Source organism: Bombyx mandarina, chromosome 25, assembly GCF_030267445.1.
Source record: "Bombyx mandarina strain Sakado chromosome 25, ASM3026744v2".
NCBI classification, from domain to species: domain Eukaryota; kingdom Metazoa; phylum Arthropoda; class Insecta; order Lepidoptera; family Bombycidae; genus Bombyx; species Bombyx mandarina.
Window position 1 is genome coordinate 5,503,558 of NC_143231.1, and position 70,145 is coordinate 5,573,702.

General features: G+C 35.9%; 8 protein-coding genes and 2 long non-coding RNA genes across 18 annotated transcripts in view; 7 read left to right on the forward strand and 3 right to left on the reverse strand.

Annotated features, from left to right (window-relative positions):
* Nucleotides 1–1,110: 1,110 nt before the first annotated feature.
* Nucleotides 1,111–2,425, forward strand: RpS29 (ribosomal protein S29). 2 transcript variants are annotated; one of them, XM_089738602.1, is made up of 3 exons: nt 1,111–1,271; nt 1,366–1,465; nt 2,381–2,425. In XM_089738602.1, exons 1-3 carry the CDS (start codon nt 1,210–1,212, stop codon nt 2,387–2,389), a joined length of 171 nt encoding a protein of 56 aa, XP_089594728.1. In that variant the 5' UTR covers nt 1,111–1,209; the 3' UTR covers nt 2,390–2,425. The 2 variants fall into 2 exon arrangements, with proteins under 2 accessions (XP_089594728.1, XP_089594727.1); XM_089738601.1 differs by having other exon boundaries at nt 1,366–2,425.
* Nucleotides 2,426–2,965: 540 nt separating this feature from the next.
* On the reverse strand, nt 2,966–18,390 carry LOC114245833 (uncharacterized). Of its 2 annotated transcripts, none has more exons than XM_089738597.1 (7): nt 18,180–18,390; nt 10,077–10,245; nt 7,396–7,688; nt 6,904–7,179; nt 5,387–5,575; nt 4,266–4,444; nt 2,966–3,132 (listed from the first exon to the last, which is right to left on the reverse strand). In XM_089738597.1, the coding sequence occupies exons 1-7, from the start codon at nt 18,388–18,390 to the stop codon at nt 3,073–3,075; spliced, it is 1,377 nt and encodes a 458-aa protein (XP_089594723.1). In that variant the 3' UTR covers nt 2,966–3,072. The 2 variants fall into 2 exon arrangements, with proteins under 2 accessions (XP_089594723.1, XP_089594724.1); XM_089738598.1 differs by having other exon boundaries at nt 6,904–7,086; nt 18,180–18,385.
* LOC114245832 (NADH dehydrogenase [ubiquinone] 1 alpha subcomplex subunit 8) lies at nt 12,468–13,642 on the forward strand. The gene has a single exon (XM_089738567.1). The coding sequence runs from the start codon at nt 12,708–12,710 to the stop codon at nt 13,245–13,247; it is 540 nt and encodes a 179-aa protein (XP_089594693.1). The 5' UTR covers nt 12,468–12,707; the 3' UTR covers nt 13,248–13,642.
* Nucleotides 18,391–26,908: 8,518 nt separating the features above from the next.
* On the forward strand, nt 26,909–27,675 carry LOC149499840 (uncharacterized). Its single transcript, XR_016325409.1, has 2 exons — nt 26,909–27,196; nt 27,526–27,675. It is a non-coding gene; the product is annotated as an uncharacterized LOC149499840 (long non-coding RNA).
* LOC149499841 (uncharacterized) lies at nt 27,667–28,399 on the reverse strand. The gene is made up of 2 exons (XR_016325410.1): nt 28,364–28,399; nt 27,667–28,182 (listed from the first exon to the last, which is right to left on the reverse strand). It is a non-coding gene; the product is annotated as an uncharacterized LOC149499841 (long non-coding RNA).
* Nucleotides 28,400–28,618: 219 nt separating this feature from the next.
* Polr1C (RNA polymerase I and III subunit C) lies at nt 28,619–32,156 on the forward strand. Of its 3 annotated transcripts, none has more exons than XM_028178128.2 (6): nt 28,619–29,525; nt 29,605–29,905; nt 30,287–30,406; nt 30,886–31,068; nt 31,165–31,392; nt 32,030–32,156. In XM_028178128.2, exons 1-6 carry the CDS (start codon nt 29,472–29,474, stop codon nt 32,140–32,142), a joined length of 999 nt encoding a protein of 332 aa, XP_028033929.1. In that variant the 5' UTR covers nt 28,619–29,471; the 3' UTR covers nt 32,143–32,156. The 3 variants fall into 3 exon arrangements, with proteins under 3 accessions (XP_028033929.1, XP_089594725.1, XP_089594726.1); XM_089738599.1 differs by having other exon boundaries at nt 30,290–30,406; XM_089738600.1 differs by having other exon boundaries at nt 28,644–29,254.
* Nucleotides 32,157–33,271: 1,115 nt separating this feature from the next.
* LOC114245803 (uncharacterized) lies at nt 33,272–34,234 on the forward strand. The gene is made up of 2 exons (XM_028178091.2): nt 33,272–33,515; nt 33,597–34,234. The coding sequence occupies exons 1-2, from the start codon at nt 33,372–33,374 to the stop codon at nt 33,747–33,749; spliced, it is 297 nt and encodes a 98-aa protein (XP_028033892.1). The 5' UTR covers nt 33,272–33,371; the 3' UTR covers nt 33,750–34,234.
* Nucleotides 34,235–36,359: 2,125 nt separating this feature from the next.
* IFT54 (intraflagellar transport 54) lies at nt 36,360–43,326 on the reverse strand. 3 transcript variants are annotated; one of them, XM_028178112.2, is made up of 6 exons: nt 43,186–43,326; nt 40,504–40,621; nt 38,861–39,927; nt 38,626–38,784; nt 38,135–38,346; nt 36,360–36,559 (listed from the first exon to the last, which is right to left on the reverse strand). In XM_028178112.2, exons 1-6 carry the CDS (start codon nt 43,219–43,221, stop codon nt 36,403–36,405), a joined length of 1,749 nt encoding a protein of 582 aa, XP_028033913.2. In that variant the 5' UTR covers nt 43,222–43,326; the 3' UTR covers nt 36,360–36,402. The 3 variants fall into 3 exon arrangements, with proteins under 3 accessions (XP_028033913.2, XP_089594721.1, XP_028033910.2); XM_089738595.1 differs by lacking the exon at nt 43,186–43,326 and adding an exon at nt 42,810–42,923; XM_028178109.2 differs by lacking the exon at nt 43,186–43,326 and adding an exon at nt 42,219–42,760.
* Nucleotides 43,327–43,395: 69 nt separating this feature from the next.
* LOC114245824 (uncharacterized) lies at nt 43,396–58,918 on the forward strand. The gene is made up of 10 exons (XM_028178120.2): nt 43,396–44,007; nt 44,087–44,374; nt 45,167–45,323; nt 45,709–45,818; nt 46,413–46,603; nt 50,749–50,885; nt 51,542–51,750; nt 52,077–52,247; nt 54,980–55,108; nt 56,320–58,918. Exons 1-10 carry the CDS (start codon nt 43,804–43,806, stop codon nt 56,521–56,523), a joined length of 1,800 nt encoding a protein of 599 aa, XP_028033921.2. The 5' UTR covers nt 43,396–43,803; the 3' UTR covers nt 56,524–58,918.
* Nucleotides 58,919–66,275: 7,357 nt separating this feature from the next.
* LOC114245823 (zinc finger Y-chromosomal protein 1-like) overlaps nt 66,276–70,145 on the forward strand; it is a 10,082-nt gene continuing 6,212 nt past the window's right edge. Inside the window, exons 1-4 of one of the 3 annotated variants that reach the window (XM_089738596.1) lie at nt 66,276–66,927; nt 66,995–67,282; nt 68,366–68,522; nt 68,921–69,030. In XM_089738596.1, the coding sequence (XP_089594722.1) occupies nt 67,136–67,282; nt 68,366–68,522; nt 68,921–69,030 (414 nt within the window). In that variant the 5' untranslated portion in view covers nt 66,276–66,927; nt 66,995–67,135. The remainder of the gene's footprint in view (nt 66,928–66,994; nt 67,283–68,365; nt 68,523–68,920; nt 69,031–70,145) is intronic. The other 2 variants (XM_028178117.2, XM_028178119.2) reach the window with 2 other exon arrangements.

A 70,145-nucleotide genomic window follows, 5' to 3' on the forward strand; every position in this document is an offset into this window, starting at 1 on the left:
TTGTTATTCTACTTGCGGTTGAGGTAGGTATGTACTGTACGGTATGTAAAAGATACATTTATTTCTTTCCGATAAAGCCTTTTATCCTGAGGGTTAAGTACGAAATTGCCAATTTGTACTGAAAATTTTAAATTAGTTTTTTTTTCATTTAATGTATTTATTTAATCAAAATATCTACCATTATTATCTTTATATTGCTGCCATCTAATAGGAAGGTCATTTATGCCTTTGCGATAGAACTCTGGTGATCTAGATTCTACAATTGGCGGCGGCTTGCTTGCTTTTCTAACTGTGGCACTTTCAGAGTCTTCGTCTGTTAGATCAATTTGAAGACCACTAAATTTATTTGAGATTATCCCGGGTTCTGGGGTTAGCCGGGGGCTACCCGGCCCCCTTGACAAATCACACTCATTACTTTGACTTTTCATATTTTTTTAAATGGGTTGGGAGAAATACTAATGATACTTTCCAAGGGTACCATCGCCACTCTTATTGAGGGAATTTAGTCCTCATGGTTTGTGGTTACTATTATTCAGGTTAATTAACCGGCGCCTGTTGCTTGGCGTTGTTGCTCATTTTGCACCACCTGGAGGGCGCGTGTAGGGCGGGTCTAGGAAAAGATGGTAATCATACGGACGCGAGCAACATCTACCCCTTAAGAAGAGTATGGAAGGATGAAACATGTTGGTTCCCCAGACCCCAGGTGATTGGGAGAAGGGCAGGAGAATGATGATGATGGTGGTAACTTATTGACTATTTAACATCTGTGAATGTGGATAAATGAGAAAAAATGAAACAATGCCGCTGAACGTAACCTCTCGGGCGCTTCCGAAAAGGTAATTGATAAATCTCAATAAATAACCATCATTTTATTGAGAGCTTATTTCATCCCAACTCTTCTTGATTTATTTCATTTAATGTCAATTGATTAAATCTCAAATAAATCAAGTTTATCTCATTTCATTCATATTTGTTGCTTCATATTGTTTATCAAATAAAATTTTTTAATAAAATTACTATGAAAGATTTGGCTGTGTGGTGTGATACCTTCGCTTTTTTTGTTAGATAAACGGAACTACTACATTTTATTTTGACACTTACTGCCAGTGTCACTGCTCTTTCAATTTGTCGTTCTTTCGTTCAAGTTCGCCATCTTGAAGGTGTATCTAATTTGTTGCTCGTTAGCGAGAAACAATTTAATTTCTTAAAATGGGCCACGCAAATATTTGGTATTCTCACCCTCGCAGATACGGACAAGGATCTCGGTCATGGTATGTACACATTTATCAATTTGTATCGAAATGAAACTTTCAATGCAATGTTTGGTTATTACACGTGCTGAATGGTTGAATTATAATTTTGCAGCCGATCCTGCTCCAACAGGCATGGCTTAATCCGCAAGTACGGTTTGAACATATGCAGACAGTGCTTCAGAGAGTATGCTCATGACATAGGATTCAAGAAGGTAATAATGCATTTTTTATTCCTGTTTATTTAATCCTGTTTTTCTTAATAAGACTGGTTTTTGTCCTCATTTTTTCTGTACTACTGTGACGATTCTATTATGTTCCCTTTTTGGTTGATATATTGGTATCATAGGCCATCGTTTAGTTAAATACCGTGATACCCCTCGAGGTACTTCTACGACTTCCTTATCATCCTTCCATAGTGCTCAGTTAATTCTCTACTTCCTCTACGGTGTTTAGTTCATTATTGTATGTTTACTACTGGTAGGCCATTTTTTTGAGTACAGCTTTGTATAACCTTATCTTTTTATTGCTCTAGATGCCCAGAGGAGCTTAAGGCTCAGTGCGCAGATATCAATCACAAAATAAATGCTACTACACAATAGGTCTTACTTGAATTAAAATTCATTCTTTCAAATAATACTAAAGGAAATAGTGCTACCCACATTACCCAGTGTTGTACTATAAAGCTTAATATCCAGTACTAAAAATAAGTGAGAGAATTAGACATTGAGAACAGGACAGTGACATTTCAACTCTTTGTTATAAAATATATCTATACTGAGACCTAAGAACTTATATCTCAAGGCGGGCGGCGCATTTACATTATAAATGTCTATGGGCTCCAGTAACCACTTAACACCAGTCGAGCTGTGAGCTCGTCCACCCATCTGAGGAATAAGGGGAAAAAAATTCATATGAATATTTTTTTTTTTTTTGTGAATTTGTAAATATTATTTTGAAAAAGAAAGATTTGTACAGGTACTCTTTCAAATGAGTTGTATAATAGGGCTGGACCTTATCACTTTTCCATTAACTTTTTATTAAGTTTGAGATTTAGAATTACGACATACTTAATCTGTAAAATCACAGATGTACTTTGGGAAATATTAATATGTTTTTGTTTGTTTCAGCTGGACTAAATGGAGTAGGAATAATAAATTTTACTTTTAAGTAAACACTTTGTTTTAATTGGTCATTTTTTACAACACTTACAGTGTTTCAATTTCACTGCATTAGAATATGACAGAGCAAAATGAAAAAATATTTTTCAATTGATAAATGGTCATCATAAAGTTGTGAATGATTAGAACATTATGATATGAAGCTTAACTAACATACAAATCACCAATAACTGAGCAAACTAGCTTATAAATCCTTTTTTTTATTGCATAGTTGTGTAGACGAGCTCACGGCCTATGTGGTGTTAAGTGGTTACTGGAGCTCATAGATGTCTAAAACATAAATGCCACCACCCACTTTGAGAAATGAGTTCTAAGGTCTCAGTATAGTTAAAACGGCTGCCCCACCCTTGAGACCAAAACACATTACTGCTTCATGGCAGAAATAGACAGGGTGGTGGTACCTTTGCAGACTCACAAGAGGTCCTATCACCAGTAAGATCTCTCTCTAACACCAGTAAGTCCCTATGAGATTCTCCATGGTGAGAAGTGGTGTGATAAATAATACTGTTAGGTGGTTCAATAAAACAGCCAATATAGAAATTTAGAATATATTACAAGTATTAAAAAATCTGTACAAAAGTAAAAAAAAAACTTCAAAACTATACAATTACAGAAATATAACTATGGTATCTAACAAGTATTTACACAGTATTCGCATTCGCTTGAGATTGTCGGAAGTTTACTATTGTTGAACCAACTCTCTGTAACAAATAAAAGTGAGTTATTGCCAGATTCCCTACTCCACCTTGCATGAATATGTAAAGTAACACCAAATGTTCAGGATAATGTTAATAGGGCTGTTAAAAAAATAAAATCGTGACATATAAAGGAGTTCTTTAAAAATGATAGGTGAGCGAGATTAGTGCCCATAATATGGTTAAGTTATTACTGGAGCCCAGACAGCCACTGCCGGCTCACAGCACATCCGTTAGGGCTTACAATACGACCTGCCCACAGGAAATACCGCTGGCGCACTACACTGATAGGATACTATGAGAACGCCGCTGCCTATTCTCCAGTGAATACCAAGAGATGAGATGAGTGATTCTATTTTGGACCCATCACATGTCACGTGTCTACTGTATAATTTACACATATTTGGAATCGAAAAACACCGATTGTTTAGTCGTCGAGTAAGAAACTCGATACTTTGACAGATTGCGATTATTCGATTATACATATTATTTATAGTAGGTACAACTAGAACTGCCCGTAGTAGTGGAGGCCGTACACTCCGCTTGTGGTAGAAATTTCAACAGCACCAGATGTGGCAGGATAATTGTGCCAACCAATCCTGACTCACAATCAATCCATCCTGCCATCAGTGTGGACTTATTTGGGTATAAGTGCCAAGTGGCGTGAATAAATGAAGTCTTCGCATAAGTAGACCTGCTAAGTCTACTAGTTGACGTTAACATTTTATTTATAAGTTCTATTTTTTGTCAAGAAACTTTTTTTCTAATAAGACTTATTGCCCGAAAAAAATAAAGGAGGAAACAACTAGTGGTAAGCGATTACCTTCGCCCAAGAAAATATCTTAACTAAACTTAATGGATATTTTCGGACAGCATTCAAGAATTGAGCATATTGTTAGCCCGCCTTTTGGTTTGAAGATACGTGAGAGTTCCTCTACCGATCGACAGTATTAAAGAACAAATCAACTAACTACTGACGTAGGTTTGGAATGTCAATGCGGATTTTACAAGGCTCTTTAACGAAATACTTCTTTTTTCGTTTCAATTAACTTCACGAAGAAAGGAAAATGTAAATATAAATTGAATTGAAAAGTAAATTGTAAATTTATCTGATTAACGTACACTGAAGCTTAACTAACCTGCGTAACTCCGGCCAGCAATGCAAGAAGACTTCTTTGTGGTGGCCTGCAATGTTTTTTGCCACCCTCTGCGCAACACAAGTTCGGGAAGCAATCCACGCTGGAGCTACAGCGTTGAGGGAACACGTCGTATTGAGGTGGCGGTGTACATTGTAAATACTGCTCCAACATTCGTACCGCTATAAAATTAAGAATTATTCTTAAATAATAGGGAGCTTAAATACATTTCAAGCGTATTGTCTGACTAAGGTTACGGGCTTTATCAGCTTTTTGTTTGTCATGATGCATTTCAGCAGTCCGATTGCAACATGAATTTTTCCTACCTAACTGCAGTATCCTTGAGGGGCTATTCCAGCTTCACTTTGGTTAGTGAGCGAGTCGGCGAGGCTCAACCTGAGAGAATTGTTAATATCTAGCAATAGCATGACTTTAGTGAATTAACCATTACTTAATGGTAGTTTTCCAATTACAGAGCATAATGCGACTCAGTGACGCACAATGCAGAATTATACTGAAGCTTAGTTTAGCATTATGCAGCATAATGCGCTCTTGTGCTGTAATTGGAAAACGGCCTCTATCTCCGAGTCGGAATCGCGGCCCACTGAGAAATTCGATAAGAAACTGTAATGGGTTGTGTCCGTTAGTTAAATAAAATGACGTGTCTAGGGCGACGACGGCTGTTCGTTACCCCTTCGTCTGGTTCGGTGGTAACTTGAGGCGTTATGTTGGACTCTACTTCATGTAATATATTTCTAACTGCGTGTAGTTCAAAGGAGTGCAAATTAATACTTTAAATCAAGGATGAGCGGCGCCCGCCAAGCGTTTCTAAAATTGAATTAATTTTATCGACTTTCTCTTATCAATTCGTTTTTCTGTTCTTTTCTTGTTTGTTTTTAATAAATAAATAATGGTTCGTAAATTATTAATAAGAGTTAATCTATGTGCGGCCCGCCAAAAAAAATAAACTTTAAATTGGCCCATTGATTAAAAAGGTTGCTCACCCTTACTTTAAATGCTATTCGTAATACAAACGTTACGTCTCCGTTGCTCCGGTAATTACTTAGCACCAGATGAGGTCAGAATTCGCAGGCATTGCCTAAAACTGAATTTTTAGTACTAACGGCCATCTATCTGGTTAGCGATGGGCACCAGGTCAAGGCGAGCTCGTGCCGTCCGACAGTAGGAGCGGGTGCCGTCGGGACAGCATATACGAGGCCAGCAATCTGAATCAGTCTTGCACGATTGCACTTCGAACAAGAGTTCGCCCAGTGGTGCCGCAGGACACTCTCGAGGTACCACTCCAAGTAATGCTGAGGAGAAATCGGAGGATAAACAAGAAAGTTATGATGATGATTCAGTATACATATGGATTTATATTGTCCTGTGCAGGGCCTTCCTTATTTAGAGGTCCGGAGGCCACGGGGCAACAGGAGTGGAAGCCGCCTCCCTGGCCCCAAATTATTTTCCAAATAAAATGAATAATTTTTTTCAGTCGAGTTTTCCAATAAATAATTTATTGTAAAACCAAGTGGATTCTCTTAGTATTTAACAAACATAAATATATTCGGAGCTTCGATCATCAATAGTACTACTACTATTGTTGATCGAAGATTCGGAGACAAGAATTATATGAAATTAAATTTCGGAGGAAGAAAAACATGTTTACTAGTGTTTACTTGTCGGAATTTGAAAGATTTTTTTCCAATGTCTCTATTGTGCGGGCCTTCCGTTTGTCGAGGCCCCGGGGCTTTCACCCCGGTTGCCCTCCCCTAATTCCGGCCCTGGTCCTGTGCTTAGTTAGTGTGACTTTTTTAACTTCTCGATCGCGTAAAAACAGTCGGCAACAGTTGCCGATAGCGGCAATCGTTCCAACTCCATACTAATTTGAGTTAACTTGTACGCGAACGAGTTAAAAAACTCGTCGTCGAAGTCGTCGTGGCCTAAAGGATAAGACGTCCGGTGCATTCGTGTTGAGCGATGCACCGGTGTTCGAATCTCAGGCGGGTACCAATTTTTCTAATGAAATACGTACTCAACAAATGTTCACGATTGATTTCCACGGTGAAGGAATAACATCGTGTAATAAAAATGAAACCTGCAAAATTATAATTTGCGTAATTACTGGTGGTAGGACCTCTTGTGAGTCCGCGCGGGTGGGTACCACCACCCTGCCTATTTCTGCCGTGAAGCAGTAATGCGTTTCGGTTTGAAGGGTGGGGCAGCCGCTCTAACTATACTGAGACCTTAGAGCTTATATCTCAAGGTGGGTGGCGCATTTACGTTGTAGATGTCTCTGGGCTCCAGTAACCACTTAACATCAGGTGGGCTGTAAGCTCGTCCACCCAACTAAGCAATAAAAAAAAAACCGTTTGTTCCGGCCAATCTCTGGAACGCCTGGACCGATTCTGACGAAACTTTCACTGATAGGTAGCTGATAATATAAGGAGTAACTCAGGCTACTTTTTTTAGACTAGCTTCGCCCCGCGGCGTCATCCGCAGTTATTGTCGTACCGCGAGCAACATGGCGGGCTTCGCCTATCAATAGTGAAATTTAATGATTCCGAAGCGAAGCGAGGGCGGGTCGCTAGTTATTGATATTTCTAAAGTTATTAGATCGCAGGATCGCAGCGTTACTTACGCTGGTGAGTCTGCGGCGCCGACGTCGGCCGTGGGGCGGGCACACCTTTTACGCAACGTTTATCGCAACAAACTTGGTCTGGCCCGCTGCTGGCTCGGCATTGGGCATTGTTGTCGCACGGAATCGGGAACAGAATGACAGGCGCTGTTCCCCTCTTCGGACACACCAGCTTTTGTGTTTTTCCTGCGCTCGAGTAATCCACGTTATACTCGTAAACCGAACCAATGTTGCGTGTATGAGAATAATTTACGTCAAAATCACTTTTTACGCTGTTGCCTACAATTTAAATAATAAATTCTGACGCTAAAGATGTAGATACTTCTACAGTCAAATCACAAACTGAGAAGAAGCTAATTTTCTTATTACCAATTAAGCGAACCTTTAGCTATTACATTTTACAATTATTGATTTTTTAACAGACTTTAGAATTAAGTACCGAGCACATAGTGTTGTGCCGAAAATTCATAGATGGATACAAAAGAGCAATCTTACCAGTTTTAGCTGGGGCCTTTGCTAGCGCCGTGGTAGCTTCAGGTATCTGTATAGGTAACAGCTGTAGGAAAGGTAGCGACGCTTCCGTTGTGGTGGTGGTGGTCGGCGGCGGAGGCGGAGGCGGTGGTGTCGTCGTTGTCGTTGTTGTCGAGCTGGTGGTACTCGGAGTCGTTGTAGTCGTTGTCGTGGTAGTTGTGGTAGAAGTGCTTGTACTAGTTGTTGTGCTTGTGCTCGTGCTTGTGCTTGTACTACTAGGCTCGACTACACTACTCAGGATCTGAACGGGGGTTGTGCTAAAACCAATATTCGAACTATGATAAAAAGGCGGGGGTGCAACTAGATCTACATATCGACGCTTGAAAGGCAAACGTGACTAAGCGACAATGCGTGATCTTTACAGTAGACTAATTTAAAGTTGAAATACATGAAAACAAAATTTATTTTAACGAATCTAGCTGTAGTAGAACCTAGCTAGTAGCTGTAGGATTGAAATGATTTTAATAGACCTAGAAATACCTTTTTTTTTTGCGCATCGAATATGGTTATTGCCTATCATTTATGTACAAGCAGTTATTGTTGCTTAGTCATGTTTGCCTTTCAAGCGTCGATATAAAAACATTTGATCTACAAACTTAGTGAAGCTCCAACATAGTTTCACTACTCTATATTATGTAAACTACGTACCAACCTACCTAATTGAAATTCTAGGACAGGAACGGCAATTATCAATTCGGAAGTTAGCAACTAACTAATTATTTTGATTTTATGTACATAGTTGTAAAACTTCGAAAGCAACTTTCAGATTGCCTACAAGGATTAGAATAACGGTTTCCGAGAAAAGTAATTTTATCTTACGACTAGCGACCCGCCCTCGCTTCGCTTCGGAAACATTAAAACACACATGAAACAAAAAAAATAAATAAAAAAAAATTAAAAAAAGTAGCCTATGTTCATCAGGGACAATGTCGGCTTCTAATGGAAAAAGAATTTTTCAAATCGGTCCAGTAGTTTCGGAGCCTATTCGAAACAAACAAACAAACAAATCTTTCCTCTTTATAATATTAGTATAGAAAAATTGTTTTTGCGATCATCTAAGACTCCCTTCCGAATGTTTGTTAAACAATACAAAGTTAGATAATTAAATAAATATATATATTAATTAATCGTATCCTGGACTGAGATTTGTTAGGCAACCCATATATGCCTATGCCTATATGCCATATGCCTATGCCTATACCCATATATTTATTGACATATTAAATTGAATATAAAATACGTTTCATCAAATAAAAATCTCGGTGAAGGTCGTTTTATATCGGGATCCTATACTATTAAAAGCATTCCTTGAGTAATAAAGGTGCATCACTGTTTAATCATGGTCGTGTACTAAATATAAATGTACCTGAGCATTTCTACTCTACAATCACGGGTGCGCTACATCTGCAATCATATTTGCATCGCTTTCATGTCTACTGTTGTAACAGCTTCAATGAAAGAAGCGTCTAGAAGCGTTAATGAAAGATAAATAATATTAAACAGTCGAGCAAATCACAGATTCGAGCCCTTTAATACTGAAGTCTGGTCAAGGTTTTAACTAAGTCCGTGACCGATAGCATTATCATGGTTTTTAATGTAATTATTACATGTTTTTGATTTACCCAAGGACAGTGTTTCTCAAACATTACAGGCCAGATTAAAATTGTAGGTAGGTACTTGTAAAGATACTATTCTAATGCATTCTATGTATGAATTTTAGAAAGACCTTGTAATAAATTTAACATTTATATCATAGATTCGAAGAAGAACCGTTAGACAGTTAATGATTGACTACAAATTTTATAAGGGGATCATTATTGTGTAGAAGATTTTCATTTATGCAAAACATAGTCCAATAGAAACGCGCCGTCTAGCGAATAAAACCAATAAATAAGTTTACAGGCAAAACCGCCGATATCTAGTGACGTATTTTTTATTCCTAACAAGCTCTAAAACCAATTTAAGCTCCTCTTTTGATGTTAAGCTCTAGTTAAGCAGTAGAATTCAGATATAATACGTTTGCCTTAAGTGAATCATAATGAAAATAATTTAAATGTGGGTCTAATAGTATGAATATTTTCTATTGGCCTACCAACATTCTAAAACATACCTTAGCTTAGGTACCTATTTACAACATGTAGTCTACAAATTATTCTAATCTAAGCACAAATAAAAGTTCGCGCTTGCAAAAAAAATGGATATTGTTTTTAATGCGGACTAACATTTAACAAAGTACATTATTTAAATTATATGGGCAACGAAAAATTGCCTATTAAAATCGGCTTTCACATTATAAATACATTGACATTTACGAAATATTTGTGTAATGGATACGATAGCTATACTTTCATTTGCTGTTTCTTCAGATAATAAAGAAATAAAGTAGTAACAGCACCAGTCCATATTATGATTATATAAACTAAAAATGCTTTTGTCCCCAGTTTAAGTAATTGATTTGTTCCCACAAATACGCGTTTAGCTGCCGTCCTTGTCCTAAAATGCCGTTTCAACTTAAGTTGTTTATCATTCACTTGTTTAAAATAATTACATTATTAGTTTCCAGGAAATATTGAAATATGTAGATAATCGAAAAGGTTAATTTAAATTAACACAAAAGCGAAAGTTTTTTTTTTTAATTGACTGACCTTTGTAATGGTGCTGTGGCTTTTATACCCTTGGTACAAAAACCGTTGCAGCAAACATGTTGCTTGCTCATCACGCGACATTCTGAGTGCTTTCTACAGGGTAGCGGGAATAGATCCAGCCATCCACTGCTGGTACGCACTGCAGGGCACACCACAGATTGTCCCTGTGCTGTAAAGTTTGTCATCCGTTATAGCACACACAGTAAACAACAAGAACAAGTAGTAGGTAATAAAAATGAAATTCGAAAAATTGTGCATTTGCTTAGTTGCTTGTGGAGGAATGTATTTTTATCCCACGTGCATTTTTAACATAGTCCTGTATTTCTAATGCAAAGTACATAGTTGTGCCTTCCAATTCTTCTATATTAATATATATAATATGAATCTCGGAAACGACTCCAACGATTTTCATAAAAATTAGTATACAAGGGATTTCGGGGGCGATAAATCTATCTAGCTACGATTTGTTTTCAGAAAATGTTGTTTTATTCGTGTTTTCAATAATCAACTCATCCTGACATCTATTGGCGAATAATAATACTATTTTTCTTAATTGAGGGCAACTAACCGCTTTAAAGACACAAGATGACGTTATAAAAAAAACCCGAGCAAAGCTCGGTCATCATCTAGTGGTTAATAAATCGATTTGAACAGAATAAACTATATGGTTTATGATACTAGAGGTTATGGAATTGTATTGAATAATGTAATGATATTAATCAATTAAATTTATAATAAGTGTATGGCAAGCATTAACAATCAAATTAAAATTTAAGACGTCAATAATGACAAATCAATAATTACCACAGGGATTGGTTAAATTTGTTTCAAAATTTTACGAGAACGATATCGCAATCACGAGGCCGTGGGCACAGATATACAAAAGGAACAGTAAAATATTTTTAATTGTTACTACAATTACTATAGAATATTTAATTAGCAACAGCTAGGTATCCAATAAATTCTAACACACTGCACAGCTCAGAGACAGCACGAGGAAAAATAGTACCCACTGTTAGACGTGGTCGAAGTCATTATTTTACTCCTTCATCGTGGAAGTCATTCAGGAATTGGATAAGATATGATTATACATATTGAGCAAAAATGCTATGTATCAATTTGATTATAAAAATATTGTCGTATCAATCGATTCGCGTTTCATCTATTAGGTCACAGGGGCTTTAAAAGTTGTTTACTTTATTTTAAAATTTTCGTTACTTCGTACTTATTTATTATAGATTTTTAGATTTAAATATTTTTAATAAGCCGACTCTACCGTCACTGCCGACCTCAGTTCTCGTAATTTTTTGTTTTGTTATATTATAAAAAAATTGTGGTAAATTAGTAATCTATAACATGGTTGGCACGTGCCGAGTCGCGGAACTGCAAAAGCACATTCAACAGTCGTGTAAAAGTAGACATTTCTAGTCGAATGATAAAAGAACGATACTCACGGCGTGTTTCGACTTATCATGACGTATCTAACAAATTTTTAGTTAACAGTTTAACGTATATTTTGAAAACATTAAACTAAATAAATTAATTATGTATATAATACTGTATTTACTGATCATTGGCCTAACTCTAATAAGATCCAGGATCCAGATAACGTGGATACTGCGGTTAGGTAGACCTAACTCGGCCCGCCGACCAATATAGCTGACGCGCTTGTCTTACTTCTGATGGCCAGTATTTTTGTGGATAAGGTAAAAAGTATAATTAAAAGTCATTTTCAATAATACTAAATTAATCAAATATGCAATTTCTTTGTCTGACAATAAGATCCATTTGTAGAACTTCAGAGGCTAAATATTAACGGTATTTTTGAGGGGGTGCCGTATGCCGGTACCTACGCATCAAAACTATTCACGAATAGAATTTATAAAATTAAATTTGAAAAATATTTACAACAATCTCTGAGAAACAACGTTACATCGACAATGGTAACACATTTAAGATTCCTAACGAACAAAATATGACGTAATATAATAATATAGCCTTTCGAGTGGTTTGATTTTATTATTTCTATTTGTTCAGTTTTATTATTGACGAATGTAACTGCTCCCGTACTTTCTCCTAACTGGCATGCGATCTGAAATCTTCAACAGAATAGAGTTCATTGTAAACACTTTTAAAAACGTTTAGGTCAGAAATGTTATGATTATAAAATAGGTACAGGCTATCTATTTTAATAAAAATATGTTAAATTCGCTATAAGCTTTATCATCTATTATCATATTTATTACTTTGACTATTTATCCAACAAAAAAATCTGGTTTACCTATGAATTTTCACCCTATTCTTAATTTGTGTCTATTACAATTAAAACAGTGGTTTTACTATCTATGGTAGTTAATAACGAACATATTATCTAGTAACAGAATCTTCGATCATTGCTTTTATCAGGATTAAAATACTACTTGTTTATATCTACTAATAAGTACAATGCTTAAATTATCAAAGAGGATGTAACATAAAATGTCTCTTTGACAATGTAGCTTACACGACACGCGTTTGGCATTAAGAGTTTTGTCGTTCATCACCTCTTTATATATCTCGTAACTACATCATACGACTACTACAATTAACTAGTACAACTACATCTCGTAACGTTTTGTTGTATATTCAATAATGGTTTTAACTGCAGAAGTAGATCTGCCTCAATTCTCCACACTGACTGTACCGGAGGTCAACTTGTCGACATCAACTTTAATGTCGGCTGCGCCATACCTCGGTAAGCATTGTGAAAGTATCAATAACGAGTTCATGCTGTGTCGACAAGAAACCAACGATCCTCGTTCCTGCCTTGAACTAGGGAAGCGCGTAACGGCATGTACATTGCAACTGTTTAAGAATATGAAGAAAGCTTGTTTGCACGAATTTAAACAATATGCGAACTGTATAGACAAAAGCTCTGGCGATTACGGTTTTCGGCATTGTCGTAAAACTCAAGCAGTACTCGATTGTTGTATGAAGGATAAGTTGGGTCTAGAAAGACCTCATGTAGGTCATTTTTGTCGTGGACGAGTGCACAAAAGCTCTTGCGCACCACCGAGACCTCCACCTTGTCCTTGTCAGCCAACCGTGCCGGATCCTACTCCTTCGCTGCCCGACTCAAAGCCACGTTATCCACCGCGCCTAGGTAGCCGTTTTTATTTTATGACAGAGTAGGTAGTCGGTGAAAATAAAAGAAAAATAGAAAGCGTTTTTTATTGGTTTATTTCTTGTAATTTCATTGTGTTTTTTTATAGCAAATATAGCAGTAACTGACCTAAGTTTTATTTACAAGTTATTTCTTTAGTTACCTAGCTGAGACAGTTGCTACTGATGAAGGTCGTTGAAAATTCTCCACTAAGTAGGTTATCCACCTCTACTAAATAGACTGTTGCATAATATAATTTATTTCGCCTTGAATGTTATGAATCAAATTAATGATTTATGTGAAAGGATTTATTTTAACAAAATCAAATGTTAATATGACAAAAGCTTCATTGTAGGTAATTGTGACTTCTTTGTAATCTTAAGCCGTTCGTAAGTTCTACGATTGGTGTGAGATGATAGTAGTGTTCAAATTTGTTTCAAACGAATATATTATATATATATATATATATATATTATATATTTATTAACAATCACGCCACGTTAACTGGTCCCGTGATTAGTTCGTAAAGAACTTGTGTTACAGGTACCAGATAACGGAAATAAATGTAAGATTTTATTATACACATACAGATATTGAATATACATCCATAACCCTGGAAAAGACATTTATATTTATCATAGAAATATCTTCCCATGGCGGGATTCGAACCCGCGACCCCCTTGTGTAGTGACCATGTCACTTATCAATACACCAGACGGCCGTACCTATATGTTTGTAGTATGAACGTTTTAAGTACAAACAACTCGTGAGTGGAACAATAATATGAGGTGATAAGCTCTGTGATTTCGACTAGGCTGTGAAGCTCATCAACACATCACCTAGTATAGTAGAAAAAAGCTTATTTTCAATAATTAGGTTTCGTTTATTACTTAGATGCGGGAACGATTTTACGGCCCATTTAGTTTTAAGTGATAAACATACCACATGTGAATGCCGCTATCCACCTTGACATGAGGTTTCCTACCTTTCGAACCGGAATATATGATTGCCTCGCGGCAAATAAATGTTATACAAAATTTAAGACTAGTACTCAATAAATCGGTATTAATTTATTCATAAACGTGTGATTACAATGCGCTCACAATGCGCTCGTAATATCATATTACAAGCACACAATGTTGCAACTGAATTACTTGTTGGATGAAAAGAAGTTTAACTTCAACCAAAAAAAAGGAACCCTCGATCTTTTCTAAACAATTAATAATAAATAAAATATTATTTGTTCTTTAATAACTTTTCATTGTTAATTTTTTTATGTTTAGAAATCATGATTGTACTTCTAAAAGCCGAAATAATTCGGAACCTTGAATGCAACCTAGATTGCAATTAGACACCTACTTAAATGTTTGCGAAATAGCATTTATTCAAACTCAGGTTATTCATTGGATTAGATAATGTGTACAGGTGGCGTATTACAATGACTTTGTATTTTATAATTTTGTATATTTACACTCAAAATCCACCGCTCGCGCAATTTGTACAACAAATTTTACAATAACAGAACTAATTCTACAACAGCGAAAGTCCGTAGAACAACATAATAATATAATATCTAAATCAAAATGTCTTCTGGGTACCCCGCTTTATATTTTTATTACTTCCAAACTAAGTACAATTACCTACTTAAATGTAGATGCGCATAGTCCTATACTATTCAGGGTAATGCAAAAGAATAAAGTAAGACAATATTCGGACAAGAATATTAATAGGTATATTTATATAATATATGCAGTGGACTGCTGTAGATGATGAAAGTACATATAATCTTAGGTACATTTATTTTAACAAAAATGCACCGATACCTCCTTGTTTTTTTCAAAGTTTATAAGTGCATAATATAAAGGAATAGAATTTTATAAAATAATTACTTAAATATTTTTGTCACAACCTTGTGGTATAAAGTTTTGTTGCTCAAACAGTCAGAAATATAGATTAACAGAATAACTCAAAATAATAACAATTATTCATGATTCTAAAGTAGTAAGAATTATAATACCTATTATTTTTAAATTATTCAACGTAAAACTTTTGCGAAATTTAACCTGAACATTAGATTACTATTTCAAAAGTGTACATCTCCTAGATATGAAATTAAGATAAATTTTGTAAGAACTGACGTTGTATTGCACAGTTCACATTTGCCAATTTCAATGTAAATGAATGCGCGTCAAACTACGGTTTGACGTAACTCATAAACTGCACTACCATGTTTACTAATATAATTTCTCACGTAAACACAGCTATAAATGGTTCCCGTTTTCTATGATTTCCTATGCATGCGGACGTCAGACGCCAAGACAATTGGCGTTAAAACCGGACCTTTATAACCATAACTTTTGATAATCAGCTCAATCCGGGATTTTTGCCTTATAAAAGCTAAACTGGAAAGGCTTTACAACGGTAAGACGACATCGAGTCTTCTGTGGTGTAAAAAAAAATTTACAACTTTCCGAAATGTTGTTCTGAGACTTGGCTAGATTTGTTAACTTATTTTTATAAAACGGTAACTTATTTTAATTGAGCACATTAAATTCTTATATAATAAGTACCGGTCGGTTGCATATGGTAAACTATTACACAGACTCTTATGCGTCAGCGGTAATAAATTGGGTAGAAAGGAAATCTTGTTTGGTTTTATTTTCGTTCGACTTAATTCGAGACGAAAGTATTCGGGGATTGATTGTTTCGTTAATTCAAACTCGCCTCAGATGTCAATATATTTTAACAGATGCAACATTAGGTTGGCACAGCAAAATCAAACGAGTTTTTGTCAAATTTAGCAGAGATTAGATTGTGTAACTATGCTACAAATATCTCGAGTGAAGTAATAAATACGTTGTTTTAAATATGACTTCATTCTTATAGCAATAGAGCTTATAGCCTACCTATTGCATATACGTACAATACCGGTTGTGACTGCCAAAATAGCGATCAGACGTTGTGGTAAAGTGGCTGACGCTGCTTGTAGATAAGATAGGAATACATTCATTCTATAGTTATAAGGTTCAAAATACAAACGATCTCTAGAAAAACACGCGATGTAAATGAACTTTGCTCAGTTTTCGGATGGTAGAATGAAGACTATGGCGTTATTTCGCTTATTTCCTGAGAGTACTTACTCTCTGTAGCGATGGAACGTGCAATGAGAGTTCTAAAGTCACTAGTGACCCCGAAGCACACAATACTAAGTACATATTTTGATGTTCAATAAGTTACGTAATAATGATGAACCCATAATTTATTTCCCAATTTTAATAATAAATAGCTTTCCCGCATCGCGTGGGCGTATTTATTTTTTGTTTATGTCATCATCATCATCATTATCGGCCTTCCATTTGGTAAAATAATTAATCGATATGAGACGTCTATTCAAAAGAATCTGTGATTGTGTGCGAATTTATAATAGGTACCAGAATGCGTATGATTTTACAAATCCATAATTATTATTAACAAAGTAAGTCATACTCTAATCTGAATATTTGTACAACAATTCATTTACCGTTTATATTTCAAATTTTAAATGTGCACTGCTGATATCCATGAGTTACGTTGACCACAGTAAATTAACCCACGGACACAGCCCACTGAATTTCTCGCCGGATCTTCTCAGTGAGTCGCGTTTCCGATCCGGTGGTAGATTCTTCGAAGCACGGTTCTCGCTAGGGTCAGTGTTAGCAACACCTCCGGTTTGAGTCCCGAGAGCTCACCTACACGTTAGGGTAACGCTTATATAGCCTCTCAAGGCTATCAGCAAAGGAAGGAAAAAAATACCGTGACCACTTAGCATCACATGTGATCACATGTGAGCGAGAAGTACGCTTGACACTAACTTGACAGCTGACAGTAGGTATATACATAGCTATGTATAGTCACGCACATATTACGCGTAGCGGAGGCCGTTTGAGCAAGTATTGTCTATTTGCAATTTGCGTTGCTTCATCTACAGGACGTATGAAAAAGCCGACAAGTGGACGGAAACGGATTTTCATATTTGCTTTTTCTTTCATTGTGCAAATGGAACAAACATAAGTGAACTACAACAATACACCTTTTATGAGCATGTGACGACGTAATATGTTTTGACCGATTCAAAATGTGATTTTAATAATATTATAGAAAGCGAAAAAGGTCGTGAATCGAGTTATGAAATGTATGTTTCATCGTTGTTGAATAGTTTATAAAGAACAAATAACCTGTACTTTATACGAATTTCAATTCACAATTTAAGTTAATCCAACGTCTTGAGTTTTTGACAATTATGTTGAGAGATTCGCTTAGTTAGAGAGAGGTTTGGAAAAGAACATGTTAATTTAAAGGCTTTATTTTACCTTCAGTAGGCAGAACTCTGCCCTCAATGTAGCTCATACACGACAACGTCAAACCGAAACATATTATCATTTCGGGCATAAATTGGAAAGACGGTGATACATGGTATCCAAGTAACATTTCGTATTATTTCATAACACACCTTACTAGAAACACTCTGTAAATGGGGATTAGGGGAAAGGAAGAGAAAAAGGCTGATGATAAGATTCCGTGATTAATTAATGAAGAGTAAGCGGTAGTTTGGGGAGGTTTGGGACGCCCATCTAGATCACTACATATCGAAGGGACGTGTAAGATCCACTGGTCTAATTTTCGAAAAGTTTTATTATATAAATAATTATTTTAAAATATTAAAATTTTCAAATAATAATTTTATCAATAATTTTAATTTTTCAAAGAATAATTTTAAGATCTCAAATTTATAGCTGTGTAAAAGAACAAAATATTATATTTAATAGATTCGTAATACATATAGATATTGACATATTGGTAATGTTTGTAGCTTTAGATAATTAATATCGCGATAGTATATTAGCAACAAGTTCAGATGATATGATACAATCAATAAGTAAAAAGTAGTCGCAACACAATATAATGGATGAAAAACTGCTTACCGTTACTTGATAATCCAGCTAAAATCACTAAAATTAACAATGCTACTGAGGGTCTGTGCATTTCGTTAATCATGACTAACACATCCAAAATATTTGAAAATACTTTTCGAAGTAAATGGTACTTGAAATTTAATGAGGAGGTCTGAGCGTCGCTGATGGCAGTGCGGTGGCCACTGATGCTGGCGAATGGCCGGCGCCCGTCGTGTTGCATAAGTACCGACCAGAGTTGATACAGATTATCATTTGGGGGACACCTATACCTACTTTCGCTGCTTACCTACATCATTTTATTTGCTTCAGTGCCCATGCGTACTTTGTGCTAGATCTTTTTAAGAGACTTTTTTCTTTTCGTGTAAGTTTTTGGAGTATCGGCATTTAGCATACGCACCTTTTTTTTTATTGCCTTTGTAGGCAGACGAGCATACGGCCCACCTGATGGTGAGTGGTTACCGTCGCCCATGAACTTCAGCAATGCCAGGGGCAGAGCCAAGCCGCTGCCAACCTTATGCCTCACTTAAATATTAAATATATACTTATTTGAAATTGACTAAGGATAATGAGTTGGGAAGTTCACGCACGGCTATACCATATAATTGGTTTCCGAAGCACCTTTCAGATAGACTGGAGAGAGCATGACAGATTAGAATTAGAATTCAAACCGCAATACATGATTACTTGCCTGGAAGAGGAAGGGAATGGGGGTAATTTTTACTTACCTAGTTTCCTTTTTTAATTTATATTTGCATTTAATAGTAGAGTAACTCAGTTTTGCTGCACTGTGACTGTTACAAATTTTATGAAAAACATCGATTACTTAAAACTTCTACTTATCGGACTTTGATATTACTATAAAAGAAACCTTACTTAGAGTGCCAACATCAACTGTACCAGGTTTAGTCACTATCAGATAAATTGTATGGGGACGCATAAAGGTCAAAACATGCAAAGATTCATTTAATGAATAACTTAGAACATGCGACGAAGACAGAGCACTTACATTTCGGTATGAAATGCGTAGGTAAACTTGATTAATGGCGCTGTAAGCAGACGGCTAAACTGACGGCCCACCTGATGGAGAGTGGTCATAATTAATAATAGGGCCACGGCCAAGCCGTTCTTTACCGCTAAAACTATTATCTGATGTTAACGGCCGTCTGGTGTAGTGGTAAGTGACATGGTCACTACACAAGGGGGTCGCAGGTTCGAATCCCGCCAAGGGAAGATATTTGTATGATAAATATAAATGTCTTTCTAGGGTTATGGGTGTATATAAAATAGATGTATGTGTATAATAAAAATCTTATATTTATTTCCGTTATCTGGTACCTGTAACACAAGTTCTTTACGAACTTATCACAGGACCAGTTAACGTGGCGGATTGTTATTAAATATTTATATTTATTTATTCAGGGTACGAAATATTTATTTATTATTATTTATTAATTTCTCCTAAATTTACTTTACTTCTGTGTGGTATGTAATTAACGACTCTGACTACTCTACCATGGGATAGAGGTTCGATTTCTGGTACAAGTCAGTAACTTTGTAAAGATATTTTGTATCCAACGAGCTCGTTTACGTCTCGTATATACCTATTCCATTATTAAAAATAATAACTCATATCTAACCCAAAACAAATTTAATACAAAACTAAACTTTTAAACGTGAATCTTCAAAATGTATGGTTTTACTATGAAAAAACCTTAATTAAGTAACTTATAATCATTGTAATTTTTGCGTTACCGCTTTGTACTGTTATCTATTAGTAATTTTAGAGCCTTCCACATAGATCTAATGGATGTTTGTAAATCATTTTGCAGAATATTCTGCCATTATTGTTCAAATGCTTTGCTCGGTTGCGCAACTTATGGGAACTGAGTTTCTTTGCTAGGACATACCTACAGCTATTTTTCCGGGCTGCGTGCTGGTCATGACGCCATAGATAATAAATACAAATAATTTATTATATAAGGCTGAAACTGCTTTGAACGTCGAACTAATGCCGCGCTGTGTGCTCTTTATTATGTTTTCATTTCACTGAATTATTTATATAAAAATTCACTTGCGCTTGTGCGCCACATACGTAGCCACTCGTGAACATCAATAATGATGTTTTATTATTGTGGGTGTCCAGGCAAGTTCACTAGGTTTTTTTTTTTTTTAAAAACATTTATTTCAGAAAAAATCCGTAAAATAATAATAATACAATAGTCAGCACACAAACAGTTCAACAATACAAATAGAAAATGAACAATATACTAATTCAATTAATTAAATATACAAAGGAAATGAATTAGAAACACATAATTATATCAATACAGTAGTAACCACTCTATGTCAATATTATGGTATATATGGTATTGAGTGGTTAAATTTTTTTTTTGTCTCTAGGGATGGGGGGCGGGACATGTCGGAGTCGAACCAACTAAAACCTCCTGTCGCTCAACAACCAGCATCCAAACCTCGCATGAGACAGAACTCATGAAAAGGCAAAGGGGGGAAAGTGAAGCGTTTAGTGCGGAGCACATCTCTCCCATCACCCTCCCCCTCGGGACGCCGGACTGGCGGCCGTCGGCGCCACGACCACCAGCCCTCTCGGTCGGCGAGTGGTTACCTATTCACAATGTAAATGCTACCACCCATCGTGAGAAATAGGGCCGTAGCTTGCATTGACAACGGCGGTGCCACCCTTCGAATTGGAGCTCATGATTGTTTCACGACAAGTGTAATATGTATATCAGGATCATGGCATCCAGCTTTGCGAGCATACGTACATACTCTTTCTAGTATCAGTAAATCGGTGCTGGTTAGCGATCGCACATTTCTGACATTATCACAGAATGTCGCTGCCTTTACCAAATCCCCTAAGGTGAAGCCCGTGAATTCACTTGGCGCGAAATTGGAATAGCCCCTGACGCTACCAACGATTAGGTAAGGAAAAATAAAGTTGCAGACGTTCCCTGATTTATGTAATTTCATACATATTATTATATGTATATTATAATATATTCACCAGGGAGATATATATTTAATACCTTGCAGCGTTTTACGGTGAGATGGGCAGTGGCGTGAGGCTGTCTACCTCGTGTGCCTATATTCCACGTTTCAGCAACACATTTATGTATATTTTATCGTAATTACATTACGTAATTAATGTAAGATTATTCACGGTTGATTTGATTCACATAATGGAATTAGTAAAGTCAATAGATGGCATTAGGCATAATTAAAACTACTTTTACTTAAATAGTAAAAGTATCGTGCGGTTTTTTTTCTGAAACGAAAACAACCCGAAAATCCCCGATCGTCATCATCTCAAAATATAACTAGTTACAGTGGAACCGACTCAACTGTTCTTGTCATTACATCAAAGAAATTACAGATAAATTTGGCAACATACCGTTCATTCATACTACCTGAAGCCACTGCGTTCATCCACAGTGCGTTTCCAGATAGGTATCTTTTTGGCCACGTATCATCCGGCTTTGGAATGAGCTCCCCTCCACGGTATTTCCCAAGCACTATGACATATCTTTCTTCAAACGAGGCTTGTGGAGAGTAGATGCTTAACGGTAGACAACGTTTTGGCTGTCCCTGGCATTGCTGAAGTTCATGGGCGACGGTAACCACTCACCATCTGGTGTGCCGTACGCTTGTCTGCCTGCTAGGGCAATAAATAAAAATAAAGCATATTTAGACATGCGGCCATTTAAATCATTTTAAGGATCACATCAGAAATTAAGCCAGTCGGTATAGTTAAGTGTAGCACACGTCATCTCGGATCCTCCCGATCCACTAACGGTGCTTTTAGGTACTTCAAGCACCGGTCACCGTTCTCGTCGAACCCGTCGCTTGCGACGAAGGGCTCGACGAGTAAATTAACTCTCAGACACAGCCCACTGAGTTTCTCGCCGGATCTTCTCAGTGGGTCGCGTTTCCGATCCGGTGGTAGATTCTGCGAAGCACGGCTCTTGCTAGGGTTCGTGTTAGCAACATCGTCAGGTTGAGCCCCGTGAGCTCACCTACTAAAGTTAGGGTTACGCTGACATAGCCTCTCAAGGCTATCAGCTTAGGTAGGAAAAAAAAAAAAATAAATTAGTGTAGCATGTATTTACAGGATCCTACGGTCTGTGATACCAAAGGGTGGTCACGACCCTCAGCAATGAGGAATACGATGCAAGGAGGAGGACGGTCTGTAAACCACTGAAGTAGGAAACCTATGGAAATGAAACGTCAACAAAAAATTCGTGCCACTGTGACGTCATCTGGCCACAAAACATGGCGGTTTTAGTGCTGCCCAGAAGATTTTAATGTTAGTAGGTTTTATCGATAAACGTTCTTGGCTCATTTTATTTTAAATATTGTTGAGTGAATGTATTTGTAGAATTTATACTTAATAGGAAGTAAGTATATTGTTATGTGCAAAGATGATGTGATTTAGATATTATGTGAAATCTAAGACGAGTTCGTGCTTCAAATTTGCCAAGTAAACGAAATGACGATTTTTAAAATTTGCTACACTGATTTTATAAAGTTGTCGTTTGCCGCAAAACATAAAGATATGGCGTAGTACAGTGCCATCTGCCCATTTCTAGCATGCTGAATGTTATCGTATTTTGAGTACGTGTTTTTCTTAGACTATTACAATCTATTTTAATTGTTTTGCTGACTCTAAAGTCCGTAACACATTACCGCAGCGCACCTCAAGGAAGGTACGCCGCACCATTTGAATCACTCTCACTTGAGAGTGATTCAAATTTTAAACTTATCAAGGGACCGCCTGATAAAAAAAAACACCTACAGAACATTTATTCGTTAATAAAATTACAAACGTCATTCCTTGTGACTTCCTCTCTAAAATCACTTAATTAATAAATATTTAACGAGTTGACAATAGTGTTATAAAACTATTTTATATAAATAGTTCTGACGACTTTCTTGAGATCCTATAAAATATGTTTTAATTATTATTTTTGTATGTTTTAAGCATGATAAAATAAGAAATTTTATATAAGCAATCATATTAAATCGATATCAAAGTCAATAAATAATGTACAACCCAAAACAGACGGCCGAACTGACGTGACAATGACATTTGGCGCGCTAAACATGGCGGATTTTCGGCCTCATTAGACGGAGACGGAGACATTTACGTATATTCATGTTTCATTTTATGTGCGCACTGAAATACTGTTATATTGTTTTCCTGCGAGTTAAAGTGCTGAGTAAGAGCGAGATAGATATATGTTTATGTATGTGCCTTCAAAATGGGTGCTATTTATATAAGCAATTGTACGTATAGAACAATATGTCGTGTCCCTACTATATAGGTCTATGCTGTAAACAGGACGGTGACGTGACAAACATATTGCTCAAGTTTTTAAGCATAGAACCTATACGTAAGTGTCTAAACCAGAGTTCCCCAAACTTTTTTGTGTCGTAAACCCCTTGCCATGTTTTTCCGTGTTGGGTAGACCCCCTACTTACCTGATATTGATTTCCTGTAAATTTCTAACTGTATTAAAGTTTAGTGTTAAAAACTTAAAGTAAAAACACATGTTAATTTATACATTTATTAATTGAATTTAAATTAAAACTACTCAAAATAAAGTTTTGTATCTGTTATATAAAATATATATAAGCTTGAGGGTAGACATTATCTTGTTGAACACCAAGTAAAACGAAGTCACCTTTGGTTTCTGATTTAATCAACAAAATGTTAACTTGACAATTCACTTTAACATTTGTCCAATTTTAACCAGTACGTACAACAGTCACTGAATCACACAACGTAACAACGATATAGTAAGTGCACCGGGCAAACGCAGTCAAACGAATGTTCATTGCGTTTTTTTTTTTTTTTTTTCCTACCTAAGCTTATAGCCTTGAGAGGCTATGTCAGCGTAACCCTAACTTTAGTAGGTGAGCTCACGGGGCTCAACCTGACGATGTTGCTAACACGAACCCTAGCAAGAGCCGTGCTTCGCAGAATCTACCACCGGATCGGAAACGCGACCCACTGAGAAGATCCGGCGAGAAACTCAGTGGGCTGTGTCTGAGAGTTAGTTTACTCGTCGAGCCCTTCGTCGCAAGCGACGGGTTCGACGAGAACGGTGACCGGTGCTTGAATTACCTAAAAGCACCGTTAGTGGATCGGGAGGATCCGAGATGACGTGTTTTGGGCGACGTCGACTGCTTTCCATTCTGTCCGCAGGATCGGGAATGTAGTTACCGGCGGCCACGATGAGAGGGTTCTCGTGTCGTGCCGCTTTATCGAAGTGGCGCATGGACGCCGACTGCAGATACTTACTGGTGGACTCTAAGTCCAGGTCGTCATGGAGGTCGACGTTCCTGACGAACCACGGGGCTCCGACGGCTATCCTGCAAAAACGGGATTGAATGACTTGGAATGATTTCAAGTGTATGCGGGCCGCGTGAGCGAACACTACACTTGCATAGGTCATGACGGGGCGTATGCAAGTTTTGTAGAGTGTCACCTTATTTCTAAGGGACATTTTACTTCGCCTACATATCATCGGGTAGAGACGTCCTAGAATGAAGGCGGCACGATCGCGTACCGTCTTGATGTGGGGGCGGAATGTCATCCTACTGTCGAGGGTGACGCCTAAATATTTGACCTTCGGGGCCCACGGTATGGGCTGGTCGAACATCGTGATCGGGCGAACGGCGGGGGCGGGGGTATTGACGCGCCTAGTCGGGAGGGGGATGCTCAGCGTGGTGTTCGGAGGGCGACCCCTTTTGAAGAGCACCGCTGTGCTTTTCGGGGGGTTGATGTCGATGCGCCACTTCCGGAACCACTGTCCCATGGTGGTAGCTGCGGCCTGAAGTCGTCGATGAAGCAACGCCTTCTTCCTACACGAGTAGGTTCATTGCGAGGCACGTACCGCCTTTTTATACTGGCCGGCGCAGCTGGCTTATTTATGAGTCACTTCTGTTGCACCTGTTGTTTGTGAGTCGAACGACACGGCCGGCGCACCTGGCTTGTGTGAGTCACTCCTATTGCACGTGCTAAACAGAAATATCGTTAACGCCGTCATATACGTAACATAAAATAAACATAAAATAAACTATAAATAAAATAACATAAGCAATAAATCAATATTTTTAGTGAGAAGGATGAACCTGATGCTTTAATAATAAATTATCAACATTTGGCGTCAATTTTGTAAGGGTTAATCTTAAATCTCGTCGGCTAATGATGTCTTCATATTATAAGATAGTATGATGTAAGTAAATAGGTACTATCAGTGTATGTGTTGAGATCCACTATCGTGGACCCCCAAATTGTTTTTCGCTGACGTAGACCCCTTGCATTTTGTCATAGACCCCTAGGGGTCGATATAGACCACTTTGGGAATCACTGGTCTAAAGGAATCGTCAGAAGGCTACTTTGAAAAAGCGGCATGACACGATAACCGTCTTATCTTGGCCGCCGCTAATTACATATCCGATCCAAGCGACGGAGAAACACAAAGCCGCTGTTACCCGAAACATGTCTTGTCGGATCCCCCGGATTCACTCTCGGTGCTATCAGGCTATTCAAGCACCGTTGACCGTCCTCGTCGAACTTTTCGATTATGACGAAGAGCTCGACGAGCGAACTGATCCATAAACACAGCCCATTGAGTTTCTCGCCGGATCTTCTCAGTGGGTCGCAATTCCGATTCGGCGGTAGATTCTGCGAAGCACTGCTCTTGCTAGTAGCCCTAGCAAGAGAGTTATAACAAGTTCTCTCAGGATGAGCCCGTGAGCTCACCTACCCTTCCGCGAGGAACTGGAATAGCCCCTTAGACTACCAGTGAATACGGGGGGGAGGGGGGGGGAAATCACAGGCAAGAAGCAAATTAAGCAAGCAAGTTAAGACTCGCTAAAGAAAACACGTCTATTTTTTTAAACTTCTTGCCGCCATTGTAGCTATTTTCAACTTTATAAAAATATTAAATTATTTTTATATTTTTAATACTTTAATACTTAGGTACACATTCAGGCATTCACACACGTGCTTTATGAAAAAATATATGGATCGGAATGAAGTAAATTGGATTTATTTGAGATTGTAATCAATTGGGATAAAAATAAATGAAACAAGATGGGATGGAATGAAAAAAGTGTCTGTAAAATGGGGATTATTTACTAAGACTTCGGTGGACTTTTAGGAAGAGCCCGAGAAGCCACGTCCAGCGAATTTGTCTCATCTTTGCAGATGCTAAACATTAAGAATACTACTCTTATTATACGCTTAAACTTGAAGAAACACCAATATAAAAAATTAAAACTATTCACACAACTTCGCTCTTGGCATTCCCACCAAAAAGTCTCTATTAAAGTAAGCCATGTCCCATACCATATTTTCTTGTTAATAAGTCACCGTTAATAGTTGTTAAAGCCTAAGAAAACACTAAATTAACAAAACAAATAATTCACACTTCCCTCCTCGTTCCTCACATTCTCGTCAACAAGTCGTCTTAAAGTTAATAATGTTAGCTTTTCTTAAGTAAATAAAAAAAGAAATACTAATAATGATTTCTTTTTGTTTCATTTTGTTTCATTTCTTTCTGTTTCGATTTACATAAAACAGACACGACTTCACTTACTTTAGCAAAACTTAGAATCGTATGGTCTTTGATCCTTTTGCCCAGCGAGTTGTCAATTCAAACAAGTAAAAACCTCTATTTATTTTCCAATACGGTACCGTACATATAGTCGGATTTTTAATGGGGTTGGCAACTGTCAAAGTGGCGCTGGTGTGCATTGTTCCCATAACATTCAATATTTGTATTGGAATTTTTGATTAAAAATTATTTTAAGCACAATGACGCGTTGTTTTGTACCAATATGCTCAGAAATTGGAGTACATCAATTCCCGAAGGACAAGAAAATTGGAAGACTGTGGTTAAAGGCCATTTGACGCGAAAAAAGTATTCACACAAAAAGTTCGAGGTTATGTCGTAAACACTTTGTGAAATCTGACTATGAAAACATTAGTAAATACACAGGTATGCTTCTTTCTGTCAAATATATATAATGCATGACTAGGTGTAGCACACATCATTGTTCTCTTATTAAAAAAATCCAATAATAATTAGTTAGGCACACTATTAGTTGCTAACATATTTTGCAAGTAGATTTATGCTGTAAGGAACCTTTTAACAAACACAAAATCAGACTGGAGGAAACACATTCCTCATGAGCTGTTGTTCATTATCAGCTGTTACTATTGAAAGTTCTATCTAAATCGCTGCATCCATTGCAATAACAAATATTTTGAAACTATGGTCAGGTTTCCTTGTGATAGTATATTTAAATGTTATTCTTTGTGTTGCAGGTGTCAAACGTTAACATAAATATCTGTAGAAAGGTGCTGTACCATCTATATTTTCATGGAATATGAAACCAGTTTCTGAAGAAACAAAAAGTAGAGAAGTTACTTATGTAATTTTAGAGAAGGAATTGTCAATAAAAATAATTAAAAATATTCCTGATTTTTTATTTCGACAAGTGTGTATAGTTATAATACAGATATTTTTCATACAATGCTTCTTTGAAAATATTTTCATAAAAGATATCTAATTTATTTAATATATTATTTATAAAATTATTGTCTTTTTCAACATAAATCACTTTGATGTCCTTGTAGGTGTAAATGACCAAGTTGCAGTATGTTTTGCCTGAGCAGTATAACTGTCCTTGGATTTGATAATAATATGGGCAGGTTTTTTTAGAGACAATATCCTGTTACATTGTTCTAAGTAAGGCACCGTTGATATATTTATTTCATGTTTTCTGCTAGCGTATGGACATTTCACTTCAATTATAGCTTCTTCGCCCAACACACCATCAGGAGATGCAGCAAGATATGGGCGCTCTTGGCTATTGAAAATGCCACATGGCTCCACTAGCAAATCATATATATTAGCATATTTTGCTAGAGCATTTTTTTCATTTTGTTTCAAAATTAAAATTTTGGTCATGTAGCTCTAATCTGAAAAAAGTAAAATAATACATTAGTTGGTAGGTAATGTGTGTAATATGAGCAATTATTTTTGCACATGCTACAAGGAATAAAGTTCCTAAGGTACACAATTTAATATTATTATTATAATAGCTACCGGAAACAGTTTGAGAGAAGTTTTCTAAGTTAAAATAAAACATCAACATTGTACCTTTCGACAAAATCCACTTTTTTTCTTCGTAAAGATGTAACACGTTTTCTCAACTCCTCCTTTAATTCTTTAACTATCCAGTTGGAATACATGTTGTAAAACTGTTTAGCACTACTTAGAAAGTAATAAGAACCGTATCAAAGTCACAAAATGCCGAAATATCACGAACGCAAAACACACAAAATGGCGGCTCTCTGTGTCAAGGGAACAAGCTATGCTGGCGACATCTGAGAAAAGCTTTAACCGGCCAACCCCATTAGACGAAGCCAGCTGACAGTAGCTAATGTCACTTTGTGAAATAATGTTGCTATATTTAAAGTAATAGTGATGCGTTCGGTTCTCGTTCAATCACATGAATGAACAATGAGTGTGAAGAGTTAATCATTAAATTCAAACTATAAAAGAATATTATTTATATTTTACAATAAAATTGTATTAAAGTGCTCCAATATACGTTACTAGTAGTATGTAACTACAATCAGTTTTTTTTTATTTTCATAACCTACCTATAATTGTTATATTTTATACATCTATAGTTTCAACTATATGATGTATTGGAAATAGGACAGTCTAACAAGCTTCCCCGCAATGTTTTTCTTAATGTTTAAAACACTCGGTATTCAGTTCAGGTAGATACTATAGGAACATAATATTTCGTCGAAAACTCGTTGGTATGTACAAAACACGCCTAAAATTCGAATCCCGTACCCGATATCGGCAATTCGGCACACCAACTATTCACTAGACAATCGAGGCAATTTCATTAATTCAGGAGTTTTTTCAATCGTTCACTTTGTCACAACACTATTTTTATTTCATCAAAAACTGACAACACAGTAAACGTCAGTTGACTTCGTCTAATAAAAAATCCGACTATAAGTGCCTACATAAGTATATACTTACATTACCTATTAATACTACATAGTCAAAGTTTAATTACCTACTAAAAACTAGTTAAAATCACTACCTTACGTAAAATCATTGAAATATTTAATTTTTTCAATTATATCTGTATAAAAATATGCGACAAACTTTATATACAGTAAACGTTACTTTAGACCTGTGAAGATAAAACCTTATTTACATTATTTAGTAACATATTGCAAAAATGCCTAAATTTGATGAAAAACCCCGAGTTTTTCTTGAAGAATTCCGTGTTAAGGTTCTCCTTTAAATTGCAAGACTTATTTACAACGATAAAAATGCACATGATCATAACCTAATAATTTTTGACCGTACAGAATGCACCCGAAGATTACGGATTAGACGATGAAACATGGGACTTCAAAAAGTTTGTGAAGAAATTTAAGATAGTTGTAGTACGAATGGACAATTTCGAAATGGAATTTGACTTGATTGGGATCCAGCCAGCATTTGCGAACGCATTCCGGAGACTCATGTTAAGTGAAGTTCCTAGTATGGCTATTGAAAAAGTAATGATCAAGAACAACACTTCTATAATACAGGATGAAGTTTTAGCACACAGATTAGGATTGATTCCTCTCAAAGCTGATCCAAGATTGTTTGAATATAAATCTGAAGGTTTGTGTACAAATTATTACAAAGCTGTGACCATATGTGGGCGTTCGTTTTGGAAGATGATTGTTTTCTGTGAAATTGGTTGTCTAATTATTTTATATTTATCAATTACGTAAACTAGTACACTAATAAAACCACAAATATTCATTTTTCTAGTATCTTAAAATTGACAATTTAGAGCTGGACTGCAAGATGTTATTAAATACTCACTTTTATACCTCAATAAACATTTATATCTCATAATCAGTGAAGTTTTCATAGCCTAAAGGATAAGATGCCTGGTCCATTTTTATTATTGTAACTACGATGAAATAAAAAAAGTTAACAGAAAATAAAAGAATTGTTTGAGCAGCTCTTGTAAATAATTTGAAAATTTATTTTCAGAAGACACGGAAGGAACAGAATTCAACACTTTAGAATTTTCACTAAAAGTAAAATGTACCAATAGCAAGTCACAACCAAAAGATTCATATAGAGCTGAAGATTTGTATGAAAATCACAGTAGTGAGTTTTCTGTATAACAATATAATAATGTGTAACAAACAGCCTATTAATGTTTTTAATATAACAGTAGATCGCTGATCAGCATACCGTCCTGGTATTAAGCTTGCTGCAGTGCATAAATATAGGTGATTCACTCACATTAAGATATGGGATTGAAGTTTCCATTCCATAGCAAAGCAGCTATCCTTACAAACTGGATTCCTTTGCAGTAGAAATGGACAAGAAAAATTATGACTACCAATACCAAACTTATAGAATGTTACTGCCATTTTCTGGTAAATTCTTTAGCCACCTGTAACAACACCATGTTAAGATATAGAGTGGTATTGTTGTATGCTGATGGGACAGAACACAGAGCTGATTTTTTGAACTACTGAATATGGACTACTCTATGAAATTTATATTTATAGTTTTTTTAAATAATACTAGATGATTTTGTTATTCTTAATACTTAGTTAATTACATATATGTTTATACAGTTTACTCATCCCATATGAAGTGGCATCCAATTGGTAACCAAGCTACAGTTTATAAAGAAGCTGATGTGGGTCCTGTACATAAGGATATTCTTATATCAAAAATGAGACCTGGCCATGAAATAGACCTTCAAATGATTGCCGTGAAGGGCATAGGAAAGGATCATGCAAAATTTTCACCTGTTGGTTAGTCCCTTCTTATGAATATTTTATAAAATGAGATAAGCTTACTTTAATTATTAAAATAAATGGTTTAACTAACATATCCATTTTATTCTACAGCAACAGCTACATACAGATTGCTGCCAGAGGTAACACTGACTCGTGAAGTTTGTGACAGTGAAGCCACACTGTTGCAGAGTTGTTTCTCACCAGGTGTTATTGGTATTGACTCTAAAAACCGAGCATATGTGAAAGATGCAAGATATGATGCATGTAGTCGTAATGTTTATAGATATGACACAATCAAAGATTCAGCAATCCTAAGTAGAGTTCGGGATCATTTCATATGTAAGTAGCCATATGTAAATTAATGAAATCATAAAAATGGCACAAATGATTACATCAGCAACAGTTTTGCTATCATTGCTGGTTACCTCAAGAGGTCTAGCTTCACCTAACGTGTAGGCAAACTTACATGCTCATTCTGGCGAATTTGCTAACATTAGCCCTAGCAAGGGCAGTGCTTCTCAGCATCTACCACTGGATCGGAATCGCGACCCAGTAAGATGATCTGGTGAGAAACTAAGTGGGCTGTGTCTGAGGTTTAATTTACAAACCCAACAATTTTAAAAAGTAAAAAAAACAAAGGCTTATGTTTTCAGAAGTGTTTATATTTGTATCAATATTGTACATAGGTGTTCCTACACTACTCATCTGATTTCAATGAATTTGACAAGTGACAAATCAATTCCATATTATGATACAGATAACATGGGCCACATTTGAAATTATTGAAATTAATATGTTACATTCAAAAAACGAGATTTGCTTCCAAGACAGATAGATAGACATTCAATATATTATTTGAATGTTTTTTATTTAACAAAGATTAACATGTATTTAGGTATATAGGCTATTTTATATATTGCACATTGATGTGTTATATTTTAATGAAGCTGACTAATGATTTTGTTTTATCTTTCAGTTAATGTGGAATCAGTTGGAGCAATTCCACCTCAGATAATTTTTGTAGAGGCAGTAAAAATTTTAAGGGATAAATGTAGATCTTTTTTGGATGAATTAAATAAATTTAGTTAAACTACAGTCTCAAATAATGTTTTTGTTGCCCTTTTAAATATTTTCTGGTTAATCTTGCCAAAGAAAGTATGCATTTATAGTCATGATCGAACATACAATGTAACTTTGAATTTCATTGCATTTACAATTTAAAGAAATTCGTTCATTTGTTTTGCTAAAAAATAATGGCTATCATACAATAAATAGTCAACTTAAAATAAATTTTATATTTGCATTAAATTCTGTTTTGGTTTTTGATTTTTTTAATCACATTAGGAATTGTAGTTTTGTAAAGAAGCTATTTTAACATTTAATTTTGTAGTAGTAGTAGCAGCAAGTTATTGTACTTTCATTAAAGTATCATAACTGCATTTTTTTTAATTATTTATTTAATCGGATTTACTAAAATTCGTAAATAGTGTATTATAAATCTGCGGCCAAACCATACGTACGAAGGCAAGTAGTGTTATATGAATAGCAATTTTTATATTTATGGTAAAACAGCATGGATGAAAATATACTGGTGGTGAAATTCACTGGTTTACTGGCAGGACCTCTTATGAGTCCGCACGGGTAGGTACCACCACTGCCTATTTCTACCGTGAAGCAGTAATGCGTTTCGGTTTGAAGGGTGGGTCAGCCGTTGTAACTATACTGAGACCTTAGAACTTATATCTCAAGGTGGGTGGCGCATTTTCCCTATAGATGACTATGGGCTCCAATAATCACTTAACAACCAGGTGGGCGTCGAAAGAACTAATAAGTAAAGAGGCTCTGCTTAAAAACCACCTGTCCATCACGAAAAAAATAATGCTGTTGTTCCATTATAACTTTTTTTGAAGACTATGTTCAGGACTGCTGTTTAAAAAGTTGTTCCAGAATGAACTACAGTGAAAGTGCACAGTTGAGGGAAAATTAAAAGAAGTAGAAGGCCGTGACATCTCGGGTTCTCCCAAAAAGTCATAGAACTCTCAATAAATTTTGAATCATTTTAATGAGAGGTTATTGCACTTTACCTCGTCCAACACTTACGGTGCTATCTCACGTTATTTAATTCCATTTCATTTTTTAAAATAGACATGACTTCAATATTTGTTGCAAAAGACTTAATTGTATGAGCTATGTTCCCTTTGCTTGTTTAATGGACGAATGAAACAAAAAAAAATGTTATGAAAATATTTACCTACATTTTGGGAGATGTACTCAAAAAAATTGTTGTTCTATTGAATTTTAACTGATTGCTTACGATAATGGGTAGCCTTGACAGAGCAATCCTAACTGGGTTCATATGTCGACTATGTTCTGAAATGCACCGCATTGTGATACATATTTATGGTGAAGAAGGCATACGACTATGTATTTCAGAAAAAATCAGTCGATATCTCACCATAAACGTAAGTACTGTATTTTTTCTCACGAGGGTGAAATAATAACAACTAATTACGATAACTGCACAATAAAAATCAAAATTACAGATTTCTCGAGCCGATCCACTCCCAAAAACCATTTGCAAAAATTGTTTAGAAAGACTTGAAAAACAACACAAATTGGTAATGGTGATGGAAAACGCAGCCAACATGTTAAAAGGGCGTAAAACAAGGGCTGCCAAAAGTGAAACAAAGCAGTAATTTATTGATAATTGAAATTGTAACTTAATACATACAGTATCTAACAATTCATAAGGATTGTCATTAGGTATATTATTATGTTTCAAGGACTACGAAATTACTAATGTACTCGTAAATATCTTTACATCGTAGGTAACTTCTGTGCTGATATAGCTAAAGTAAATTATAAGAAGGTTCATATTCTGTTTTGTTATTATCTAACATTTAAAGAAATTTGGAGTATGTTTGAGAAAACAAATGGTTTCATTTATACATGAAAAGTGATAATATTCATAAGAATATTATTAAACTTCTTTGTTACACATACATAAGTATGCTGTGTTTTAAAATAATTTATTTTAAGTATTAGTATTAGCTATATAAATTAATTTGTAATTATCACATATTGGTGTGTTTGTTTTTGGGAACGATTTCTCATTAATTTAAGGATGATGTTGCTCCCCCAGCTGAAATGTTAAGAATAAAGTATCTCAATATGAACTCAATATCTCTCACCCTTTTTTAACACTACATAGATAAGTGAACAAGCTTAAAGCTCATCTGGTATTATTAAGTGGTTACTGGAGATACATTGAGGTTGACAATCGTTGTGGAATAATGGTTATCCTACTCTTGAAACTACAAACCATGAAGGCCTTGTAGCAGAAGTATCTGACTGATGGACTATTTATGTTCTTTTACTTATTTTGTTATTTCCCTATGTAGGCAGATCATGGCCCACCTGGTGGGTAGTGACTACATGTCCCCATAGACAACACAGCACGAATGCTGCCATTCCCAACGTGGTTGTGAATGATAGTTGATCATAGGCTGGATCTATTCTGTTTCATTTTAAACTTTTTATTACTGTTGAAGGCGATCTACCGAAGTTATAAGTAGGATGGATTTGACGGTTGTTTATAGATAATAGGGGTTAAAGTATGAAATTGCCGTTTTATTGTAATAGGCACTTGAAATTTTTGATTGAAACTTTTATTAAAATAAATTTTTTTTTTAAATTATTTTATTAAATTAGCGGCATGGTTTAACGTTACCAATAATATTGACTCATTTGCGTCAAAGCAATAAAATAAAAATATATGAAGATGGTGCCTCATGCTTTCACTGATCTGCAGAAAGGACCGCGTGTTGAAACTTGTGTTGCCTTGTTGAATCGATACAGAAATGAAGGAATATTGGATCCAATTGTGATATGTGATAGAAAGTGGATTCTTTACGATAACCGTAAGCGAAAAATGCAATGGCTGACCCCAGGTCAAACGCCGCAACAGTGTCCTAAAGCAAAGCTTACCAATAAAGAGGTAATGGTAATTGCTTGGTGGTCTCAGCATGGTGTTATTCACTATAGCTTTCTCCGATCTGGTTAATCAATAACGGCAGATGTCTACTGCGCCGTACTCAGAACAATGATAGCAAAACTTGCAGTGAAACAGCCCTGACTCATGAATCGATCTTCACCATTATTGCTCCATGATAACGCGATACCTCATACAGCACGAGAAACCGTTTTAACTCTACAGGAACTGCAATTAGAAACCGTTCGTCACCCTTTCGCCAGATTCGCATTCGCCAGATCTTGCTCCAACGGACTACCATTTTCTACGTGATAAAAAGTTTTCTTCCCAGAAGGCAGTGCAAAATGCTTTCACATAGTTTGTAGAATCTACATCACTAGACTTCTATCGCAAAGGCATAAATGACCTTCCTGTTAGATTGCAGCAATGTATAGATAATAATGGTAGATATATTGATTAAATAAATATGTGAAATGGAAAAAAAAACGAATTTTCAGAAAAAATCGGCAATTTCATACATAAACCCCTAATATTTGAACATAATGTCCACTATCCCTTAAAGAGCGAACCGTCGATAGGTCGACTTAATTAATGCGTAAGAATTGCGGAGCGTCGGAATACCGACTACTGCACAGCTTAAGATGAAGTGTATTATCTATGATTATAATAAAGGTATCAATCCGTACGTGTTTTAGAGCGCGCATGTATAACGTTTTTAAAAAAAAATTGCTGTGAATTTGATTTTTGTATTTTTTTAATTAAAGTTTTTTTAATCTACTTACAAAATGTCAAATTCGTCAAATAGTGATGAAGAAAACACTTGTGAAGCTTTGAGGGAAAATGTTTCTTTCTTTTCATGAAAATAGTGACAGTGATGATGAAATTAGAATGTTTACAAATGCGAAGAATGCGTATTTGTAGCGAAAGTGGTGAACCTTCCAAAGATGAGTTTAATGTTTTGGACGGCTTTGATTCCGATACGTTTGTGTAGTTTCCTTGTATTATACTTTTGTCCAACGAAACAAATAATACTTTTTTTTTTCGAAATTCCCGGACCAAAACATTTACACAACGATATTAAAAAGCCTATTGGATATTTTTTTATTAATACTGTATAGTAGAAAATATGTTTCATTTGAGTAATTTGATATGTTCCTTACAGGTAACAGAAATAATTACGAAAATCTATTTATATTTGAGGAAAATAATTAAGATTCTGTGCACGCTTAATCAATAAGGTAGTTTTTTCAAAAATCCTTTCGCAATTTCTGCAAAATATGTGAAAATAAGCTCAACATTAAAAGGGTTAAAGAAATGTAAGAAAAAACATTCTTGTTTTTTATATTAATTTACATAAATTATTGCACGTTCCCAGTAGCAAGCAATTTTTCAATTCTCGACGAGTTTTTGTGTATTATCACTTTGAGGTCGTTTACTTTATCTTGTTTTTCTTGGATTTCTAAGTCCAGTTGCTTCAGTTTTGTACGCAGAGGTATAAGAGACTCTTCATTACACCTGAATAAAAAACAAAGCATTACACATTGAAAATTAATTAAGAAATGAAGGGAATTAATATTAAGCCTTGATTTAGGGCCTCTTTTAACGCTACGCAAACAAAAAACTATTCATTTATGAGTTTGATTATACTAAATGATAATATGTACATGTAATAATAATGTTCTATGGATGGTATACTTCCTTTTTTTAATGCTTAGATTGGTGGACTAGCTCACGGCCCACCTGATGTTAAGTGGTTACCGGAGCCCATAGACATCTACAACGTATAATGCCGCCAGCGATCTTGAGACATGAGGTGTAAGGTCTCACTTTTAACCGTACAAAGTCTGCTCCGCCCTTCAAACTGAAACGCATTACTGCTTCACGATAGCAATAGGCAGGGTGGTGGTACCTACCGGTGCGGACTCACAAGACGTCCTACCACTAGTAATTCCTTTTTAAAAGTGGACTACCGACTATCCTACTCTTCAAAGCGGAACGTGTTATCGCTTCATAACAGAAACAGGAAGGATACTAGAATTTACCCGTGTGGACTTGTAAGTCCTGCTACTTGTAAGTAATCCGTCCTGCAATAAATATCGGGCTCGACTTGAACTTCACAATTTTATTCCGTAACTGTGTAATCGTTCGCTAAACATGTCACGTTTTATAATTATTTATCGTATACAGGTAAATATAAATTAGTTAGGAAAAAAGAGTCCCACATCACTCGATAGGTATACAAGGGGCGTTATACTCATTAGGCATAGGACGCTTCAATGATTAAAACTATTAGCTGGCTTTTAGTTAAATTTAGGTGAGACTCGCTATTTCTTTCGAGTAAGTACATGTGGTAATAAAAAAATAATTAAATAAAACGTAATTTATTAAATTAGAGATCTACCTGGTATCAACCTATGTCACTTAATCTAGTTTTATTAATAAGTAGGAACTCTTCGGTCTCAACAACTTTGATAAATTGTAGTTTACAAATTCTCGAACTCGAAATCAAATGCCATGGGTAAATCGAATCTCCAAAAATAACAAAAATCGGGCAGTTACCTACTACCAAGAAATTTGAAAAAAAAAACTTAGCACTAACGAATACATACAAATAACTTTACTGGTCGTGGGATTTATTGCAAGATCACACGGCGTAATAATTGTCCCATGCCGTTACATATTAAAACAATGGAGATTTCGACCTCATGCCTTAAAAAGAGGAGTAGCAGCAACATGTTATCATGTCGCGCTACTGTAATAACATAACACCACGTGGACAATGAGCTCATTCTACCATTAAGGGCAATTCCTACAAACAAAAAAACAATTTAACAACCTACATTAACCTATATAATCCGTAATAGTAAATATTATTTGTAATAAACTCTAATAAAATTTTGGAAAGGATACGTAGGTACTTTAAATGATTCACATTAGTTACCAACGATTTTTTTTTCTGTTTTTTTTACGTATACAGCCTTTTTACAGAGTTGATTAGAGTTGAAGTTGCCGAACGATTTAAGTGATAATGCCGTTACGACTCCGCTCTATTAATGCAGTAAGTGAAAAACATTTAACTAAATATCTCACAATTTTTGCTTGTGCGTCTCTTTAGTGATTTCTTCGTACATGTTTGTCCATTGGTTTAGTTCTTGTCGCATCACTTCCACGTCTTCCTGTAAATGATCGAGTACTTTTCCCAAAGGATTGGCCACACGCGATAAAGCCTGAATATTGAATTTTAGTTGTTCAATTTCTTGATGTTGTGTTTCTCTGGCTTTTTGGATTCCAGACTCCCATTCCTGATAAAATTGATGATTGTAAAGATTTGTTTAATAGTTTAGATTTAAATGGCAGGGACGTGATTTTGTGAGGTGAAGGCAAGAACATAAGTGTTATTTAAATAAACGAATTGAGATTAAATAAACTTCTAATTTAAAATTTTACATAATATACACAAATAATAAGCTGAATTCACACGACTTAGGAAATAAGGCCAACGTAATAAAATTAATACATTGCCACCGATCCTTGATGCATCTGCAAATTTTCAAATTCATCAAAATCTAAATGGCACTAACAATTTCAGTTTTTCCCGAAATCTTGCTTAGTTCTCTCTGCGCATCGATTATTTGTTGCACTAAATGACCGTGGTCATTCAGCGATTGTAAGTCTCCGGATATATCTTGGGTCATTGAACTATTGTGTTGCTCCGCGATTATGATAGAGTTGTCTTCCTCCTATAATTTGAATTAGAAAGTTAGTTTTCATAAAATTTGCGAGTCTAAAAAAAGGATAACCAGGAATTAGCCTGACCTCGTCGTTTTGCACGTGTTCTGCAATAATATTAACTTTCCCTAAAATTAGATTCTCGTTTTCAGAAATTATGGTTTCTAATTTTTCTCTTGGTCGTGGTGCTCCAGGCCTCGAAGAAGATGGTCTTACACTAGCTGGTCTCTGAACCATGGAGGGTGTAGAATATTCAGCTGGCTTTACAGCGAAATTATTTCCTGTTTCTGATTGATCGTTTTCGATTTTTAATTTTGTGTTAATAAGCAAAGGCTCTTGTGAAACTTTATTTATGTTTAAATCCTTAATAATATTATCTGTAGTTGGTGTGTCTTGATACGATAGATGTTCGTTTGTATGTAATTTTTTTGAGTTTGTGTCAATGCTGATTTCATTAACATTTTCGCCCATTAAATTTTGTGAGGATGATGATGAATTCAGATCTTGCTCATTTATAGCGTAAGAAGTGCTCAATTGGTCTTGTGCTCCTGATGTTTCAATATTACTACTTGGATTTAAATCATCGTTTGTGTTTGAATCCGAATTATCAGTTTTGTTGTCTATTTTCCACTGAGTTTCTTCATTGAGTTCAATTTTTTCTTGGGTTTTAATTTCTTGAGGGTCGGGTAAAGCTCTTTGTGTCTTAACTTTTTCCGTTATTTGTACATGTGATTCCGTAGATTTTTTTTTACCTTGCGGTACAATTTTTTTTGGATTCCCTTTTGCTTGTTTCGTTTTGTTTTGCGGTTCATTCTTAGCAATATTTTCATGCTTGGGATGGTTCTCAACTTTTTCTTTTTTAGATGAAGATTTTTCTTTTGCTTCGTTTTTTAGGTTCGATAAATTATCGCTGCTCTTAGAAATTAAGTTTTTTGTACTGTTTTTCTTAGGAATCGATTCTTTAGATCTCGTTTCTTTTATAAGCACAGTATTTTGTGATGCATTTTCTTTATATTTTTTCACTGCTTCTACTGACGATAAATTGTTGTCTAGAGCTTGTGCCAAACATTGTAAGAGTTCATTCGTTTTCTCTGCCTCTTGACCTGCTACTATCTTTGAAGGCTTAATATTGATAGGTTTTCCTGTTGTATAATCTGTATATAAATTTACAAAATTAAAAATACTTGTAAGTTTTTTTAAATACATACTTAATTTTGTTAATATGTGAATGAGTTCGGGAACACAAGGTATTAATCTAATATATATTATATTATAGTAACTGCGAAAGTTTCGAAAAGAATATGGGCAAGACAGCGGTAGTTATTACATTAATAGATTGAAGAAAAAAACGGTGTCTGATGGGGTTATTTGAACCTTACAATATTCTCATAACTTAATATTGCCTGTCTAATACCTTAAGACAGAGTAGAGTAGCCATCGTGCTATAGAACTTATAGAACTAAGATTTATAACTCATGTCTCAAGGTGGGTGCCGCCATTTCCGTTGTTGATGTGTATGAGCTCCGATAACCACGGGTGTGCAGTGAGCTCGGTCACCTATTTTAGCTTTAAAATTTTACATAAAACTAATTTGCAGAACTACTATCCAATTGAAATAGAGACCCTAGTAAAGGCAGGTATTCACTTTTTGAAGTCTGTGGACTCTGATATTAGAACCCCAGGCGAGCTGTGAGCACGTTCATCCATCTATACATCTAAAATCAACTTACGTATAACTGAAATGACTTTATTTAAAAACTGTATTTTACTCTCTCTATCTTTAACATTCTCAGAAGTTAACTCGTCCTTTTCAAATAAACCTTCGAAAAATCCAGTTGTTTTTAAAACCTAGAATTAGTAATAAAAAAGCATTAGAGAAAATGAGTAGTAAAAACTTAAACTTATATAGCTCGAGGTCTATGGACTTTGGTAACAGATTAACATCAGCTCAGATCAGGCCGTGAGTACAATGATAATAAAAAATTAGTTACCAGGACATGTTAGCTACTTAAGCCATTTTGTAGTAATATCAGACTATTTTACTTAGACTTTAGTTTACTTTGGGATAACGCTCAATTTTACCCGGGACTTTATTTACGTAGAAGGTGTAAATATTATTTAATAATAGAATGTTAAGGAGCTATTTAAGGGACCAAAGTCACGCTTTTTAACTGACTTCAAAAGAGGAGGTTATCAATTCGACCACCATATTTTTATCTATGTTGTTCACCGATATCTCGAGAATGCCTGAACTGATTCTGATAATTCTTTTTTTTTGTTCGAAACGCTAGACTTCCCGAATGGTCCTGTAAGTAATCATCAGGATCAGGATCTGATGATGGGATCCTGGAGAAATCGAAAAAATGTACAATTTTCAGCCTATCTTGAAATGATTTGGGTACTTCTTTTTTTCTTCTTATTTTGTGTCGCCGCGTACCGGCCCGGCCGGTCGGCGCCTTCTACACCATTATTACGTGCTTGATATTTATTTTTCTTATGGATTTTGCTAATGTTATTTTAAAACTGCGATATCTTCTAGGATATTCATTGAAATCAAATGATGTAAAGGGCCAATTTCTTTTAAATTAAATGCTTGTAATGAATAACGTATTTCTTTGGATAAGTATTAATATCATCTTTATAAAAACACCGTCATAAATAATGCTTTATTTTAGAACAAATTTGGTTAGTTTAAAAAAGATTATAGTGAGCCAATATATGCCGCCGCGGACTTTTTTTAGAACTTTTAAAGGGGAAATTTTTTGTCATACTTTATTTTAGCGACACTTAAACCGTTTCCGCAGCGCACGCAGCGGAGGCTCCCAAAAGGAAATAAACCCGATTTTGAAATATTATTTATTAGTGCTCCGCTCGTATTGGTCTTAGTGTGGTGTTAAATAGCCTACACTGAAAGAATTTTTCAAATCGGACCAGTCGTTCCTGAGATTAGCGAGTTCAACCAAACAAACAAACTCTTCAGCTTTATAATATTAAAAAATAAAGTATAGATAGATATGGTGTTGCTTTATTTAATTTCCGTTCCGATTGATTATTTTTCTGTAACAGGTCTCGTCAGTGGAATTACACAGCGTAAATACGCCTCTAGGGTTCTAGGGTAGATACCCTAAAACCAAAAAGGCTCCTGTTAGGATAGACGCAAACCGCATCATTACGCGCTCAGTTTTGCTTTTTCTTTACTAGGCCATTTTCATATTTTCATTCTTTATGATTATTCTTTACACACAAACAATAAAGCACGATTTAATTTCGTATTAAAAAAAATATTTTTTTCGTTTATTTTATTAAGGCGTTAAACCTTATCGGCTCAGGCTCAGGGCGCTGAATCTTAACATACGTCACTGGAAAAGTGCATTTTTGAAGTCATTGCTATTTAGAATTTTCTAAATGTGTTTCTAAAAGTGCTTTGAAAAATATATGCACTCACGCTAGTAATAATATCATGTAGAAATCTAAAGGGAGGCTTCTTCAGTAATTTTTCACTTAAAGGCGGCCTCTTCACATATTTTCCGAGCGATGTTTGAGTTTCTTTTATGATATGTGGGTCTATTTCTTTTTCCATTGCACATATTACAAAGTAAACATGAAGCAATAAATATCAAATAACCATATACCTATTCTTAACGACACAAAAAATTGTTGATTACAATAATTTAACAAGAAACTTAAGTTTCATAAAGGTTGTCAGGAGTCGTGGTATTTTTAATTTTGTGTACACTGTACGTTCCCATGGAAACGGCTTAGAACCCAAAAATGTTTTGTTGGTCAAAGAACGGGATATATGCCCATACAGCCGGTACCCATTTGCAAGATAGCTTTAAAGACAATTGTCAAAAATTCCAGGCAAAACCTATATCGTTTGAATGAAAAGTGAAAAAGAATAGAACATATTTAAAAGCAATGAGATGGGATGGAATGGCATTAAATGAACACTCAGTAAAATACAAGGATTTACGGAGCTTTCAAATTGGCAATCTAAAATAATTTGCGCAACAGCGATCTTGTTTTTATTACGTACTTTCAAAAAGAAGGATTGATTTTTGTTGACTGCTATGAAAACCCACGGTGCCCGCCACGGTGATCTAAAGCAGTGCTTTCCAAACATTTTTCATTCCCATACCCCTTAAACTTTTTTTGAGTTCTTCAACCTTGATAACTCCATACCTAATGTGTCTCATTTCTCTTCGATTGAATCCTGATAATTCCATACTTATAAAATGTCTCATTTCTGGTCTATCGGTCGTTTTTATTAAATAGTTATTAGCATAAAGTTCATTTGAAACTATATGTTGTAGACAAAACAACATTATAATCATATTTTTAATTTTCTTAATTTAACTACTTATTTTAACTTCTCAGTATTTACGGCCATTACCAATATAATTCTCACGTACCCCCAATGGGATTCGTAACACCCCAGAGGTACGCATATCCCAAGTTGGTAATTTACAATACACCTTTCCCACTTTCGAAAAAAATTCCACTTAGTTTTAATTTGAACTCAACATACGCCATATCATGACAAGCTCATTTCTTTATTGAAAAAAAAAGCAGACTTACCGTATCATAGATTATCCTACGTAAGCACAAATCAGCACAATTAATAATGTTTATATATTGTCTATGTACGATTTGTAGGTCTTTAATTCTCAAATTTTTTTTTTAATTGCATCAAAATAATCAATTTATTACAAAATAAATATTTTAACAAGACTTATTTATGTCTTAATTAATCGTTTCAAATGGTGGCTCCATATGCTTTTCCTTAGATCTACACTACATTGGCAAGACTGAATATAAATTTAATATGCAGACGTGGCGCCTGATGCTCTGTTCTGTCTAAAGTTTACTTGAAGACCAAATTGTGTGAAGCTATACAATTTTCTCAAAGCGCCTGAGTGAAAGTAATATCAAAGTGTATACCCACTAACTTCTTGATTGTTTATGTAGTTTCGTTTTGTAAACTAAATAAACTATTGTTCTGTAAACACGATTTGCAAACTTAATTGAAGATGCCTCGTAAAGGTAAGAGAGTGGGTCGCCCCCCAGGGTCCAAGAATAAAAAACTCAAGTCAAGCAACACAGATCAACCAACAGATATCAAACAAGAAGTTAATTCTGGACAAGTTTATGTTTGTACAATATGTAAAAAGTCCTGTGACGAGGACGAATGGGAGAGTCACGTGGAAATCTGTCGTATGAGTTCAAATAATAAGGTTCGTAACTTTTACATTACCTACTTATAAATTTTGCGTTTTAACAATTCCTAAATAAGATCTTCCACCCTTTTTTTAGCAACCATATTGCTGCAAAGAATGTGGGAAGAAATTTAAGTTCAAAAAGAGTCATCTTCAGCACATAGAAATGAACCACTCCACATTACCTAATAGTGTTGCTTGCACAAAATGTAAAGTACAGTGTCCAAATGAAACTGTTCTGAAGGAACACATAGAGACAATACATGAAAGAGCCTTATATGTATGTCCAGAATGCAACAAAGAGTTTGTAAGACGATCTCATGTAACTCGTCATATGACACAAAGTGGCTGTCATGGTCGTCAGTTAAATTTGTATCCTTGTGAAGTAAGTATGTACTTTAAATAATCAATTATAACTACAGAGTCCTTATTTATTTCAACTTGAATGAAAATTATCTATTGATAATTGAAGAACTGGTAGTGTGTATGATTGTATATGTGGGCAAAAGTGATTTTACAAACAGCTTGTCTAGCATTTTTGTATGGTGAATAGTATGTTTGATCCCTATGTATCAAAAAATAAAGTTTTGAAGTTGTCGTGGCCTAAAGGGTAAGTCGCCCGATGCATTCATATGTAGCGATGCATTGGTGCCTGAATCCCACTAGCAGGTACCAATTTTACCAATTAAATACGTACTTGACAAATGTTCACAATTGACTTCCACGCCAAAGGAATAACATAAAATAACATAAAAAATATAATTTGCATAATTACTGGTGGTAGAAAATTGTGAATCTGTACGGGTTGGTACCACCACACTGTTTCTTCCTGCAGTGAAACAGTAATACGTTTCGGTTTCAAGGGTGGGGCAGCCGTTGTCCTGTAAAATCGGAGACCTAAGAACTGGTGTCACAAGGTGGGTGGTGGCATTTACGTCGTAGGTGTCTATGGGCTCCGGAAACCTTATAACACCTGGTGGGCCGTGAGCTCATTAACCTATATAAGAAAATAAACCAATACTTTGACTAATTCTTACTAAACGAATTCTAAATATTTTCATCCCCCTCCAGATACCCACTCACTGGTGGGCACTGATGAATTCAATTGAGTTAAGACTAAAAGAATTTTAAAGCTAACATTAGATTTTGAATTATCATCTTGTTTATTTTATTTCAGATTTGCAAGTCAAAATTCACAAGGAAAGATAATCTGATCGTACATCTTAGAACTCAGCACATACATAAAAGTGAAAAATACTTTTTCTGCAAGTCATGTACTTTTGAAACTAAAAACTTTTCTAGACTAGTAAATCATTGGCATTTAAAACATTCAGGTAATTATTGTTGAGCTTGAATGTTTTAATTACATAAAAGACTGTTTCAAGTAGTAATTACAATTTTACAACTACAGGGAACAATGATTTCGTATCATCTAAAATGTTAATTTAAACAGTTCAGTCACACAGTCATTCATTCTGGTTTGGAGGTGGGAAAAACTTTTCTACAATAAAATTAAAACATGGACCTCATGTCCCATATTGGCTGGTGGCACTGACATTGTGATATCCATGGGCTCTAATAATTGTCTACCCCTTTGCATAAGTATAAAAAATACAATAATAAGTTCAACAAAACATTATCACAATATTCTCTAAGTATTTCCTTGCTTTACTGTTGTATATCACACTGAAACACTTATAAGAATATTTAATTTTAAAGGGACACCAAATTATTATGAATGCTATCATTGCGGTAAATCTACCAGTTCCCGAGCAGCCATGGCCAAACATTTAGAAATACATGGAGAGAAAAACTACACCTGTGAAGTGGTAACCTTTTACTTTATTGTAATATATGTGAAATAATTATATTTGAACTAAGTAACTATTCAAAGAACAAGATCATAAAACTATTTCTTCAAATTTTTATTACAAATATTACTAATTTTTAAAATTATATTCCTCTGCTTCCTGGGTAAAAATAAATGGTAAGTTGTTAGAAAATATTCATTTTAGCATTTTTGTCCAGTCAACCAAACCATTTAATACAAGTATGATTCTGAATTTACGGGCAGATTGCTGATTGCCATGACAATGTTGTTGTTCAATTGCAGCTGCCGTCAGTCACTGATGATTTGTATTTATTTATGAAATTGCTTTTGTGGACGGTGACGCCATGGCCTGTCGGATTCACAATCAAACTTAATATAAGTGAAAATATGAAAATACGGCTCTTTTGAAATGGTTTGAAAAAAAAAACAATTTTAATTAAATTGATCGACATTTTCGAACTTGAACCCTTATTCAGTACTCAGAAAAAACAAAAAAGACTTTGAATTTGTGCCCATTTAAACGAGCAATTTATACCATTATTTTTTTGTTTAATGTTTAATGGTGTCTAATCTATTTACTTTATAATTTCAGTGTGGCTATGCTACATACACGGTAGAAGTAATGCGGCGTCACATCTTGACTCACGTTACGGATAAACCTCACAAATGCAAGCATTGTAACAGGTCGTACATACAGAAATCGCAGCTCCAGCGACATCTAGACAAGCACAATACGCAGAAAATGTGCCTTAAATGTGGAGAAACTTTCTCGAGAACATGCCAGTGAGTTATTTGATTTTTTACTATTATATATTAACTGAATTTCAGGACATTTTTACTTTCCTAATCCCTTGTGAAAGTAAATGAATCCGAGCACTCATGAGCAAACTATACATTAAGTGATTTAACATAAGACTTAGAATGACTAACTAATATTTTGGCACAATACTTCCAATGTTCTTGATTAATTTTGGACAACATGAAACTGCCGGTCGGAATATTGGGGGGTCTGGGTTGATTGCTTCCTGCTTCCGTAGGTCTAACCCGCGATTTCCTACAAGTGACCCCTGGATGGTGCTAAACGGGAGCCGAAAATATATGAAAGTTCGAAAAAGGAAAAGGGTTTTGTCGGTGATTCCCCATTCCACATTTAATGTGGATTTCAGCAATGTAAGGGGCCTACATAGTAACCTCGACGCCGTACACCACCATCTTGAGACGGCGCAGCCTGCCCTACTTTTTCTGACGGAGACGCAGATATCTGCTCCGGATGATACTTCATACCTTGAATACCCCGGCTACGTATTGGAGCACAACTTCCTGCGTAAAGCCGGGGTGTGTGTATTCGTCCGGGCTGATGTCTGTTGTCGCGGTCTACGAGGCCTCGAACAACGGGACCTGTCTCTCTTGTGCCTGCGCGTAGACCACGGGAGTTGTACCCGAGTCTACGCCTGCCTGTACAGGTCCCACAGCAGTCATGCAGGTTCAGCTCTGATAGAGCATGTGCAAGAGGGGACTAGCCGCGTGCTTGAGTAGTACCCATCTGCGGAGGTTATGGTTCTTGGAGACTTTAAAGCTCATCACCAAAAGTGGTTGGGGTCCAGAACCACTGACCTCCCGGGTCGGGCTTCCTATGATTTCTCCCTGGCCTACGGCTTATCCCAGCTGGTGACACAGCCCACCCGTGTCCCAGCACGGGTGGGCTGTTTCACCAGCTGGGATATTGAGGGGCACGAGCCTTCTCTGTTGGACCTTCTGCTGACCACCGATCCAGCCGGATACAGTGTGGCGGTCGACGCTCCGCTTGGATCGTCTGATCACTGCCTTATCCGTGCTGCCATACCACGCTCTCGTCCTGGTCGTCGAACGACGACCGGGTGTCGAAGAGTCTGGCGGTATATGTCGGCAGCTTGGGATGGATTGCGTGAATTTTACGCATCCTACCCATGGGGGCGGTTTTGCTTTTCCTCTGCTGATCCTAACGTCTGTGCGGACCGTCTTAAAGACGTGGTGCTCCAGGGGATGGAATTGTTTATTCCCTCCTCTGAGGTGCCTGTTGCGGGTCGCAGCAGACCCTGGTATAACAATGCCAGTAGGGATGCTGCACATCTTAAGCGGTCAGGACCCTAACGTCTCAGAGGAAAGGCGGAAATATAACGCCGCTTCCAGGTCCTACAAGAAGGTTATTGCCAGGGCGAAGTCGGAGCACGTTGCTAGAGTTGGCGAGCGACTAAAGAGCTATCCCTCTGGGAGCCGTGCTTTTTGGTTGCTCGCCAAAGCTGCAGAAGGAAACTTTTGCAGGTCTAGTCTCCCACCACTGCGCAAGTCCGATGACAGTCTGGCCCATAGTGCGAAAGAGAAGGCTGACCTTCTGGTCAAACTCTTCGCCTCGAACTCGACCGTGGACGACGGGGGTGCCACACCACCGAACATCCCCCGGTGTGATAGTTCCCTGATCTGTTTCACACAGTGTGCAGTCAGGCCGGAACTCCGACTCCTGGACGTTCATAAGTCGAGTGGGCCAGACGGCATCCCTGCAGTGGTTCTGAAAACGTGCGCCCCTGAGCTGACGCCTGCGCTAACGCGTTTGTATCGCCTCTCTTATTGCACTAACAGGGTTCCGTCTTCATGGAAGACCGTCCACGTCCACCCTATCCCCAAGAAGGGTGACCGGTTGGACCCATCGAGCTATAGGCCTATCGCGATAACTTCCTTGCTTTCCAAGGTAATGCAGCAAATAATAAATATAAAACTCCTGAAGTATCTTGAGGATCGCCAGCTGATCAGTGACCGGCAGTACGGTTTCCGTCACGGTCGCTCAGCTGGCGATCTTCTTGTATACCTTACTCACAGGTGGGCTGAAGCCTTGGAGAGCAAGGGCGAGGCTCTTACTGTGAGCCTTGATATCGCGAAGGCCTTCGACAGGGTCTGGCATAGAGCACTTCTGTCGAAGCTACCATCTTACGGAATCCCCGCGGGTCTCTGCAAGTGGAGCGCTAGTTTTTGCATGGGCGGAGCATCACGGTCGTTGTAGACGGTGACTGTTCTGATACCATGACCATTAATGCTGGCGTTCCACAAGATTCGGTGCTCTGCCCTACGCTTTTCATCCTGTATATCAATGACATGCTGTCTATTGATGGCATGCATTGCTATGCGGATGACAGCACGGGGGATGCGCGATATATCGGCTATCAGAGTCTCTCTCGGAGCGTGGTGCAAGAGAGACGATCAAAACTTGTATCTGAAATGGAGAACTCTCTGGGGCGAGTCTATGAATGGGGTGAATTGAACTTGGTTCAATTCAACCCGTTAAAGACACAAGTTTGCGCGTTCACTGCGAAGAAGGACCCCTTTGTCATGGCGTCGCAATTCCAAGGAGTATCCCTGCAACCTTCTGAGAGTATTGGGATACTTGGGGTCGACATTTCGAGCGGTTCCAATTTCGGAGTCATTTGGAAGGCAAAGCCAAGTTGACGTCTAAAATGCTGGGAGTCCTCAACAGAGCGAAGCGGTACTTCACACCTGAACAAAGACTTTAGCTTTATAAAGCACAAGTCCGGCCTCGCGTGGAGTACTGCTCCCTTCTCTGGGCCGGGGCTCCCAAATACCAGCTTTTTCCATTTCACTCCATACAGAAAAGGGCTGTTCGGATTGTCGATAATCCCATTCTCACGGATCGTTTGGAACCTCTGGGTCTGCGGAGGGACTTCGGTTCCCTCTGTATTTTGTACCGTATGTTCCATGGGAAGTGCTCTGAGGAATTGTTCGAGATGATACCTTCATCTCGTTTTTACCATCGCACCGCCCGCCACCGGAGTAGAGTTTATCCATACTACCTGGAGCCACTGCACTCATCCATAGTTTCCAGAGGTCTTTTTTGCCACGTACCATCCGGCTATGGAATGAGCTCCCCTCCACGGTGTTTCCCGAGCGCTATGATATGTCCTTCTTCAAACGAGGCTTGTGGAGAGTATTAAGTGGTAGGCAGCGGCTTGGCTCAGCCCCTGGCATTGCTGAAGTCCATGGGCGACGGTAACCACTCACCATCAGGTGGGCCGTATGCTCGTCTGCCTACAAAGGCAATAAAAAAAATTCCTTTTTAATACGGAAAGTTATTCTGGCTAGAAATTCGAATTTATTATTCTCAGCAAATGCTTTTTTTTTCCCTACCTAAGCTGGTAGCCTAGAGAGGCTATTCCAGCGGAACCTTAACTAGTAGGTGAGCCCACGGGGCTCAAACCTGACGACGATGCTAACACGAACCCTAGCAAGAGTCGTGCTTCGCAGAATCTACCACCGTATCGGAAACGCGACTCACTGAGAAGATCCGGCGAGAAACTCAGTGGGCTGTGTCTGAGAGTTAATTTACTCGTCGAGCCCTTCGTCGCAAGCGACGGGTTCGACGACAACGGTGACCGGTGCTGGAAGTACCTAGAAGCACCGTTAGTGGATCGGGAGGATCCGAGATGACGTGTTTTGGGCGACGTCGACTGCTTTCCATTCTGTCCGCAGGATCGGGAATGTAGTTACCGGCGGCCACGATGAGAGGGTTCTCGTGTCGTGCCGCTTTATCGAACTGGAGTAAATGCACCGATCATTGTTTACCTAACATTGCACTATGCACCTATGCACTACCTTTGGTTAACTAGTAGAGAATGCCTTAGACCTTGAATTCGCCAATGCGTAGATAAATAGATGAAGTGTAATAAGCAAACTTATTTGTTCCGAGGTAATATTCTCTTAGTTCAGTCCTTTGAATATTGTCACTGATTATATTATCGTTCATGCTCCAATAAATTTTAGGCCAAATTTAACTTAACATGTCTCCACAATCAATTCCAAAAAATATCCAATGCATAGGATAGTATGCTTATGGAGATAGATTTTAATTACTAAACATAAATTGCAAATCTAAATGATTACAGATTGTTAGACCACAAAAACGTACACAAAGGAAATAGCAAATTCGCGTGTCGTTTCCAAGATTGCCAGTTCTCTAAGAAACCATTTTTAAGTGAGGCTCAATTGCAGAAACACGTAAAAGTGCACCTCGAAGATAGACGTGAGTATAACTTCCTGTCTGTATATAATAAACTATATTGTAATCTTAAAAAAAAATATGGAAATTTGTACCGAAAATTAAAAACATATTTTCTGTTAAAATATCTTTAAACATGTACAATACAGATAGACATTAATTACCGTTCAAACTATTAAGAAAATTATTCAAACTTTTAAGCTTCTAGAAATTTTTACCTAATTGTTAGTAGCTTCGAGGAGCTATTGCCGCTTCGCATGGGTTGAGTAGGCGAGTTCATGAGGCTCAACTTGAGAGGACATCCTAAAGCCTGCAATACGTCATGTTGGCCGAGCTTGGACCAACGCGAGCGTAGGCAAATTAATACAAGGCAAGTGCTACTGCCTACATGTTCGGCAAGTTTATGTTGTGACAAGCTACGCCAAATAAGTTCTACATGATATGATACACGTTAGCGCTTGACTTTACTCTGCTAACTAGGCGTGCGACACCGAACGATGCCAAGACAATGCAAATATACTGTATATACGTTGGTATTGGCGTTCACTCGGCGAAGCTCGGCCAACATGTATTGCAGGCTTTACACTTATCCTAGCAAGAATACTTCACTGAATCTACGAGCGGATCGGAATAGTGACGTGTTATGGGAGCCGGCACCCACCGTGCGTGTATGTCGCCAGCATACGAGTGCGAAGTGTGCGGCAAGCGGTTCGCGGTGGAGCTGCACATGCGGCGGCACCTGTCCACGCACACACTGGAGCGGCCGCGGCGCTGCATGTACTGCGTGTCGGCGCGCGCCTACGTGCGAGGCGAGAAGCTCGTAAAGCACGTGCGCGTGCATCACCCCACCATGTTCAGTGCGCACCTCAAGCACGTGCGCACGGTGCTCGTGAGTGCCTCCTCTACAACAATTTTACAATAATTTTGTAAAGTTAAATTAGTAAAAAGTTAAAAGTCAAATATACAACATATTATATATGTATTATAATATATATAGTCAAGTATATATTTGACTAATGGCTAATGGAGATATTATTTACATAAAACTTTTCTGTCATATGGAATAGTTTTGATTATATTATTAAGTTGTGTAAATGTGTGAGTGGTTGACAATTTACAAAATGATCTTGAAAACATTTGCATTTTTGTTATATTCAATTGTTTTGATTACCACAAAACTAGAAATATAATAAAACTGGTTTAATAACACGACAGGGTATCGAAGCGAATACGGTGAGAGTGAAGAAGTCGGAACTAGAGTGTATATTGAACATGCTGGACGCGGAGTCGGATCGGATCATGGACGGCTACGGGGGGACCGGCGTGTTGTACGGCGGCATGCAGGAACAAAAAGATGTCAACGAAAACAGTGACGAAAACATCTCTGTAAGCTTGCTTCAATTATTTGATGAGGATGTTCATATAAGGTTGGGGAAAAAGTTTCTTCGCATTTTTTAAGAAAATTTACAACGTTTTTTAATATAGTTTATTTACAATTAACTAAAGTATGTAGGTACCATTTTGTTCAATAACTTTTTGCCATCTTGTAGGTAGGGACATGATCCCATTACTATAAAAATTTTGGGGCTTCTGATCAAAATACCGCGACAATTGGTTTTGGAAGTCCTCTCGTGATGCTACCCTGACACTGCCTAAAGAATTCTGAAGAAACCGAAACAGGTGGAAATCTGAAGGTGCAAGGTCAGGACTATGCGGCGGATGCATTAACACCTCCCAGCCAAGCTCTCTTAATTTTTGCTGAGTGGCTAAAGATATGTGAGGTTATCATTATGAAAAACTACACCCCTCCTGTTGATTAATTCCGGCCGCTTTCTCTCAACTTCTTGCTTTAATCTCATCAATTGTTCGCAGTAGAGTTCAGAATCGATGGTCCTGCCTGGTGGCAATAGTTCATAATGAATAATGCCCTTCCAATCCCACCACACACACAGCATCACCTTGTTGTGAGTTAACCCGGGTTTTGCCAGTCTGTGAAGCCTGGCCGGCCTTTGACCACGACCTTTTTCGCACGTTCTTGTCGTACGTGATGCACTTTTCATCACCAGTTATCAGCTTCTTCAAAAATGGTTCGGTTTCATTACGTCGTAATAAAGAATCACAAATGAGTACTGGGTTCATTAGGTTTCTTTCAGTGAGCTCGTGAGGTACCCAAATATCGAGCTTTTTTGTGAACCCAGTTTTTTTCAAATGTGCCAAAACTGTTTTGTGGTCAATTCCCAGTTTTTCAGCTACGTCGTAACTACTGATATGCCGATCTTGCTCCATTTTTTCAAAAAAAGCATCCATTTTATCCGTAATAGGGCGACCAGAGCGACGTGCATCTTTGACATCAACATTTCCGGATTGAAAACGCTTAAACCAAATTTGTGCTACTCTCACAGCACTAGGTCCATAAACATCGCAAGTTTTTTACGCGGCCTATGTAGCATTTTTACCTTTTTTGTAATAAAATTTTAAAATGTATCTTCATTAGATTCACTCATCTTGACAGTACGAAAAATAAATAAAAGTCACTCATTTTCCTAATTTGAATTTGGAATTATCTTCTTTAAAATTTAAACTTTTAATGATACCAAAACCAGCCAGATACCAATAGTATAGCCAAAGAGATTTTATTACAAGTTAATACATACTATAATGCGAAAAGACTTTTTCCCCAACCTATTATTTCATATGAAAAGCTTACAAGAGCGGAAAAAAAAGTTTTTAAATTCAAATAATTAAACATGTTTATTTTATAAACAAGCTTTACATCTATATAAGATACACAGATCTACAGATATGTTGTTATGTATATGATATGGTGTTGGGTATGGCAGACTTGTTGTCGATGCCAGTTGAATGTTTTGCTAGCGTCCTGGCCATTTCGCCATTAAGCAATCTATTGCTCACTTTAAATATTATTATGCTAGTTTAATAAATAATAATTAAAAAACCAAAAACCACGCGTTTGTAGCTAGCTAACTAAAAAATTAGAAAATAATTTTCTATAAATTTAATATCGTTCTTTGATATGTGTGTCAAGTTTCAAATCAATCCGATGTTTTGAAGGAAGTGAAAATCATGTTCCAATATTTCATTACATAGATACATCCCAAGTTAATAAAAACGAAAAAGATAATGAAGTGTGCAATTAATTTTTTTCCTGTCATCTTTTAATTTCGTGAATAGTTTTAAAACACAATGTATGATTATATCGAGTGGTGAAAGGCTGTTTGGTTTGAGCGACATTTTTGCAACTTTACAGAAGAGCCATTTAAAGTTTAAAATTTGGAAAAAATATCATAACAAAAAAAAAATGAGCCGTCACGGGACGCCTGGCAGATGTGAAACATCGCCATTATTTTGTAAAAGTAATATGCAGAAAAGAACGGATTGTGATAGGAGCTAAATATGTCGTAATGATAACTTAAAATATTACGAAAAAATAATTTGTTTTCAAGTAAAACACAGGTTATGTGTACTGTAGTAAAAAACACTGTATACACTACGGAGTATACACTATAGGTATCCGAGCTCAGTGGAGCGAGAGAGATGGCTTAACGCCGGATCGAGTGGGAGAGAATCGCACAGTCGATTGCGCATGGCGACGCGTCGCCACGGCATGCGTTGCCACGCCAGAAATCGGTTTTACGTGCGGCTATAGATGTTTCACATCAAAAAAACTTCTTCAGCTATTTGAATGGGGTAAACTTAATTGAAGTTCAATTAAAAACATCGAATTGTTGATGTGGCGGGTAGCCACAATCCATCATACAACGCAAGATATTTGACAGATGCCTGAATGTCGCTTACGACATTTTCAAGACGAGCTTGCATATATACAAGTTCCGAACAACAACATTTGGACCGTCGGTCTACCAAGCAAATATCACTCGCTCGGTGGAAGATCTTTCCTTTCGTCGTCTAAACATTCCCAAAGTTGATATTAATACCAAATAAAACGCACTTAATTACAACGGTAATTGTCGCGGATTAAGCAAAAAGACGCTAAAACCAAATAGCCTTTCACACCTCCAAATATAGTTGAGTATCCGTTTTCGCTCGTCTTTAATATATATTCTATAAACATTGTGATTAGTAACATTTGTTTCTAGACGCAAAACGATAATGGACCTTTGATGACAGAAGAGGAACTTTTGGACAACTTAGGGAAAATGCTGTTCAAACTGATTGATTCAGACACACTCGAGTGTTTCGGTTGGCCCGACGAGCCAGTTGATGTGGTGAGTCTTTTAACAAATATTTAAGTAACAGCGAACTGGTTAAGTGTACTTTTTTTCCTTCATTTTTTTTTTTTTGAAGTTTTTTAAATTTTAAAAATTAATTGATGAACGGGAGCAAATCACGCAAAGGGCTATATTTCGGGCTGTCAGGCGTATCTTTCCGGGATAGCGTGCGAAATATCGAAATCAGCAGAACTACTGTTTTGACTGAAATGGCGAAAGTGATTGCTCGGTGAAAGTAGAAGTGAGCCGGCCATATATGCTGTCCCATGACAATCGGTGGGGCACAATAGTACTGAAGGGGAGACCTCGTAACGTAGGCAGACAACCAATGGGGTGGACCGACGACCTGGTCAAAATAGCTGGTAAGGAATGGATGCAAGAGACTGAAAAGAATGTAGTGTGTTTGAGAAGACCTACGCTCAGCATTGGGTAGATACGGGTTGAAGAAAAAAAGATATGCGGGATCAATGACCGCTAGAGAACGCGGGGCACGTCTAACGAGTACTATGCAGTATAATTAGTGAGCTTGGTAAATGAATGTTTTCCGTTCACATTATTATAGTCGTTTAATTGCATTGTGGGTACAATACAACATAATACATAGGTACAACAATACACACAATACAATACAAATTAGACATGCCACGAATATTCGGCTACTATTCGGTATTCGGCCTATTCGGCCACTTTGTTGCCGAATAGGCCGAATACCGAAAACGGCCGAAAAATGACCGGCAGGTCTCAAATCATGTTTCGTCAAAAAACTCTAATCATGATTTTTGTTTATTATTTTCACTACAAATCTCATAATATTCCCCCCATATGGTCGATTTTTTATGAATTGGTGTCATTTTTAAATGAACAAACAATTAAAAAAGAACTAACGAATAAACTTTTCTACAAAATCGTAATGTTTTATTATATTTCTTTATATTGATCTGACAAAGCATGCCGTGACGTGATTTACTCGCAACTGAAACAGTCAAATGGCCGGACACCTCCCGCGCACGATAGAGACTGGTCCCGATCTGTCGTATTATTCTTTACGCGCTCGACTAACTATAATGTACTTTGTGCCGAATATTCGCTTCGGCCGACAGCATTGCCGAATATTCGGTATTCGGTATTTGGCCAAATCACTATTCGTGGCAACTCTAATACAAATACAACTCGTAACTTCAACTAAATAGATTTTATTTTTTGTTTAGGTGTTAGAGAAAGTGATCGAGCACTGCGGAGCTAAACCAGCGGATCGCACGATGTGGACGCGCATGCAACGCCTCCGAGAGAACACGAAGCATCTCTTCCTGTACGTGATAGACGACAAGAACATCGCCCGCATGCTGGACACGCACACCATAGACCAGATCGTCAAACATATACTCGCCCAAGTCAGCGACACCGACAAATGATTATGTTCGACTTCAACAGTGTGCCCCTTAACTTATTGAAGTCGATGGAGAATCCGCGGCACTGTCATACTGTACACGCGCGTGTCTCGTGGTAGAAAGTGGTAGACCTCTTGTGAGTCCGCGCGAGTAGGTACCATCACCCTGCCTATTTCTGCCGTGAAGCAGTAATGTGTTTTGATTTGAAAGGTGGGGCAGCCGTTGTAACTATACTTGAGACCTTGGAACTTATATCTCAAGGTGGGTGGCGCATTTACGTTGTAGATGTCTATGGGCTCCAGTAACCACTTAACACCAGGTGGGCTGTGAGCTCGTCCACCCCTCTAAGCAATAAAAAAATACATCTGTAGAAAGTAAAAATCATAATTATAAGTTCCATTTAAATTTACGGCACTTAGTTTACATAACTTTTTAATAGACAATGTTGCGTCAGTTCGTATGACACCACAGCGCTGGTCACACGTGGCTTTTTGATAACGATTAATCATCAAAATTAAATGATAAAGTTGTCAGTGTAAAGTGGATGGAGAATCCGCGGCAATGTCATACAGCAAACGCGCGTCTCTCTCTCCATACATCTGTAGACAGTGAAAATCATGATTATAAGTTCCATTTAAATTAACGGCACTTATATTGTAAACTAATATGAGTAAAATAAATTCTGAATAATAAAACGGTGAAACGGGGTAAATATATTTTTTAACACTATCAATCGATGGGTTGTGACTTCAATAAAGTGATTTAGGTTGAAATAACGAATTATTTCAATTTGCATTTTGCTTATAAATTTGAGTATAGTAACACATTTATTTTATTTTATGCAGTTGTATATCATATAACAAAACGTGATGAATATGTGAAGTGATATCATATTATTATGTAGTTATAAGGGGGATCGGGTAGACGTTACTGGACTTAAAATAAATAATAAAAACTAATCGAAGGTCAGGAATGAAAGATATTAGTGAAAACGTCCTATAGAACATTTATGATGGACCCTTCTAAATCAGTCTATTAATGAGCGTATGTCGAAGGGTTATTAATTAAAAAAAAAAACTATAATATTCTTATGAAGCTTCGATAACTCTTACGATAGCTTCCAATGTCTGCAGATCGTCAAGCCCCACATAACCCGCACGCCCCCTAGGCGCCTACCTCGTATGAGGTTCGGCTCGAAAAAAAAGGGGTTTTAGCTTGGTCAATTTACGTTCCGAATGTTGTATTTAGGACTTGTTTAAGCAAACTTTTTATGAAACCCCTCGAGATCTTTCATACAGGATGCTGCATCAATGAACAAGGATAGAGCTGATGTTATTTATGCCACTTCCAAAACTCGGGACGCTGGCCGGCCCCGGACCCTCTCTGGCACCCAGCGGCTGCACGTAGGGTCTTTTTACGTATTGATAACGATTGAACTTTGAAATATTTCCTAATTCTCGTTCAGATATTATAAAATCTATCCGTTCGATTATGTACGCTAATCATCCCAATTAGCTATACCAATTTGGATGTTGCAATATTTACTATTTGCGTCTTTAATTATATCTATCGATTATCATAATAGTTACTATGGAATACGTGCTCGATCCTATTCCCTATCTGAAAAGTTGGGAGTGTAAATCATAATTCTTAAAAATCATGTATAAATAGACCTTATATGTTCTATGTAATTTGCATAAATAGATTTTTATAATAAATGTAAAAAAAGTTTGAACAAATTTAATGCATTTTAAACAGGATGTTATAAATCGATCAACACTTTATTTTAGATCATTAAAGGTATAAAGGTAGTGATGATACCAAATCAATTTAAAGTTATTTGTAATTACATTATGTACGGAAGTTGTTTGTTTAATTTATTTAAGGCTTAAATATCGAATATATAGTGACTGAATTAAATAAAGCATGTGACAAATCAAACTTCTATTAATAATAGTAATACTCGTACATACTATGCAGAAATGTAAAAAGTATAAAAAAACTATAAAAACCATAGCAGGATTTCGCCTGTCGTCTGTTGTTTGTTTATAAAAATAGATTTTAAGTCTTTTTAATAATGTTATCTTATGTTATACCTAAATATGGTTTAGATTGATTCAGCAAACCTTTGTTAATTTTCAAGATGCGTGATTGTTATATAATTCATTTAGGGATGCGGTAAATTATTAGGCTAGGATAATTATAAAAAAGCGAATTAGTATTAAGTGCCTTATAAACTTTCTATTTTTATCTATTACTTCGTTACTATTGTATAAATAGATTTTTGATCATTTGATTTTTTTTTAAATCTTCGTTCTTATTTCTTTTTTATTGTTTTATAGCTTAATTTTTTATCCGCTAATATATTAGTTAAGATATATAAACTTTGAAAATGCATATTTTATAAATATTGTTTGATTTTATGTTTTAGATGTTATTTCTTATTTAGTAGTTTAGTTCGGTTATTTATTAAAAGCGGTATAATGTACTTGAGTTGGTGCTTTCCATATTTAGAGAGAAGGTATAATATCAACTTTCACGTTATCCCACAAATAGTTTTTTTTATTAATTTTACTGCAAAAATCTAACAAAGTTTTAGAACATATTTCATGGATATGACAAAGGAAACTTAAAGAACACCCTTGAATAAAATACAAGCATAAATAAAATTAAGTAAATTTCGGAGTTATGAAAAAATGGGATCTAATTTTATTTGTGAGATGTGATATTTTACACCTCTGGTGTTTAATTTTGGTATCGGAGTAATTGTATTTAGGATCAGACTTTGTGCTTTAATATTAGAAAAAATACTTAAATGGTTTCTGATTAAAAAATATCGTTTTTTTTTTTATAGAGGATACATACATATATGGATGAATGTTCTAAATCTTAAAGAGGAAAATCTGGAATTGTTTCGAATTCAGAGTTAAATGGCTACGGTAACTACAAAATTCGTAAGACTCGTACGTAATATGAGTCGTCTATTATCAAAGGCGGCAATCTGTACATTTGGACAAAATTTTTTTATTGATATGTCAATACAGATTTATTTGAATATAATCGTCTCCTTCAAAGAATACGGTTCAAAACCTGCATTAAATAAAGGTTAATAGTTAACCTGTTATTTATCTAAGATGTCGTTCCGAAGAGTTTTGTGACTGCCAATGGAATACAAAGTCAATAATTCGTTTTTCTGATTTACCAATCATTGTCCAAAAGTCAGATTGCCGCCTTTGATAATAGACGACTCATATACTCTTATTGCGCTTTGTACAATGTTGTTATAATTGGATAAAATACAATCGTAACAGCGACTGTTCAATTCTTCAAACCAGAGCTTAGGACTTCTTCGCAGTAGTCAGGTGGGCTTAAAATTTCTTACCATCAAATATTGTACAGGTATGTGGGAGTTGAACCTCACCAAAAGCTCCTGCCGAAAAAAGAAGGCGCCTGGCACATTTTTAAAAATTAAATTATATACATCTACAGCAGCCATTTTTCGGCATTGACACTACCAACTTAAAACATTCTTCTTTGTACATTTGTTGCCACTCTTTCTTTAAAGCAGTAGTGTTTTTTTTATTAGAGAGTGTCTTCATATCTTTCCTTTAAAATAGACCAAATAATATGCTCAATCAAATTCAGGTCTGCTCTTAATAAGTTGGACCAATAAATCTTCCACAAACCAATATTTGTGATTGAGGGCCCACTCCAAGCAATTTTTCATATTGAGGTCCAACAGCCACCACGGCTTCTTCCTTGCCTTGCAACCTTTTAATCAAGCTTTTAGCCTTATTCTAACAGTATGCACACTTAGAGTTTTGCGGTCGCTTCAGGTACAGGCAGCGAGGTCAATAGCTGTTTTTTTCGGTCTTGTAGAGACTGTCTAGTGAACAATCAGCCATCACGATCGGTAGTGACTCTTTTTCTGCCTGTTATTGGTCTGTTTTCATGAGGACCGGTTCCTTTGAAACGATTTTTTACGTATTACACTACTGCACATCGCGCTATATATACACGATTTGTCTATACAAGTATAAAAAACGGTACCTAATACTGTTGCTCGGGGCTGTAGTACCGAAATATAGAGAGAAAAAAAGATATTCCAAAACAAATTAATATACACTAAAAACAATAATCATCAAAATCGGTTGGCGTGATATTGAGTTATTGAGCTATTTCTCAATTTGTCGCGCACGTACTTAATGCAAATTTAAGACTTACATGGTTTTCTCATGGATACCTTTATCAGAACTTGACTAAAATTGAACAACACGGGAAGTGCCAGCTTTCTAATAAAAAAAGAATCCTCAAAATCGATTCACCCAGTCAAAAGTTATGAGGTAACAAACATGAAAAAAACATACAGTCGAATTGAGAACCTCCTCCTTTTTTGAAGTCGGTTAAAAATAAACATACGTCAATGGGAAACAACAGGAGAAGCTAGTTAAAAACAAAATATGGACACAAACATATTAAATCCTATTATTATTATTGATTATGAAAGAAGCTAATACACTTTCTAAACGATTCTTCACAAGATGTTCACCAACCTTAGTTAAAACAGAGGACAGCGCAATAGGCCTATATGAGGCAACATTATTGGTAGTTTTGTTAGGTTTTTTAATCGCTATAACTTCTTGAGACTTCCATGTTTCAGGAATATTACCTGACCATGACAGTGTATTAAATTAAAAAAATACATTATAGCACAAAAATTATCAAAAAGTACCTGTAACGATTTGAGGTTTCCCGCCTATTTTTGTAGGTGACTGAAGTTAGCCCCTCAAAAAATTTTTTTTTTCCTATTTTCTACTTATTTTCTATTAATTCGTTTGTTCATCATTTGTTCTTGACTGTTCACTGTTAATAATTGTTTGTTCTGCATTTATTTATTTTAAAAAAATTATTAAAAATATATCTACAAGTTAGCCCCTCTATTGCAATTTTTTATATTTTTTCATCCTTAATGACTCGTAAATATTCATTTTAGATTGTTCTTATATAAAACACGTTTGTTCTCTTTCGAAATTACTCGTTTTTTGTTTAATTAACTATTTGTATTAGTTGAATAAATGTATGCAAAACATGTGTACTGCGCATGCGTCAACTATAATGCCTAAACTTTCTACGCCGTTTCAATCGTGAAAAAAAAAAAATCCTGAAGGAGCAATTAATTGGTATACAGTTTAATTAAAAAAATAAAAAAATTAATAAATGAAATAATGTGCATTGGCGTAAAGTTAGACCAAATACATTTTTTCCATCCTCCTACCTATCGTTATGAAGGTATAAAAAAAGATAGGTTATGAGTTCATTAATATAAACAAATAGAGACTTTTTGGCGGGAACGCGAGGAGTGAAGTTGTGTGGTTTGTTTTATTTTGTCTAATTAGTGTTTCTTCGGTTTTAAATGTGTAATAACGGTGGTTCATTAACTGTTTAATATCTATAAAAATGCACAAATGTGGGAAAATGAAATAAGGTCGCTGGACATAACTTATCGGGATCCTCCAAAAAGTCCACTGAAAAAATCTCAGTAAATGACCACCATTTTACTGAGATTATACTTCATCCCATATTATCTCATTTAATTTCATCCCAGTTGATTAATGTCTCAAATTAATCATCTTCATTTCATTTCACTCCATAATATCATTTTTCATAAAAAAATGAATATAAATTAAAATAAGACATGACTTAAAGGTCTCAGTTGCCAGGTCATAAAATCCCTTAAAAAAATATATAAACAAATAAGTAAATATGTTCATTATTTATCTCTCAAGAGATAATGTAGGTATACATTATAATAAATTTTTTACACAGTCGAAATTATATTCCTAACATTAGTAAAATAACATTTAATAATTTTTTTATAGGTTTAGTGTTGAAAGTGTTGGAAAATTATTTCATGTTTTAGCTGGAAAACTACATGGAGAATTATATGCAATACAAGATAATGGGCTCCATCAAATGAATTCGAATGAAACCAAACTGTTTACCATCCAAATTCGATTGTCGGGCAGATAGAAAACGAAAATTCACTCAAAGTGAACCTCGGCCTGCATTTGTGAAACGGCAAAGACTCAGTATTATCAAGGATATTGAAGAGACGACTAAAAATGAGATGTGTCATATTATTATACCTTTGCCATCTTGTAGTCAAGGTAGGTGTAACTGTCAATAATTAGTTACACTCACAGATCTCCATTTTGTTCATCACAATGTTTTCATTCACTGTTAAAGTAAGTAAGTGATATTACACTGTGATAAATTTTCATTATCACAAACTTCCTAGTACCTTATGTAATAGGAACTGAGGTCCACTTGCCCATTTTGGCTACTTCCACTAACTAACTAACTATTCTCCTTTTTTCTGATATTGTTATTTGATTATGAGATCTGTGAGTGTAACTAATTATTGACAGTTACACCTACCTTGACTACAAGATGGCAAAGGTATAATAATATGATACATCTCATTTTTAGTCGTCTCTTCAATCTCCTTGATAATACTGAGTCTTTGCCGTTTCACAAATGCAGGCCGAGGTTCACTTTGAGTGAATTTTCGTTTTCTATCTGCCTGACAATCAAATTTGGATAGTAAACAGTTTGGTTTCATTCGAATTCATTTGATGGAGCCCATTATCTTGTATTGCATATAATTCTCCATGTAGTTTTCCAGCTAAAACATGAAATAATTTTCCAACACTTTCAACACTAAACCTATAAAAAAATTATTAAATGTTATTTTACTAATGTTAGGAATATAATTTCGACTGTGTAAAAAATTTATTATAATGTATACCTACATTATCTCTTGAAAGATAAATAATGAACATATTTATTATACTTATTTGTTTATATTACAAGTGAACTCTTAACCTATCTTTTTTATACCTTCATAACGATAGGTAGGAGGATGGAAAAAATGTATTTGGTCTAACTTTACGCCAATGCACATTATTTCATTTATTTATTTTTTAATTTTTTTAATTAAACTGTAGACCAATTAATTGCTCCTTCAGGATTCAATTATTTTTTTTCACGATTAAAACCGCGTAGAAAGTTTAGGCATTATAGTTGACGCATGCGCAGTACACATATTTTGCATACATTTATTCAACTAATACAAATAGTTAATTAAACAAAAAATGAGTAATTTCGAAAGAGGACAAACGTATTTTATATAAGAACAATCGAAAATGAATATTTACGAGTCATCAAGGACGAAAAAATATTAAAAATTGTAATAGAGGGGCTAACTTGTAGATATATTTTTAATAATTTTTTTAAAATAAATAAATGCAGAACAAACAATTATTAACAGTGAACAATCAAGAACAAATGATGAACAAACGAATTAATAGAAAATAAGTAGAAAACAGGAAAAAAAAATTTTTTTGAAGGGCTAACTTCATTCACCTTATTTTTGTGTAACTATTTTAATAACCTGTGATACAGTCAGTTTTTTTTAAAGGGATTTTATGACCTGGTATCTAAGACCTTTAGGTCAAGTCTTATTTTAATTTTAATGAAAACTTTAATATAATATAATAATTTATATTATGAAATGAAATGAAAACGAAATGAAATTGAATGGAATGAGATGATATGGGATGAAATAGAATCTTAGTAAAATGGTGGTCATTTACTGAGACTGTTTGAAGGACCCCGAGAAGTAACGTTCAGTGGCTTTGTTTCATTTTCCCACATTTGTGCAATTTCACAGTTAATAAACAACTGTTATTAAACATTTAAACCTGACGAAACATTAAAAAGCTTCACCATTTTTTTTTTTACAAACTTGTCTGCATTACATTTAGTGTAACTAGTATTAAAATAATTGAGGGGTTTGGAACAGTCCCTTCTTTATTTCACGTGAAAGTCATGTTTTTCGATTAACTTTTAATTAATACCGCAATCGAAGCAATAGCAGCCTTATTTTTGCAGCGGTTTACACGGCTAAGGTTCTTCTCTTTTCTTAGTCTTTTTTGGCGGTAATAATATTAACGTCACAGACTATCTCCCTACCAACATGACGTGCTTTCTTAAATTCCACATACCTTTTAAATTTTTCTTTAACCCGTGTCCACCCAATGCTGAGTGAAGGTCTCTTCGAATACACCCCATTCTCTAAAATAAAGCATTATTTGTGAAGGTGTTTTTTAAAGATGATTGATGTAAACTGCTTACTTGAGACTATCAGTCATAAGTTTGTCATTGTCAATCTGTTTTATTAGTTATTTGTCAATGTATTTATTGCATAGACCTATATAGTAGGGACACGACATATTGTTCTATACGTACAATTGCTTATATAAATAGCACCCATTTTGAAGGCACATACATAAACATATATCTATCTCGTTCTTACTCAGCACTTTAACTCGCAGGAAAACAATATAACAGTATTTCAGTGCGTACATAAAATGAAACATGAATATACGGAAATGTTTCCGTCTCCGTCTAATGAGGCCGAAAATCCGCCATGTTTAGCGCGCCAAATGTCATTGTCACGTCAGTTCGGCCGTCTGTTTTGGGTTGTACATTATTTATTGACTTTGATATCGATTTAATATGATTGCTTATATAAAATTTCTTATTTTATCACGCTTAAAACATACAAAAATAATAATTAAAACATATTTTATAGGATCTCAAGAAAGTCGATGCCCCAAAACTATTATCTATATATATTTAAATTCATTATGGAGCCCTCATCCGAAAAATCGGACACCATTTTTCGGTCGGAATCTATTGATCATGACACTAATCATAAATACCTCTTTAAAATATGTCATCAAAACATATTTAGACATTCTGTTTAGATATTTCAGGAAAAAGGCTACCGACAAAATCTCTTCGGAACTATTTAAATAAAATAGTTTTATTCCGCAGTGAGTAAAACACTATTGTCAACTCGTTAAATATTTAATAATTAAGTGATTTTAGAGAGGAAGTCACAAGGAATGACGTTTGTAATTTTATTAAAGAATAAATGTTCTGTAGGTGTTTTTATTTATCAGGCGGTCCCTTGATAAGTTCTCGTATTAGATTTCACATAATATCTAAATCACATCATCTTTGCACTTAACAATATACTTACTTCCTATTGAAGTATAAATTCTACAAATACATTCACTCAACAATATTTAAAATAAAATGAGCCAAGAACGTTTATCGATAAAACCTACTAACATTAAAATCTTCTCTGGCAGCACTAAAACCGCCATGTTTTGTGGCCAGATGACGTCACAGTGGCACGAATTTTTTGTTGACGTTTCATTTCCATAGGTTTCCTACTTCAGTGATTTATTGTAACGAAACAAATTTTACTGTTAATTTTAGCTTATTAAAACCTTAAATTCAGTAAAGGTTTTCTCTTATTATAATGATATTAATCCTATTCAAATAAATACGTTACTCATTACAACATTGAAAATCCTAAATCCTAAATTACTTCAAGATAGGCTTTGACAATTATACATTCTTCTGGATTTCTCTAGGATCCTATCACCAGATTTTGATGATTATATTCGAGAAGTACCTTGAACAAAGAAAACAAAAAATAATTATCAGAATCGGTTCAAGCATTCTCAAGAAATCGGTGAACATACATAGATAAAAAATTAAGGTCGAATTGATAACTTCCTCTTTTGAAGTCGGTTAAAAAGCGTGATTTTGGCACTGAATTAAGAAACCTATGGAAAAAAGGGGCCAAATTTACAGAGCCAACTCTATGGTATGCACATAATGTAAAAAAGACGCTCGTTCAAGTTTCCACGGGAGCTGTTATTGAGAAAATAAAGAAATGGAAATAGTTTAGCTTAAATCCTTTTTTTAATTGCGTTAAATTAATCAAGTTATTACAAAATGAATACCTACATATATTAAAGAAGACTTAGGTATTATGTATTAATAAATCGTTTAAAATTGTGACTCGACATGCTTGACACATAATCTACAGTACACTACACTGGCAAGAAATTTAGCAGACCTGGCCATAGATTATACACATAATATATTGGAGAGACGTAGCGCCTGATGCTATTTTCTGTCTGTTCTGTAGATAAAATTTTGTTAAGTTTAATATTTTTCTCTGAGCGCCTGAGTGAAAGTAATATCAAAGTGTGTACCCACTAACTTCTTGATTGTTGTAGTTTTGTTTTGTAAACTAAATAAACTATTGTTCTGTAAACACGATTTGCAAATTTAAGATGCCTCGTAAAGGTAAGAGAGTAGGTCGCCCCCCAGGGTCCAAGAACAAAAAACTCAAGTCAAGCAACACAGATCAACCAATAGATATAAAACAAGAAGTTAATTCTGGACGAGTTTATGTTTGTACAATGTGTAAAAAGTCCTGTGATGAGGACAAGTGGGAGAGTCACGTAGAAATCTGTCGTATCAGTTCTAATATTAAGGTTCGTAAGTATTATGTTATATATAAATTTTGCACTTTAACTATTTCTTAATAAGATTTACACTTTTTTAGCAACAATATTGCTGCAAAGAATGTGGCAAGAAGTTTAAGTTCAAAAAGAGTTATCTTCAGCACATAGAATTGAATCACTCCACATTACCTAATAGTGTTGCTTGCACAAAATGTAAAATATGGTGTCCAAATGAAACTGTTATGAAGGAACACATAGAGACAATACACAAAAGAGCTTTGTATGTATGTCCAGAATGCAACAAAGAATTTGTAAGACGTTCTCATGTAACTCGTCATATGACACAGAGTGGCTGTAATGGTCATCAGTTAAATTTGTATCCTTGTGAAGTAAGTATGTAAATATTCTATATATATATATATATCTAATCAAAAGATCTCAAGGCCTCAATCCAATGTGCTGGCCTAAACAAATCGCAACACTCTTAATACCAAAGTCTACAATGCCATACACACTGCCGATAAAAAAGAAAGATGGGGAAACATCATCCAGAGAAGGATAATTTGAAGAATGCAATTCTGGGAGGAGGATATATCCAATCTAACTACATAGTCCTTATTTATGTCAACTCAAATGGAATTTGTTAATTGGATGTAAATAAAATTGTCTACTAATAATTGAAGAATTGGTAGTGTGTACGATTGTATTTTTTTTTTCATTGCATATATAGGTAGACGAGCTCACAGCCCACTTGGTGTTAAGTGGTTACTGGAGCCCATAGACATCTACAACGTAAATGAGCCACTCACCCTGAGACATGAGTTCTAAGGTCTCAGTATAGTTACAACCGCTGCCCCACCCTTCAAACCGAAACGTATTATTGCTTCGCGGCAGAAATAGGCAGGATGGTGGTACATACCTGTGCGGAATCACAAGAGGTCCTACCACCAGTAATGTTGCAATAAGCACAAATGTTGCAACTAAATTACTTATTGGATGTTTGGATGATTTAACTTCAACCAAAAAAAAGGAACCCTTGATCATTTCTAAACAATTAATAATAAATAAAATGAGTGTGGACTCACAAGACGTGCTACCACCAGTACCAATTACGCAAATTATAATCTTATGGTTTGATTTTTATTATACGATGTTGTTCCTTCACAGTGGAAGTAGATAGTGAACATTTGTTAACTACGTATTTCATTAGACAAAATTGGTAACCGACTGGGATTCGAATCGTATCCTTTAGGCCACAATGATGACAATATGTGGGCAAGAGTGATTGATTACATATGAGCTTGTCTAACATGTTTACATGGAGAATAGTCTTAATTCAGAATGTATTGATCCCAATGTATTAAAAAATAAATTAATTTTAATACTTTGACTAATTTATAAATTATTTATAAATGAACTTGAGTTAAGACTAAAATAGTTTAAAATAAGGCTTAAATTAGTATTCATTTCAGATTTGCAACTCAAAATTCACAAGGAAAGATAATTTGATCGTACATCTCAGAACTCAACACATACATAAAAGTGATAAATACTTTTTTTGCAAGTCGTGTAGTTTTGAAACTAAAAACTTTTCTAGACTTGTAAATCATTGGCTTTTAAAACATTCAGGTAATTATTGTTGAAGTTGAATGTTTTAATTACATAAAGACTGTTTTAAGTAGGAACAGTTATTTAATTATAATTGTAATATCTACAGAGAACAATGATTTCGGATTATCTAAAATATTAGTTTATACGGTTCTGACACAATCACACAATTCTGATTTGAAGGTGGGAAAAACTTTTCTACAATAAAATTAAGACATGGACCTCATGTCCCACATTGGCTGGTGGCACTGACATTGTGATATCCATGGGCTCTAATAATCGTCTACCGCTTTGCATTGAGTGTAAAAATACAATAATAAGTTCAACAAAACTTTATTATCACAACATTCTCTAAGTATTTCCTTGCTTTACTGTTGTATGTCACACTGAAACAGTCATAAAAATATTTAATTTTAAAGGTACACCAAATTATTATGAATGCTATCATTGCGGTAAATCTACTGGTTCTCGAACAGCAATGGCCAAACATTTAGAAATACATGGAGAAAAAAGCTACACCTGTGAAGTGGTAACCTTTTATATTATTGAAATCTATGTGAAATAATTATATTTGAATTCACTAATCAAAAAACAAGATTTCCAAAATATTTTTTTAGTTGTTAAGAAATACTAATTCTTAATAATTTATCTCTCTGCTTCTTGGATAAAAATAAATGGTAAGTTGTTAGAAAATTTTGATTTTACCATTTTTGTTCAGTCAACAAAACTACTTACAGGGATGGTTCTGAAGCTACTTAGATCACGGATTTCAATGACGACTGTTCTTGCTAATGCGGGATTTACATTACGAAATTAGTGTCATGCATGTTGAGCTCAGTTTCACGAAAGTAGTTTCGATATATGTGAAAGTAATTTCGTTAAAAAATTAGTGTCGCGAAATCCACAGTGCCACAGTATCGCAGTAACCATGGCGCCTTCAGCATCAAAGTTATAATTTGCTATATTCAATGTAGCTAAAGAAATGCTTTCTTCATTTTAAGTTTATAGGTATATTATACCTATAAACTTAAAAAAAGACTATAAAAAAAAAATTTGGTAGATTCGAGGATGGTCAACAAGAAGGTATTTAGGTGCAATGAAGTTAGTCTCTGAATTAGCAGATGAAGATCCTGAGAGTTATAAAAACTATTTTCGAATGAGTGAAGATAATTTTGATTTTTTACTGTAGGTGTTTCGAGTCTCAGAGACACCCTTGTCGCTGATATTCATTAAGATCAATTTTTTTTTTTCTATACTCCATTGTTGGTTTGCCATTTTCAACGCTTGAAGCGCGTCCGAACTAATAATACACACGTCCGCACAGCGCAGGCTCTTTCGCGACATTAGTTTCACGTCGCGTCTACACTATGAAATTAGTTGCATGACACTAATTTCACCAAAAAATCGCGCAGGGCACGAAACTAATTTGCATGCATGAAATTAATGCACGCATTACGAAAGTATTAAATTACACGTGAAACTGTTGGTAAAACTAATGTCACGAAATTAATTTCATGCCACTAATTTCGTAATGTAAATTCGCCTTAACTGCAGCTGCAGACAGTCACTATTGCTTTACATACGAATATATGAAATAAATTTTGTGGGCGGACACGGCGTTTTGTCGGATTCGCAATCGAACTT

What these genes read in the sequence shown, in the direction of transcription:
- LOC114245832 (XM_089738567.1), top strand. Translation starts at nt 12,708, where the DNA reads ATGGTTTTAACTGCAGAAGTAGATCTGCCTCAATTCTCCACACTGACT.
- RpS29 (XM_089738601.1), top strand. Translation starts at nt 1,210, where the DNA reads ATGGGCCACGCAAATATTTGGTATTCTCACCCTCGCAGATACGGACAA. An exon ending in GGACAAGGATCTCGGTCATG is followed by an intron (nt 1,272 to 1,365) that starts GTATGTACACAT and finishes ATAATTTTGCAG; the next exon opens with CCGATCCTGCTCCAACAGGC.
- Polr1C (XM_028178128.2), top strand. Translation starts at nt 29,472, where the DNA reads ATGCCTAAATTTGATGAAAAACCCCGAGTTTTTCTTGAAGAATTCCGT. An exon ending in TTGAAGAATTCCGTGTTAAG is followed by an intron (nt 29,526 to 29,604) that starts GTTCTCCTTTAA and finishes TTGACCGTACAG; the next exon opens with AATGCACCCGAAGATTACGG. An exon ending in TTTGTATGAAAATCACAGTA is followed by an intron (nt 30,407 to 30,885) that starts GTGAGTTTTCTG and finishes ATGTTTATACAG; the next exon opens with TTTACTCATCCCATATGAAG.
- LOC114245833 (XM_089738597.1), bottom strand. Translation starts at nt 18,390, where the DNA reads ATGCAACACGACGGGCGCCGGCCATTCGCCAGCATCAGTGGCCACCGC. An exon ending in AAAGGCCCCAGCTAAAACTG is followed by an intron (nt 7,180 to 7,395) that starts GTAAGATTGCTC and finishes TTTAAATTGTAG; the next exon opens with GCAACAGCGTAAAAAGTGAT. An exon ending in TGCTGGCCGGAGTTACGCAG is followed by an intron (nt 3,133 to 4,265) that starts GTTAGTTAAGCT and finishes TATTTGTTACAG; the next exon opens with AGAGTTGGTTCAACAATAGT.
- LOC114245803 (XM_028178091.2), top strand. Translation starts at nt 33,372, where the DNA reads ATGGGTAGCCTTGACAGAGCAATCCTAACTGGGTTCATATGTCGACTA. An exon ending in GTCGATATCTCACCATAAAC is followed by an intron (nt 33,516 to 33,596) that starts GTAAGTACTGTA and finishes TCAAAATTACAG; the next exon opens with ATTTCTCGAGCCGATCCACT.
- IFT54 (XM_028178109.2), bottom strand. Translation starts at nt 42,353, where the DNA reads ATGGAAAAAGAAATAGACCCACATATCATAAAAGAAACTCAAACATCG. An exon ending in TTTCGGGAAAAACTGAAATT is followed by an intron (nt 38,347 to 38,625) that starts GTTAGTGCCATT and finishes CAATTTTATCAG; the next exon opens with GAATGGGAGTCTGGAATCCA. An exon ending in GAGACGCACAAGCAAAAATT is followed by an intron (nt 36,560 to 38,134) that starts GTGAGATATTTA and finishes TTTTTTATTCAG; the next exon opens with GTGTAATGAAGAGTCTCTTA.
- LOC114245824 (XM_028178120.2), top strand. Translation starts at nt 43,804, where the DNA reads ATGCCTCGTAAAGGTAAGAGAGTGGGTCGCCCCCCAGGGTCCAAGAAT. An exon ending in AGTGCACCTCGAAGATAGAC is followed by an intron (nt 50,886 to 51,541) that starts GTGAGTATAACT and finishes GTATGTCGCCAG; the next exon opens with CATACGAGTGCGAAGTGTGC. An exon ending in AGCACGTGCGCACGGTGCTC is followed by an intron (nt 51,751 to 52,076) that starts GTGAGTGCCTCC and finishes ATAACACGACAG; the next exon opens with GGTATCGAAGCGAATACGGT.